This window comes from Cynocephalus volans, chromosome 6, assembly GCF_027409185.1.
Source record: "Cynocephalus volans isolate mCynVol1 chromosome 6, mCynVol1.pri, whole genome shotgun sequence".
Classification (NCBI taxonomy): Eukaryota; Metazoa; Chordata; class Mammalia; order Dermoptera; family Cynocephalidae; genus Cynocephalus; species Cynocephalus volans.
The window spans coordinates 21886798-21958886 of NC_084465.1; the positions used below are offsets into that span (position 1 = coordinate 21886798).

A 72089-nucleotide genomic window follows, 5' to 3' on the forward strand; every position below is an offset into this window, starting at 1 on the left:
ATTTAACTCTATAATTTGAATGAAAAACAGGCACGACTCTGTAAGTAACCTGTTTCCCTACCATTATAGCAACTGCCTGTGGAGACATGCTCTGAGTCGACAGGCTATTTGGCCTCACTTGCCTCCCTGTCCAACAGCAGCAGAGTTTCCATTTCTGCTTTCACAGACTGGCATAGTGAGAACACAGCCACAGAGTACAACAGGTTAATATCAAATGCCGGCTACAAGAAAATAAGAACAAATCTACAAAAACGGACAGTTTAGCACTCGAGGGGGATAAATCTGGGGGATTCTGGAGGGTAAGTCTGCATGACCCTGTCTAGCAGCTGAACTTGAATTCATTCAGTGTTCCTGCCAGGGAAGCAAAGAGACAAGTGAACAAGCGAGGCCCAGCCGGGACAAATCACAGGGCTCCACAGGAACCTGGAGTCCTGAAGGATGAACAGCTGTTAGGCAGGCAATGAAAGGAGGGCAAGATGCAGCAGGTGATGGCATGTAGTTCAAGGCCAAGGAGACAGCAGTGCAAAGGGTGCTGGTGCCTCTGAAAGTCTGCATGAGGTTCTGTGGGGCAGAGCATTGGGAAAATCACTCTGACAACTGTTTGGAGAGGACTGGAGAGAGCAGAAGTGGAGGTGGGGGATCAGCCAGAAGACTGCTGAAATGTTCAAGCAGAGAAAAGATGAGGGCTTGACCTGAGGCAGAAGAGGGGAGGGAAGGGGGGACACATTTGAAAGGTAAAAGGAGACAGAGTCAGCAGAACTCTGTAACAAATCAGAAGAAGAAAGCCAAGTTTGATAGCCAGGATGCCAGCTGAGAATCTGGGTCCATTGGTGAGCCAATGTTGCCAGACAAGTCTCCAGAAACCAACATGGACTTTGTAATAGTTTATCTTTTAAATCAAAAACTGCCTGCCTCTTTCCCAGGTTACAATCCCACAGGGATCCATGATGTTTATATTTACATTTTATGGTTACATCGGCTGAGCTCTACAGTTACATAATCAAAGAAAGAAATCCCATGAGGGGAGGAATTCCAGGCTCTTTAAGCATGACCGTTTGTAGTAAATAGCCAGAGCTAGGTATGCGGTAAAATCCAGAGGCATTTATGAATAAATACTGACCTCCAGTGTTTAGGTGCAGAAATAAAGATTAAAAAAATAAAAAGGTTATAAAATACCAAGATTCCTGGGACAGTAGTTGGAATTTCAGCTGCAAATAACGTTCCCTGCAGTCCAATTCAGGGTCCTGGGGTATTTCAGAAATAAAAATACTGACAAGCCAACCTAAGACTAGTGGCCACCTGGAGAACTCTAATGAGTATTCTATAGAACGAGTGTCAGGAGGGATTAAATATCTTCAATCACAGGTGCAGAGCTATGTGCTAGCCTTTGCCACCTCTGGTCCAGAGGTTACATATGTCAACAGCCAGGTTCAACTACTTTTAGAGAGTCTTCCCACTATAGGCGTAGATTTTATGCAATTAATTTAACTAATACAAACTCCAGCTCTAATTCCCCACCTAGTTCAACATGACATCAAATGAAGTTTCCTCTCAGAGGCAGGGCTGTGGCTGGGTGGACATTCCCTTTTTAGTAGCTGTGTGGTCAGAGTGAATTCATGAGAAATTCTTGAATAAACTCTCTGTAGCAAAATAACCCCTTCAGCTGGAGTTGTGTCTTCATGAAAAACAAAGTCACCATCTAACATCTTGGCCAATAGTTGCTGCAGTTACTATCAGATGGTATGTACACAGAGTCTTCAAACAGTTCATGGAGAATGCATATTATGAAAAACTATGCATGGATTTTAATTTTTTTTTGTGCCAGAAACAAACTCCTACTAACTTGTTATAACATGTCTGAACAGGATCTAGTTTGAGGTATTAAGAAGGATAAGACATCAGTTTGAAAAAAGCCTTTATCAGAGCAACACGAATTCTACTAAAGTTGAAGTGGGAACAAACATCAAATTTATGGTGAAGCTTGGGTGGAAGAATGTTAAAATTACTGATGCCTAATGAAAAGTTTATGGGGACAATGCCCAAGGAAATCAGCAGATTACAAGTGGATGACTCTTTTTAAGAAGAAATGAGATGATGTGGGAAATGAAGCCCACAGTGGCAGACCATCCATATCAATTTGTGAGGAAAAATTTAATCTTGTTAGTGCCCTAATTGAAGACGACAGACAATTCAAAGCAGAAACAATAGCCAACACCGTAGATATCTCAACTGGTTCAGCTTATGCAATTCTGATTGAACAATTAAAGCTGATCAAACTTTCTGCTTGATGAGTGCCAAAACTGTCACACCCAGATCAGCTGCAGACAAAAAAGCAGAGCTTCCAATAAAAATTTTAAGCCAGTGGGATCCACATCCCGATACATTTCTTCAAAGAATTATAACAGGAGATGAGACATGGCTTTACCAGTATGATCCTGAAGACAAAAAGCACAATTAAATGGTACCAAGCAATGACTACCAAGAGGTGGAAGTGGTCCAGTCAAAGCAGAAACAGACCAGTCAAGAGCAAAGGTCATGGGCAACAGTTTTTTGGAATGTTTAAGGCATTTTGCTTGTTGACTTTCTGGAGGGCCAAAGAGCGATTACATCTGCTTACTATGAAAGTGTTTTGAGAAAGTTAGCCAAAGTTTAGCAGAAAAATACCAGGAAAGTTTCATTAGAGTCCTTCACCACCATGACAATGTTCCTGCTCATTTCTCTCATCAAACTAGGGTAATTTTGTGAGAGTTTTGATGGGAAATCTTTAGGCATCCACCCTCCAGTCCTGATTTAGCTCATTCTGACTTCTTTTTGTTTCCTAATCTTAAAACATCTTTAAAGGGCACCCATTTTTCTTCAGTTAATAATGTAAAAAAGACTGCATTGACATAGTTAAATCCCCAGGATCCTCGGTTCTTTAGGGATAGATGAAATGGCTGGTATCATCACTTACAAAAGCATCTTGAACTTGATGAAGCTTATGCTGAGAAATAAAGTTTATATTTTTTATTTTTGTCTTTTAATTCTATTTTTCCAAGAACTTTTTGAAGTCCCCTGGTATTTTTCTGAAGACCAAAGACTAGGCACTGGCTCTTTGAAAATATTCAAGCTTGTCACATTCTGGGCCATGTGGAGGTTTCTTAAAAACTTGGCTTTATAGAGAATTAAATTTATAGATCAAGTAATGGGGCTGTCTTGAAAGGGTACAGCCTCCTTCATGAAAATAAGATTTCTTTTTGTTTTTTAAAGTGAGAATAGACTTAGATTTAAATGGCCACTGAACATAAGTAAAATGAAAATCTTTAATGCCAACAAAATCCATTTGACTTCTGTTGTGGGCAACGAGAAGCATTCATTACAGGCCGTTGACCCTCAGCATGTCAGGAAAAGGGTGCATAGAGGATCAGTAGAAATGGTGGCTGCTTTGGGGTCACATGGCTTCAAGCCAGACTATGACACAGCCTACTGACACAAGGGACACTTGGGAGGTGGCTGCTGCAGGGAGCATTTATTATTTACAATGATATTTACTATATTTGTTTTCTCTAAATATGTAGGGACATTGTATTTGCTGAGTCGTTTGCAAGTGACTTGCAGACATCAAGACACCTCACCGTTAAATTCTTCAATGGGCATCTCCTAAAAAAAAGGCACAATACCATTGCTATACCAATAAATTTTTTATTATCACTTAACATAAATACCATATTCAAATTTAGCCCCAAAAGGTCTTTGTAATTTTTTTTTAAATCCAAAGATCCAGTTAAGGTTCACAAATTTTGTTTGTTATGTCTCTTTAGTGGCATTTATTGGAACTATCCCTTCACATTTTTGTGGGTTTTTTCCCCCTTGGCTTTGGTATTTTTTAAAAGCACAAGCTAGTTGTCCTTTTGAATGCCCTATATTCTGAAGTTGTCTTATTGCTTTTTCACTATTAGAATCAGACAAAAAGTCTTTGGCAAGAAGACTATGTAGGCGACATGTACTTCCTACTGATTTATATGAGGTACATGAAATCACATAATATCCATCTGACCCATCTACTGGAGATACTAAGGTTAATCATTTGGTTGCAGTTGTGTCTAACTGATCTCTCCATTGTGAAGATACATTCTTTCCTTTGTAATTAATAAGATTATTATGATTTGAGACCATGTGAATGTCCAGTTCTCTAAAAGCCCAACGGTTTTAGCATTCATTGATGACCCTGGATGGAATCAATCATCACAATGGAAGCTGGCATTCTTCTATAAAGAAAAGTTTTCTTTTTTGCCTCACTTCCTGTCCCTCTCCCGCTTAAAAATATCTCTATGGTCTTATGAGCTGTTTTAAAATTCAGTGTCTATAATTCATTACCATCATTTTTTTTTAATTTCAAATTTCCCCAAATTTGGCCCTTTAAGTAAATTTTTGTGTTCCATCAGCTTTGCAGCAGTCTCTTCTTTTCTGACTCATCAAGATGCTCCAAACTCATCTTATGAATTATCTCCCTCAAACCTGGAACAGGCCATTTTCCCAAACATTCCTGGTTCTGTGGAATAGTATTTAGAAACCAAGATGGAGGGATCTGGGTATGCTCATTGTTACTGGGTTGCTTCTATGCCATTTTAGAGGACAGACCCAGAGTCCGCAGGGAGGGCTAGAGAGAGGAGAAAATACACACATACACATGTACATACAAATACCTCCAGTTCGAAAGTAGTAACACAGCATCCTTCTTTACCTTCTTCCATTCTGTATCTCCCTTCTCCCATACTGAATAACCTAACTTACAATAACATCAATAAATTTACTCATTGTTTAATTCAACAAAATTGTTTCAGAATTATTAATAATAGCCTCAGCAACATTTTTATCTTTAAACACTTGAATTTAACATCTGAGTTACCAGATCATCCCACCTTAACCTTCAGAAGTCACACATAGCAAGCTAACAGCCACTAGATAGCAACCAGGGAAAATATAGACTATACACAAAACTCGAATGGGACTTTATAATGGCTGCCACTTGGTTTCTCTAAAGTACCCAAAAGGACTAAGTTCAAAACAGACTAATAACTTTCATTTTAACTGATTGAAGACTATTTAAGCTGTTTCCCTTTTCAAAATCTATCAGTTTTGATGTTTGTCATTTGTTTCAAAGTAGTCCAGGGGGCGGGGGGAGAGTGAGGAGGTGTCCATAACAGCGGTCATAAGTTAATAATGTGGTAGTTGGGTGATGGGTGTTCTTTGTGCTGTTCATACTATTTTTGTGGATGTTTAAATTTTTTATAATAGATTTTTAAAAAGTGTATCCCTGTTAAATCAGGGTAAGTGTAAACTTAAACGGCCAGCCCCACCTCAAAAGGCAAGTAAGATGTGGCCCTACTGTGTACACAGGAAGTGGTTGTGACACTCTAGTTTATCTTCAAAAACTTGTTAAAGGAAATTACAATAAAGTTGAGGGGCAACTTAAGACCTCAGGGTCTTGAAGGCTAGACTATATAGCTGGATTACCCTCCAATGAACAAAACTTTACCAATTGTGGAAAAAGAGTGACTTCAATTCTGCCTTTCATTTTGCCAAATAACTGTCATTAGAGGGAGATAGGATCATTAAAGTATTCTTATATTTTACATGTTCCATATTCCCCTTGGGATCAGTGGTTTAAATTCTCCTTAGTCCTATGTGAAAACCCTCAGGCTACAGCATAGCATGGTGTCTACCACAACCAAATCTGCTGGGAGGCAAGGCTCAATTTAGTATGCCAAAAGGTATTACGTAAGTGAACCAAAAACTTGCAAAAGACAAAAACAGAAAACATGATCAGGATCTGCCACGTTGAGGCAATTTTGGTGTGTTTCTGAGAGAATGAGAATGTCTGAAAGGCTTTTCAGGTGAGAGGGAAGCTGAACTCTGAAGAGACTCTTACATGTTACTTGCTACAGCATAAAAATGAATTTAAAATGATGCTTGGGATAATGAAGTGTCTGTCTAGTAAAGCTTTCCCACCACTTAATTTTGTCAAAAACAGTAAGGGACTAGGAAAATAAAGAACTACAACTACACAGTAGAAAGGGGTGGGGGTTCTTGATCTCTAGCCTGTTTCCTAGGAGTGGAAACACGGCCAGGAGGATTTTTGGTTTTTTGCTACCAAGCTGGCCAATTGCAGCCCAACATAGACTGGACCTAACTTAAGGCTCACACTCTGACCAAAAATCGCCATTGTTTTCCACAAAGCTATATGGCATGGGGAAGCTCCCCAGGCTGAAAGGCAAATAACTACTGCTATTAACGTGCACAATTGGAACTGCATTTTAATAAAAGTTGCCATGATCCAAAATGAGAAATAACTTGTGAATTTTGGGCAAAAGGATCTGGTTGAGTTAGAAATAGATTAATTTTCCTTGCACACCTCATCAAGGAAAACTACATTAGACATATTATAACCAAGGACACTTCATTAATTCAGTGCTCAAACTAGTCCTAGAAAATGCAAGAACCTCGATTTTCTGAAGCAGAACTGCTCTTTTAGGAAAACAAGTTCTCAGTGCACTGGGGTACATCGCTAGTCTGAGATATTTAAAAGTTAAAACTCTAGGAGCAGCTCCTGCTGCTCCTGCTATTGCCCTTATCTCACAACACTGAACCCAGACTGGGACAATAATTTCAGCCTGGGCAGAAGAAACATATCTAGCTAGCCCCAGCCCAGGAAAGCCTAACTGGCAGTGGCATAGGCTGACCTCTCCAAGGACCAAATTTCTAGACAGGCTGTCTTCCTTTTCTTTAGAAGAAGAAAAAAAATTTACTAATTTCAGTACCAGCTTCAGATAGACCAGAAAGATGCCAAGATTAGGATGGGTTAGGCAGCCTTCAAAATTCCTGCATCAGAAGTTCTAGATGACCTGTTAACAATATGAAGAAAACAGGTTCGCTAGATGATGCAAAGGCTGAAGTGCTGTGGTTGTTAAAAGTAATTTTACATGAAGTTTTCATAAATGTCTCCTCTGTTCACATTTAGTTCAGTCAAAATCTCAAAAACAGTAAGACCAAATTATACCAGAGAGTATCAGCAAAAATCATCCCTATCTAGGGAAGTCTGCTATATTGCAAAGTGACTGGATGTGAGTGTTGTTTTGTGTACAGATGCACATCATGCTGCCAGAGGGTCTCCTAGAAGTCGACATCTAGATACAGGACGAGGGACAAGGGAAGAATCTAACTCTAGGACCTTGAGCTTAATTAAGACATAGTTACCACTCAGGCTGGAAATTCAAAGGCCAGTTCCAGAGATGAAACTATTCAAAAATGGTCTGAGTTGCAGCTTAGCCATAGGTTTGGAATTGTAGGAAGATCTGGTAGTTGGATTCTTGACCCTAACTTAATTTTAGAGTATTATTTGGTCAATCAACAGCACTAAAATGAAGGGCTGCAGTAGAGAAACCGGTAGTCAGTAACATATGTGAAGCATCTACATTCCATGTCCTTGTAGGTCACAGGTGTGGCCTGCAGTGAGCAAGCCAGGTTCATCTCTTCTTTTCAGCCATCTTCTTCACCAATCTCTAGCAGTCCTGAATTAAAGATCAAATGGAGAACAAGCAGTAGCAAAGGTTTTAGAATTCGTTCCCTTCAAATGGCAATTCTACTACAAAATGGATACAAATAAATGAATTCACCAATGGAAAACCATGAAAAAATGGTATCTGTCACAGCTGCAATTTTTTTGTTTTTAACGACTATCACTGAAATATATGTAACTTTCTTTGAAAGAATCAATGGTTTAAAGAAATGATTTACATATCTACAACATCTAAAAACATAGACGTAGAAAAGAATATGATTTGATCAATGGCTCATGGCCTACCCTGTCTGCTCTATGCCATATACTGTAATCTTGTGCCCTCAGCTGATGAATAACAAATGTATGCCACAAGCCCTACTATACCATTCCCCCTGCTCATGTGAATAAAATTACATGCACCATATTCTATCTACATTCCCTGATCCCAACCTTCAATTTATAGAAAAATCAGGAGTGTCTGGGTATTGAAATAAGTGCAACTCTGAGTGCTACAGGAAGATATGAGTCAAAGACAAGTTCAGAGTCCTACCTAAAACTCAGACACATGGAGACACTTTGGGGATGTCATTTTCAGTCACAGAACTTTATTTTTAAACCAATTTTAAGTACCCAAAGTTTAAAGTTCAAAAAACAAAAATGAAACGAAAAGAATGTAAACAGCCACAGTTGTCTATATGCTGCTTGTTCTACTGGCCAAAGAGGAATTCTACTAAATGTCAAACAAAGGATGTCTCTGGACTAGAGTCACTTTAAAGAGCCCTGTTGCTGTTGTGGTGGGTGGTTGTTGGCTTTCCTAGAGGAACCCATCTGTGACTCTCATTTAAGGGGCCTCTACTCTTAACTATCAAAGCACCTCTCTTCCTAGAGGAAAAGGTTAGTAATAAATATTTATGTATAGTGCACAAGGATACTTCAAAAAGCGAATGGAAAAGATGAAATTAATAGATAATATGCTCCATACCAGACAGCCAACAAACACAAAAGATATGAATCTTTCCATGAACTTTTTGAAGACCCCTCATTATCTACTGTCCCCCACTATCACCCCAGAAAATCTTATTAAATATCAAAGTGAACTACTTAATGAAATAGTGCCTGTCAATAGTGACTTGACAATAATTTATTGAATGATTAACACCTTAAACTTTATCTCCACTTGTTACTCTCCCATCTCAGAAACTTATGACCTTGATTAAACCCCAATGGTTACTAGTTTGATAACTATTTCAAACAGGGCTAGCAGAAAAACTAACTCATAAGGCTTATGACATAAGCACTCAGGCATCCTAAAGCTTTATCTGGGTCAAAATAAGTTACCTATACAAATTCTACCCAACAGCCTAGCTCTGAAAAAATATGGAGAATCAGGGAAAAAAAGAAGTCAGCACCTATAACACACTGCCTGCCACTCCTTTTGCATCTATGCCTAGCCAGCACTTTATTTTTCAGCTTGTTTCACTTTTCCTTGATCTTCTACTTTCTTAATGGCTGCTTGGATAGCTTCTTGGTCACCCAGGAACTGGTGAGGCCCAACAGAACACAAGTTTTCATCCAGTTCTAGGAGAATGGGAACTCCAGTAGGAAGAGTGATGTTGATAATGTCTTCATCTGAGATACCTGTTGATAAGGAGAGGAAGAGGCAAGGCATTAAAGACAACTCAGGAGGAAGTTCTGTTTAATTGTTTAACTGCACATTTACTTAGTCCTAATATTAATTGTGTGCCTGAAAACATGCCAGGTACTGTGAGGGATTATAGTGACAATTCCTGGAAGCCAAGAACTTTCCAGAAATAAATGTTTAAAACAGCTTAGGCAGTGATTCACATAAGGTGCTAAATCTTAGGACAGTATATAGCTTTTGGGGCAAACTGTTCTTGTCTTCTATCAAAATCCAAAAAAAACCCTGAAGATTATTTTTTCTATGCCCACATTTGTTTTACTGGTTTTCCATAGAATAATCTTGAAAAATCTGAAAGTAAACCAGGAGCATTTTCTGTTTTACCTTTTATATGTTGTTCCTAGGCTGGAACTAAAATTAGGACTCTCTGAATCTAATTCATTTGATCAGAATATGATTGGTTTTTCAACACTAAGTGAGCTTGGAATACTCTGGGCTGGATCCTGTCAAGCAGGAATACTTCCCTGGATGCTTAGGAAGCACAGTCAAGGGGAATCAGGAAAGGATTTCACATCAGGCCTTGTAAACAGGCCTCATTCTCCTATTGTCCCTTAACAGCTCAACTACTAGGAGAAGAAGGTATGTGTAATACCTTTAAATCCTTTTTAAATACAACTGAATTACAGGTAATTTAACTTTGACCAGAAGAGTTGGAGCTATAGTAGTAATAGTGATAGTATTATGACTACTTTTAACAATAAACAGCTAACATGTTCTGAGTACCTATCACATGCCAGATACTTTCCTAAACACTGTACATGTATTAACTCATTTAATCATCACTGCAACCCTGTGAGGATATGAGCTATTATTTTCTCCACGTAACAAGTTCTGGCACAGAGATGTTAAGTAAGTAACTCAAGGTCACACAGATAGTAAATGGCAGAGCCTGGATTCAAATCCAGAAGTTTGTACTTAGTATAATGTAATGCCTCAAGTATCCCTGAGTTCAGAATGAGCAAAGAGAAAGTATGAGAAAAGAGAGGAGGTGAGCAAGTTAAAGGCAACTGGAAGTGTTCAAATTATCAACACACCTTTATTACATGGACTTCTAAATTCTAACCATATGCTTCTGTTCTATATTAATAGAATGGACTCAGGCAGAGCAAATTCTGAGGAGAGTCCAAGGGTCTGTCTTTACTAGATGGTGGCAGAATAAGTTATTACCAGTTAGTTATCAGTGCACTTTGCCATTTTCATTAGCCCCTGGTCATAACTGTGAGCACTAGTCAAGAATCACAGAATCATAGCACTGGATCCTTACTGCTATGATTGTTTTCGTGTCTAGGCCCAGAAGAGTTACCTAATAACTCTTAGGCACAAACCATCCATACTCAAACAGCTATGAAGAAGTCCTAACTGGGAAGACAGTGTGCTGTCTTCTAAGTGTGCTGCCCCATCACGTCTCCTGCCAGTCCCCACTCAATATACTAACTATAATTTTTAGGCAAGTTACCTCTCGGGTCCTCCAATCTCCCTGTCAAGTTAAAAAAAAAAAAAAAAAAAAAAACCCACAATACACATACTCTTCCTTTACCAACATTAAAAAGGGTTGTAGGACAGCAGGGATGGCTTAAAAGAAAACATACACGAAAAAGTGCAGCACATTAAATGTTTCTTCTTTCCCCACCAATTCCCTTCTAGGTAAAAGATTTAAAGGGAAGGCTACTAAGACACTATGCACTTTGCCCTGGCAAACCCCCACCCCACACTGGCAACTTTACATAGGATTACCATCATAAACTAAAGCTGGCAAGAACAGATAAGTTCAGACCAGACATCCAGGTGTTTAGCAGAGAGATGACTGCCCTAGATTCTAAGAGCCCTCTGGCTCCATCAGGTTAGAAGTATCAGCTGGCTGCGCAGCAGATGCCACATGTATCCTATGGCAAGAGTAAGAGGGGATTCAATAGCGTGTGGTTTAGAGCCAGCTGACCACTGAGTCTTTGGAATACAACAGTTCCCATTCCCAAATCCAGGGGAAGTTTTGGAGGTCCCTGAACCTAATTCATGCCACTTAAAAGTAACTGAGAACTTTTGAATGTAAAGTATTCTGGGGAAGGACATGTGACCTTGGCCAGGATTTTACCTCCAATGAACTATATCTTTGTTTATAAACTGTGAGAGGATAGTTTCTTCTGGCACCAAAGTTCCTCTACTTTATTCTTAATGGTTAAGAAAAGCAGAGGTACCTTAGAGGCATGGGAAACATGGGGACACTGAGTACTGTATACATTCACTTACTGTACACAAGAACTATGTTTTATTTGTTTCCAAAGGCTGTAAGCATATTGCCCATTAAACTTGAGAAAGATGGATTTTATAGATTTTGCCAATTCATCTAAATTATCACTGCAAAAATCAATTTGTTAGGAGATAATTAGTAAAAATGGCCATGTTTGACTAGTAGAAATATAAACCATGAGTGTTATAGATTGTTTGCCTTTACAATGTTACCAACTATTAATCTTTAAGTAAGTTCTAGGACACAGGACTTTATTTTAAATGACTAAACATTCTACTTCTATTCAACATTGAACTGGAGTTTCCAGCCAGAGCAACTAGGCAAGAAAATGAAATAAAAGGCACCCAGATTGCAAAGCAAGCAGTAAATATCTGTTTGCAGATGACAGGATCCCACAAAAATTATTAGCACTAATAAATGTGCTCAACAAGGCTGCAAAACACAAAGTCAATATACAAAAACCAATTGCATTTCTAACAGCAGCAATGAGCAATATGAAAGCGAGATTAAGTAAACTATTCCTTTTACAAAAACATCGAGAAGAAAAAAATATTAAGAATAAACTTAACCAAAGAAATACAGAACATATACTCTGAATACTACAAAACATTGTTCAAATTAAAGGAGATCTAAAAATACGTTCATGGATCGGAACATTTATTATAAAGATGACAATATTCCCTAAATTAACATACAGATTCAACATAATCTCTATAAAAATCTCAGCGGATTTTTTTGCAGACACAAGCTGATTTTTTTTTTTTTCTTTTTTTTTTTTTTCGTGACCGGCACTCAGCCAGTGAGTGCACCGGTCAGTCCTATATAGGATCCGAACCCGCGGCGGGAGCGTCGCCGCACTGCCAGTGCAGCACCCTACCAAGTGAGCCACGGGCTCGGCCCCACAAGCTGATTTTAAAATGCATATGGAAATCAAGGCACTCAAAATAGCCGAGACAATCTCAAAAAAGAACAAAGTTGAGGGACTCACAGTTCCTGATTTCAAAACTTGCTACAAAGCCACATTAATCAAGATAGTTTGGTACTTGCATGTGGTATGTGATACTCACATAAGAACAGAAAAATGGAATAGAATTGAGAGTCCAAAATAAACCCTTACATTTTTGATCAACTGATTTTCAACAAGTGTGCCAAGACAAATACAGAAAAAAATAGTCTTTTCAACAAATGGTACTGGGAAACTCCACGTGCAAAAGAATGAAGCTGGATCCCTACTTCATACCATATATAAAAATTAACTCAAAATGGATCAAAGACTTAGATGTAAGAGCTAAAACTATAAAACTCTTAGAAGAAAACATAAGAGTAAAATCTTTATGATCTTGAATTAGGCAATGGTTTCTTAGATCTGACCTCAAAAGCACAAACAATAAAAGAGATAAACTGGGCATATAAAAATTAAAAATGTTTGTACTTCAAAGAACACCATTAAAAACATGAAAAGACAACCAGGGAATGGGAGAACACTTTTGCAAATCACATACTGATAAGGAACTTATACCTAGAATATATAAAGAAGTATTTGTACTTCAATAACAAAAAAGACAAATGACCAAATTAAAAAGTTGCAAAAGATCTGAACATACATGTCTCCAAAGAAGATATACAAATGGCCAGTAAGTGCACGAAAAGATGCTCAACATCATTAGCTATCAGGGAAATGCAAATCAAAACCACAATGAGATACCACTTTGTACCCACTAAGATGGCTACAAAGTCAGATTTTAACAAGTGTTATCGAGGATGTGGAGAAACTGGAATCATAATGCATTGTAATATCAGAAGTGCAAAGGGCTGTAGTCTCTTTGGAAAACAGTGTGGTATAATTCTTCAAACAGTTAAACATAGAGTTACCATATGAGCCAGCAATTCTACTCCTAGGGACATACTCAAGAGAAATGAAACATACATGTACACACAAAAACTTGTGTACAAACCTTCATAGTAGCATTACTCATAATAGCCAAAAAGTGGGAACACTTTTGCAGTGAAGGGTATGAACAGGTTTGTCTGATTACCTTGAAACAGCTAACTCATGGGGATCATGATAGGCCAGATTTAGGGGTTGCTGTTTGTGACCTTAGAAATGAGTTCTTGGTCTTTGTGAAGGGGCTGGGGGCACACATGGGACTGACTTATTTGACCATGGCTGCAAATCTAACCAGATCCATCAGGTCCTCTTTTAATAGCACCACTCTCAGGCTTATACCTATGGCTTAGCTAACAACTCACTATTGTGTGGGGCCGAATTAAAGAGCCAACTAAACAAAGGCCACCAGAGCTATAAAATCGCTACAAAGGAAGAGCTCAACAAAAATAGAAATGTTTCTAATAAATAAGTTAAAGTCAACATTACACTTCAATGACTTCTCAAGCCATTCACACAGACGACTAGTTACTTACAAATATTTAAAATACTTAGACTGCTTAATAATCAGTCAATGAGACTCAAGCAACTGAAATTTTAAAATAGCAAATTAAGAAAAACCACAGTGAAGCCATTACTCATTCCTTAATTTTGACTTACATTCTTTATCCTAAGAAAATTAAGCAACGAGAACTTCTGAGGCTAGAACAATGCATCTGCATGGGATTAAACCAAACTGAATTAGTGCTATATTATGTAATATCCTATTATAAACTCATTCACCGAAACATATGAAAGTTAAAGTGAATGGCTAGATATCACATCCCCTGTCTAACTAGCTCAGATTTTTAATACCAGTGTCCAGGAATGTTCTAAAGGGAAGTGTCACCGAGTTCTCATCCTGTATGTACCCCTCTCCATCACTGTCCCTCTGTAGTCAACTCTTCATGTGCCCCCAAACCATTGTCTTTAATGCTTGAATCTTCATGTAGGAACATCTAGGGGTTAACTACAATCAATTTAAATGGTTGGGATATTTCAAATAAGAAATATTGAAAGTGTGGAGTAAATCAAGGCCAACATGGAGAGAAATTCAAACAACTTCATTTTCTGCATATAGCACTAACTTCAGAAAGTCAAGTGTGTACCTACAAGCCCCCTCCCCAAGTCACTGTAGCAGGACATGAACAAACTGTTATGCACACTGTATGTCCACTACAGCAATGGTGCTTGTGCAAGGGGCTTGCTTCTCCCACCAGGGTTATAAATTCCCGGAGAACAGGAACTACGTTTTATCCATTTCTACGTTGCCCATGCTCTCAGAAAAGTGCCTTACCCACTGCAAAAATCTCGTAAATGTTTGTTCAACTGTAAGTAACACTACTATGGGTTGGCTGCTAGGATCCAGAAATTATTTAGTTACATGATCCATTAAACACACTAAATAAATAGAACTGTACTTATTACATGAATCTACTTTTTACACATAACTAAAGAGTATAAGGAATAAAACATTAATTAAAAATTCATAAAGCACAAAATTTGTATATGGAAGCACTCCATAGACTATGTCAGAGGTACAGTATTGACCAAATTTCAGAAACGGATTAAAGGGAAGGACCTTGTGTGTCTAATTCATGAGTAGGTGCTGTATCCCTTACACCAAGAAGAAGACGTGATTTAGTAGCTGGGCACATTGCTGAACTGAACAAATTCTAACCTCTGGGCTTTCAAATTAAAACTAGTCTTTTACTGTTGAAGGCTTAATTAAAGACTGTTTCCCTTATAATCTTAACAAGAAAAAGAAAATTAAAAGATCCTTAGCCTTGAAGAAAAAGTTGTTTACATCTAGAGCTAATAAACAATTCAAATTAAATGTCTTCTCTATATTCTTTGGTTTTCTCTGAAGTGTTTGCTCAAAATCTTTGAACTTCGGGAAACAGGAAAAGAGATCGTCATGGAGACAGAAAGATTTGTTATAGGACAAGCCCAATTCTGTAATGCACACTCTTTAGTATTAGAAAAGAAAGGAAAACAGCTCCAATCATCTATTCAACCATGAGGTGCCACCCACTTCCCCCTCCCTTTCCCAGTCAAGTGAGTCACGATTCACTGACGAACAATTTGTGATAAGAGTTCTGTATTCTTCTATTGCCAATAAGAGCTAAAACAAGAATTCTGAATTTCATAGATGATCTACTTATTTTTAATTTTAATTCTTTAAAGTTTGAATGCTATGTATTTATTTACAAATTAAAGATAGGCTAGGGGAACAATTGGAAATGGGTTATTTGAATATTGTACCATGATGATAGAATTACAGCCTTTAATAAGACAGAGAGAAGAATCCATCCTACATTTAATTTTATAGTTAAAATAGCCTATAATATTTAAAAATAAGTGTTTCTGGGCCGGCCCTGTGGCTTACTCGGGAGAGTGCGGTGCTGGTAGCACCAAGGCCACAGGTTTGGATCCTATATAGGGATGGCCAGTGCGCTCACAGGCTGAGCGTGGTGCGGACAACACCATGCCGAGGGTTGCGATCCCCTTACCGGTCAGGAAAAAAAAAAAAAAAGTGTTTCTAAGAATCAATGATAATAAAAGAAAGTTTAACCATACCACTAGGCAACTGTCTGCCTCACAGAAGAGAGGCCTGAATTTGCTTCTGAAAATATCACACTAAAATGCCAAAGGTGACTAACTTGTCAGTCCCATGCCCACAGCTAGTCCCAGGTGACCTTTCCTCCCTGATTCTCTTATTTCATCTCACCATTTCTTTGCCTAGTTATGTGTGCAGCTGCACACAATTCTTCAGAGATCAAGTCTGCCCTTTGTGAGTGTCTTGCGTGCCACTCTTTTTCCAAACTTGAAACTGCCTAGTCCTGTGTTTGAACCCAGACTAAACAATCCACTTCCTCTGGCAAGATGCAGATGACATCCAATGCTTCAGTTTGGTACCTGGCTTTTCCTTCAACACGGGCCAACAGGAAACAAACAGGAAGTGACTGTGCCAGCCACAGAGAAAGAAACATGCACTGTCTGGAACACTACAGAACAAGATGCTTTTAGATACTAAGCCTATGGTAGAAGTTTTTACAGTGGTTCTTTGTGAGAATTACTTCCTACTCAATCTCTTCCTACAATTTACCTCCTTCCTTACCAACTTCACTGTTTTAAATCAGTTACCCCCCAAATAAAAACCTTTTCTATAAAAACTGTTTATAGAGACACTGGCAGTCACTGAGTCTCTCCCCACCCCATCTCCATCCCAAGGCAATAACTTCTCTACTTACAGTCTCTATAGATTTGCCTATTCTGGATATTTTGTATAATTGGAATCTAATATGTGATTAGCCTTTGTAACTGGCTTCTTTTGTGTAACATTATTTCAAGGTTCATACATGTTATAGCATGTATCAGTACTTCATTCGTTTTAATTGCTGAATAATATTCTATTGTATGAATATACCACAATTTATCCATTTGTTAGTTGATAGACATTTGGATTGCTTCGACTTTTTAGCTATTATGAATAATGCTGCTACGAAAATTTGTGTGCAAGTTTTTGTGTGGATATATGCTTTCATTTCTCTTGGGCACTGTTAAGGGTTGAACTGTGTCCCCCTCTAAAAAGATATGTTGAAGTCCAAACTCCAGCTGGGTCACTCAGAATGTGACCTTATTTGGAATCAGGGCCTTTAACAGAGATAATCATGTTAAAATGAGGTCACTGGGGTGGGTCTTAATTCAATATTATTGGTGTCCTTTTAAATTCAGTATTATAATATGTTATAGTGTATGTTATATTATAATGTATTATACATGTTATATGTTGTAATTATATTATATTGTAATTTATTATTGATGTCCTTATAAAAAGGGTAAATTTGGACAAGAAACACACGCACATAACACACAGAGAGAAAGAATGCTATGTGAAGACTGGAGTGATGCTCCTACAAACCAAGGTATGCCAAAGACTGCAGGCAAACACTGGAAGCTAGAAGAGGCAAGAAAGAATTCTCTACTAGAGCCATCAGAAAGCATAACCCTCCTGACACATTGATTTAGAACTTCTAGCCCCTAGAAAATAAATTTCTGTTGTTTTAAGCCACCGGTTTTTGGTACTTTTTTTTGGCAGCACTAGAAAACTAATACAGGTATATTACACCAGGAGTGGGATTGCTAGATCATAGGGAAACTCCATGCTTAACCCTTTCAGGAACTGCCAGATTGTTTTCCAAAGCAGGTACATCATTTTGATTCTATTATTTTCCAAAAAATTAATGGTTTCAAAACCTCCCTCAAATGTAGAAAAGTAAGCTTTTCTATGTCTAAACTCACCCCCTACAGGTAATTCTTCCTCTGCCCCAAACATGGTGACATCTTCTTTACCACCAATTGTTAAACCTTCCTATTTCCCTTAAAAAAGAACAGTAAAAAATAGTTGTCATCAATGCACTAGTAGGAGGAAGTATCTAGAATGAGCCGTGAATTGGAGCTGCAGAATAATCTTAAAGAGATTTGATGTTGAAGATAGGTGAAGAGTAAATGGTACCAAACAGCAGGAAACTTTTTTTTAAGTGGTGGTGGTGGGGTGGGGGGTGGGGTGGGGGGGGTAGGATTTCCCAGCTAAGAAGGAAAGAAAAAAAGGTGGCTTTTTCTTTAAGGAAGGGAGCCTGACCATGATGAGATATAAATACCATCTCTGGGAAAAGGTTGGCATGGTCGGATAGAGTACATCTTCTGGCAGAAACTTTGAAATTCTGAATTTCAATTTGTTGTTCTCCTAATGGAAACCTCAACTCTTCTTCAAACAATAAAGTACTATAGTCCACTTATGATGAAGTTGCCATGGATTGATGTCCCCCCAAAACTTAGTCTCCACTGTCACAGTGTAAAAAGGGTGAGAAATTCTATTATGGTAATTGAAAGGTGGGGCCTTGAAGAGGTGATTGGACTGTAGGACCGTGCCATAGTGAATGGATTAATAATGGTGGTCAAGGGCATGGTTACGAGGGCTTTAAAAGGAGAGCATGTGAGAGTCTCTCTCTCTGCTCCACCATTCTCACCATGTGAGACCCAGTGTCACCAAAGTCACCACCAAAGAAGGCTTTCACCATAAGTGTTCCCTGGACTTTGGACTTACCAGCCTCCAAATCTGTAAGCAATAAATTTTGTTTTCTTATAAATTACTAAGTTCCAGGTATTTTGTTATAAGCAACAGAAACAGACTAATACAGAAGTTACATATCATTTAATCAAATATCTGATTATTCTGAACAAGGAAGAATAGAGCCCTTTACATAGTGGAGTAAGAAAGACATAGACACTCATCTGCAGATCAAGCACCATGTGTAGCCAATAAAGTTTTTAATAGATAATAAAGTCTGTAGATTTTAGATCTCTGCATGATTAGTGGATGTGAGGTATATGAGTAATGATTCGGCTCTTGGCCATGTTAAAAATTAGGGAAAAATAACCACATGCTAAAGATCATTTTGTTACCAATACCCTATTTCCACTTATTTCACATGCAATATCAACCTTTTCATTTTTTCATAGCCTCTTATAGGACAGCAAAGTAGAACAAAAAGGGGTGATGGAGAAATGCATTATACTAATAGCAAGCTAACTGCTGACAGTGATGAAACACAGGATGACAGCAGACAGTGCAGATCACTCAAAAAGCACAACCATCTGGAATTAGTGAAGCGGGAGAGGGGAACGAGAAATCTCCTGCAGGTGTCACAGTGCAGTCATCAGTGCCCAAAACTGGTGAACTTGAGTCCTCAAAAGAGTTCATTTAGTTCATGTTACTTAAGAAGAAGGTAACTATACAGTATGTTTTAGAGTGCATTTAGAATACGACATCAAGTAGTTAAAATAAAATTAAGGTTACTGATTATCTCCAAGGTTTTTGAGTCAAACTAAATAAGCCAACTATCCTTTTATTTTCCTTCCCTCTAACTTTCTCTCAATCAATGACTAAGCCTGGTCTAGAAAGAGAGGACTGGAATAAAAGAATTGCTAAGGAAACCTAGGCCCAAAAACACAGCAATAATTGTTTGAAGTAAGAAGAAAGAGGGCAAAACTGAAGTCTAGGTAATTTCCTTAACTTGAAAAACTCAAATTAACTTTCAACACCATTTCTACAATTTCTTCCCTTCCTAGCCTTCTTTCATCTTACAACAAAAGTCATATAATCCTTTAGATCAGTGCTTCTCAAAGTGTGGAACCCCAAACAGCAGTATCAGCATCACCTGAAAACTTCTAAGAAATGAAAATTCTCAGGCTGCACCCCAGATCTACCGATTCAGGAACTCCAAGGGTGGGACCGGCAATCTGTGTCATACTGAGCTCTCCTGGTGATTCTGATGCTCACTAAAGTTTGAAAACCATTGCTTCAGATGATATGAATATAAAAGGCACATGAGTTTTGATTTATAGAGCAAGATTAAGTCTAATGTGACAAAGGGGGATAAAGAAGGAAAGTCTATTATTTAAATAGTACATTATTAGCTTAATGTCTGGATTAAGGCCCACTTACAACATTTAGCAACCTCTAATAAGTAGTACATAAAGCTGGTACCTTCCAGATGTTTCAGGAGTGCCCTAGTGCTATTTCCATGAGCAGATATCAGAATGGTTTTTCCATTTAATACTTCAGGAGCAATCCTTTCGTTCCAATAGGGAAGGAGTCTCTCCAGTACATCCTTTAAGCTTTCGGATCGTGGCAGTTGATCCAAGGGTACATCACATACTTTATACCTCCGGTCATTGTAGATTTCATGGTAGTAAGGATGAGATTCATCAATGGGAGGTGGGGTCACGTTGTAGCTTCTTCTCCAGAGCCTCACTTGTTCTTCACCATGTTTCAAAGCCATTTTCTCCCTGTTGAGACCGATCAAGGCTCCATAGTGACGCTCATTTAGACGCCAGGAGCTTTCCACGGGAACCCATTCCTGCCCCAACTCTTCCAGGATCAGCCAGGCTGTGTGGATGGACCGATTGAGGACGGATGTGAATACAAGATCAAACTCAAAATTTAGTGCTTTGAGTTGCTTCCCACAGTTCCGAGCTTCCTCCATTCCTTCACCGTTAAGTTTCTGATCCACCCAACTACAAAAACGATTCTCCTTATTCCAAGAACCCTCTCCATGTCTTAACATAATTAGTTTGTACTTGGACATGGCTGAGCTTCCCTGGTGTCTTCAAATGGGCTAATGTTCAAGGACAGCAATACATCTAGAAAGAGAAGACACAAAAAATAAAAGTTATATTCTTCATTCAACTGACTACCTGGGAATGGAAGCACAACTTTCTAAAGTAAACCAAAATTCCTTTGAAGAGTATTGACACCACGGTAACTCACACACTGTGGTACATACAGGCATATTCTACAGATAATTAATTACAGGGAAGCTAGGTGACTTAAATTTTCTGATGGCTGGATAATATGTTAATTGTATGATGTAAAATAACAGAACACTTCATTCTAGTGGCATGCTGTCTTTCTGCCAGATAAAAAGGCAGTTTATGCTTACAGTAGAGAGGACTTAATAGAATGAATTATAGATGTCTAAATGAATGACTAGTAGCTACTAGTAGGAACTCCTAGCTCTTAGCAGCTGACTCTACATTGAAGGCATCCTTCTTACTCTGCTTTTCCTCTGGTGGAAAAAGAAATATTTACCGGTCTCACCATTTTATTATAGATTCATTAAACATGTTAATTCAATAAACCACCACATATATCTGATATGTATCACTGATTGGCAGCAACTAGCTCTTCAGTGCCACAGGCTACACCATATATGAGAAAATCAAAGGTACCTAAGACATCAGTTCAACATTCAAGCAGCATTAATGATTTAAAGCAATGTTAACACCAAATGTGGAATTTATCTAAATAGTGTCTCACCTGCCTTAAGATAGAACTGTTGGTGGGAATAAATCCAGATGCCAAAACAAGCTATCAAATGCAAGCAGCTGAGAGCTGCTGCCTTTAGAAACAGATTAACAGGAGCAGGTCTACAGGAATAAGAGGAGCCATACTGATAAGGAGGTCCTGCCTCTTCCTCCCCAACCCCCCAGACACCCACACATATCAGCCATCTTAGCAGGACAGGCAACCCCAAAGCATTTCTGAACTCCCCACATTTAAGCTACTGGCCCAAAGATCTGCTGGGCCCACTCTGTTCCCTGGAGAATCTGCAGACCTGGCCGGTTCAGCCTGCCTTCACTCTCCTTGTAGTGGACACATCTACACTGACAAATGTTCTCTGCCTCCACTGTAGTGTTTTCCACGCTGGGTAGTAAAGATTATATGAGCGTTGGGGCCTGGTTTGCCATTCTTGGCAACTTCCATTAGCTGGAGATTTAATGTCCCACTTAAACTGTGATTCACACTGAGTTATACAGCCATTAGTGACAAAGTTAATTGGAATTTAGTTCTAGTTTCTACCTTTCTTTAGTAATTCCTAGAGATTCTGAAGAGGAAAAAGTCTCTAAGATAAGGCTTCCTGTTTCAGTAGATTTGAGAGTAGCTGAAAGACTACAGCAATTGGGGTTATGATTTCCCTTTCTTGTCCAGCATCAGACCTGAAGCTTTAGTGCACATGGAGGAAGGAATCAAAAGGGTAACCAGAAGAGCCTGAGCTGGAGGCTCAGGTGAAGATACCTCAGGAGCTGTGAATTTCCAGGGAGGGAGCATGAGGGCTCTACCCTCAGTCTAGGAAGGCATCAGGGTAGCAGAACAGAGAAGGAAGGAAAGGCATCTGAGCAGTGTGTTGACAGGTGACTGCCTGTGCCCAGGGGCAGAATAATCAGAAGGCTAATGAAGCTTGAGCTTCAGGGCCCCTCACCTGGGAGGGACAAAGCAAGGAATTCACATGGATGGGGGAGGGGGAGAGTTTAATTTGCAAAAAAAAAGATATTTCTGTATTGTTTCTTTAAAAAGCCCCAATCCACAAAGTAGTAGAAGCTTCAGGTCAATCAAAAACTGGATGTAACCATTTATCATTTTTGGTGGTAGTAGAGGAGGTGGATGGAGAAAAACAGAAGCAAACTGTCATTTATTCCTCTATCTCACCCCTTAGCTTGTCTTGTCAAGTGAGAAGCCTTCATAAGCTAATAAAGCTATTTTCCATTCAAATGAAGAGGGGCATGGTGGACAAATTTTGCAGGCAGAAGCAATTTTGTCATCTTTTGACTATGAACAATACATCAAGGGAACAAAAAACTGTAGTAATAACAAACACTTAGGCACCCACGGACCAAGCTTTGCAGTCTCTTAATCCGCTATATTTTCTTACTTTACTTAAAAAATTAAAAAAAAATTTTTTTTTACTCATATATATATATTGGAGCAGAGGAACAGTACTGCAGACACAAGAACTATGGAAATATATACCGTCCCCTCACTCTGATGTACAGGAGGTGAATATAGGATAAAGTACCAAACTGGTATGTCTATCTCAGGTAAACAAAAAGGCACTTGCCTCTCTACTTCTTGGCACTATCAACTGACTTCCCATTTAACTAACTGCTGAATACTGACAAAGGGGCTGTTGGGGTTAAAGTATGCAAACTTTAAGATCTCAGTCACTGTCCCCTGGAGTTGCTTAACCAAGTATCTACCAACAAACACATAACACTGCAGTCGGTTTGATTTAAAGTTTAAGGCAAGGATTACAAACTCAAATGCCTATGATGGCCAGACAGATGTGGGAAGAAGAGTGCTGCTGGACTAGAGCAGTGATGAGAACAGTGGTGAACTGCAGGGAATGTACATGTTTCTCCAATGGAGACAACACCTGTGTAAACGGATGAAGCTTTCCTTTAACCTCTCACTGAATCAAGAGCATCAGTTTTAGAACTTTTCTGAAAAACAACAAGAAGATGGGACCACTCATACAGAAGACTGGGAGAATGCAAGACCTAGAGTCAAACCATAGAGAACCTATGGATTCTGTGAGTAAATAAATATTTTTTAAAAAAACTAAAATAATCATTTCAGTGCCTAAAAGTTCACTACTACTTAGCTCCAGGCCATCTCCCTTTGAGACTGAGGAACCAGGGTTTCTAGTTCTTCCAATTTTTTTTTTTTTTTTGGTGACCTGTAAGGGGATCGCAACCCTTGGCGTGGTGTTGCCCACACCGCGCTCAGCCAGTGAGCGCACTGGCCATCCCTATATAGGATCCGAACCCGCGGCGGGAGCGCCGCTGCACTCCCAGCGCTGCACTCTCCCAAGTGCGCCACGGGGTCGGCCCTAGATCTTCCAATTTTTAAAAAAACTGGAAATGTGCATTTTTATGTGATATCTGATTTAAATGTTAGCAACTAATATTAACACATTTTTAAAATGTGAGTAAACAAAACATGCCTGCAGGCTAGATTGTGTCTGCTAGTTTATGACCTCTGACTTAGAGGGAAATCTTCTCCCAGGCCATAGATGAACGCTGAGGCCACCATCACTCAGGAGATGGTCAGAACCCAAGCCTCGGCTGGCCGGTTAGCTCAGTTGGTTAGAGTGCAGCCTTATAACATTAAGGTCACAGGTTTAGATCCCCTTACTGTCCAGCCGCTGGGGAGGGGTGGGGACCAAGCCTGCAGACCTCTTACCCTAGCTATCCTCTGTTATTGTCCAACCCATCCTTTCAAAGGACTGACCCTCTAATCCCCATAATGCTTGGGGCTTTCCTCTTCCTGACTCACCTTTACAGACCTCCTTAACCAAGCCCTTTACTGGTGCCCTGTAGAATTCCCAGCTCTGTAATCTAACCTCCCACTCAGCTTTGAATTTCAGCTGAGCTGAAAACAAACTAAACTGAAAACAATCTCTCCCCAGGTGACACTGCATCTCTCTTGAGTGGAGGGTGCTCATGCCTTATACCCTAGCATCAGGATCAGGTGATGGACAAGGTCCTACTCCCTCACAGTGGTATTTCCAGAACAAATGTCCCCTCCCCTACTATTGGGAAAATAGAATAATTTAATCAGGCCCCCTCACCTTGGGTCTGATTGGGGGTGGTGCGGCACATTCTTTGTAAATAAGTTGTGTGTGGGTGGAGTTAGTGTGTATGTACATAGTGGCCAGTTGGCTGGCATTTTACTGCCTCAGGCATCCACCCCATGCCGCCATGCTCTCGAACCTACCACTCCAAGGACCTCTGCAGGTTACCTAGCTTGGAGACCTGTGTGTGAAGGGTTTGTGAGCCAGTCTGGACAATGGGCTTGAGGGGTCTGTGAGCTCCAGACCCAGCCCTAGCTCGACCCCTACCATCTTAGGGTGGGGGTTGTTTTGATGCTGACAGTCTTGCTGTACTCAGCTGTAGGTCTCTTGCCCTCATTTATTACCTGCAAACTTCCTAAAAATTGCACATCTTATTTAAAACCTTAAATTTCTTCCTGTTGGTCTTAGTACAAAATGCAAAATCCTTAACGTGAGCTGTAAGGCTTGGTTTTTATTTCCTTGGGTGTGCCAGGTTCTTTCTTGCCTCAGTGGTTTTGCACATGTTGTATCCAACACAGACCCTCATCTGTCACCTCTTCCCCTCCACTGCTGCTGCCCCTCCCTGCTTGAGGTACCCTCTAGTCATCCTCTGGATCAGCTGTGTCCAAAGTATAATGCAAGCCACATGTAATTTTAAATTTTTCTAAAAGCAGGGCGGCCCGTGGCTCACTCGGGAGAGTGTGGTGCTGATAACACCAAGGCAGGCCACAGGTTCGGATCCCATATAGGGATGGCCAGTTAGCTCACTGGATGAGTGTGGTGCTGACACCAAGTCAAGGGTTAAGATCCCCTTACTGGTCATCTTTTAAAAAAATAAAAATAAATTTTTCTAAAAGCCACATTAAAAAATAAAAACAGGTACAATTAATTTTAAAAATACATTTTACTTAATCCTATCGGCCCAAAATACTATCATTTCAACATGATCCATATAAAAATTATCAAGTATTTTACATTATTTTTTTCATAGTAAGTCTGGAACCTGATATGTGTTTTATACTGACAGCACATCTCAATTTGGACTAGCCACATTTCAAGTGCTTAATAGCCACATGTGACCAGAGCTACCATATCAGACAGTGTAGCTTCAGAGCTCAACTTAAATGTTATTTCCTCTAGGCCAGTGGTTGTCAAACTTTAACGCACATCAAAATCACCAGGAGAACTGGTTAAAACAGATTGCTGGGCCCCACCTCCAGAGCTTGATTTACTAGGTCTAGGGTAAGCCTGAGAATCTGCATATCTAGCAAGCTCCCAGGGGATGCTGACACTGCTGGTCTGAGGGCCATCCTTTGAGTACCTCTGCTTCAAGCACACTTCTCTGGCCTTCCTCCTTGCCCACTGGGAAGCAGCTCAGGCCTGCCTGTTACACACTCTGGCAGCACCCTGCTTCCTCAGTTGATGCTCTCTTGATGGATCACTTGTGCAGATTACTTCTTCATGTCTACACGCCCTGTTGGACTATAAACTGCATTAAGATACTTCTTACTCACTGCTGCATCTCTCCAGTATGCCACTGGCATGCCACTTGACACATATGAGACACTGAGTTGGTGTACTGGCTGAATCAAAGTCAGTCAGACAAAAACGCTTAGATTGTGTTAATGAGGCTAAGGCTTCACAGTTTAGGCGGTAACTGCCAAAGTAAAAACAGTCAGTTGGCAGGGATGAAATATTAGGAAGCTTTAACTCAAGAATCCCAGTGTATTTAATGGCAAAGCAGAAGCCAAAAATAATTATCCACTACAGTTTTGTACCCTGTACTTTTGCACTGTAAATTTAGTATGTTCATGGATGGCGATAACCTCCAGAGAAAATGGAGATTCCGATTGACTTGTTCAAAAACACATGGCCACTAAATGGCAAACTCGGACTGCAATCCAGGTCTTCTGCTACCAATCCCTGTGCTCCTACTTCCTCACAACTGAAGATGTTAGAATCTCGGTTTGAGGATCTAGGCTCACCTGGCTTCACTTCACAGGAGCATCTCCAGTCACAACTTGTCCTTTCAATCCCAGGCAGCCATTTGTATGTAAAATGCATACAAACAAGGTGACTGCAGAGGAAGGCTCAGCTTATTACTGCTCCTGAGAGCAACCTCAAGGCCCAGGGTCAAATCAGGCAATAGTCACCCCAACTTAAAGAGGTACCTTACTAAGAATATATATACTCTCCACCCCCAAATTAAAAACGAATCTTTAAATCCCCAAGCTTTGTTTTTTGGCTTTGTTTTTGGTAAATCCCACCACCCTGCAGTTGGTTCTTAAGGTTTATCCCTTAAGAACCTTCATTCATCCCTCAGCAAGAGTTACTGTCACTTAAATTAAGCACTAACTTTAATCAATAATTTTCTTCATGGCAAAAAAGGGCCACATAGATTATTGAGTTTTCATTCCCCAGAGCTTCCTTGTTTTTAAAGTATGGTCTGGCTTGAAAAAAAAGTTTACCGAACAAACATGTCTTCTACGCGACTCTGTATCTCATCCTTCCTCCCCTTCCTCTTCGCTATCTTTCCTTCCTTCCAGTCTTATAAATTTTTAGTCCCATGACACCTAACTTGTGCCTTGCCCACTCTACTGAAATGGTCTCTCAGAAGACCACAGGTTAGTTATTTCTCTCAGGACTCAGATTGCTTTGACCCCTCTGAAGCTGACTACTTCCATCAATGAAAAAAAAAAATCTAAGATTTCAGTGATGCATTTCCTCCAGCTCTTACTACTGTTGCACCCTGGTCTTAGTCTCTGTATTTTCGTACCTACCTGTAACAGTACTGTGACAATGATGATATTTGTCATAGCAGCTGGCATTCATAGAGTGCTCACCATGTATTTGGGACTGTGAATCCTCAATGACCGTTCCCTGGAATAGTTCTATGACTGCCCCCATTTTACAGATGCAGAAACTTACGAGGAGAGATTAACGTGGCCAAGGTAACACAGGTTGTAACTGGGAGAGCTGGAATTCAATCTCAGGCAGGCTAGACCCCAAAGCCTACACCTATATCTTGAACCATTCTGCTACACTGCCACATTGGAACCCATGACTCTGTCCTCAGTCCTTGGAAACCCAACCTTCTTACTACGTTAATCACATTAAAATGGATGATTCATAAATTGAAAGCCCCAAATACTCTGTTTCCCCAGCCTGGTCAATTAATTCATTCTTCAAACGTGTTGCAAACCCCATGAATTATATCTTCAAGAAACTGGTGGGAAAGGTGAAGTGTGTGTATGTGTGTATCACTCAAGTTGAAAGTAATTCACACCATGAGAAAGCACTTTATTTGTAAGGGAGGTGGAAAGGGAGAGATTATTTCTAAGTAAGGCTTCATGGATATGATACTATCTAAACTGGATTTGTAAAGATATTTAAGATTTATATTTACAGAGAGGAAAAAAAAAAGGAATTCTATCCTCAGGGAACAGGGATGGTGTCCAAGAAAGAGGTCCATATAGAAAATGGTGAGCCCATTCAAACTGGCTGCAGTATAGCTAGGGTGACCATACATCCTAATTTGCCTAGAACAGTATTGCTTTCGGCTTGTTTCCCCAGCATAATTATTACTAGGGCCCCTTTCACACTTAAAGTGTCCCATTTGGAAAATTATATGGTCATCCTAAGTATAGGATATAACCAGGAAGTAGGAGGAGACTAGCCTAGAAAGATAAGACTGATAATGGCCCAAGGACCTGTGCCAAAGAATGTAGGCTCTTCTATAAATATTGAGACATCATTAAAGGTTTAATAGCATGCATTTTAGGAGGACCAGGCAGCACTTACACATGCAGAGAAAGACGGGAAAAACCAGGGGTATGAATACTAGTTGTGAGGTTTTTGCAATAATTCTGGTAACATATAATAAAGACCTGGACCCAGATAATGGCTGTTGAAAGGGAATGAAGGAGATAAATGTGAAAGACACTATAAGCTTAGCTCAGATATTAGCACTTTTTCTGTAAAAAGCCAAATAATAAATTTTTTATGCTTTGTGGGCTATATGGTCTCAGTCACAACTATGTACAATTGTAGTTGAAAGCAGCTGTAGACAATACATAGATGAAAAATTGTGGCTGTTTTCCAATAAAACTTTATGTACGGACACTGCAGTGGATTGAATTTTGTCCCCCCAAAATTTAATATGTTGGAGGCTTGATCCCTACTGTGACAATGTTAAGAGGGTGGGAAATCATATTATGGTAACTAAAAGGTAGGGCCTTGAAGAGGTGTTTAGATTGTGAAGACCTTGCTATAGCTTGCTATAGTGAATGGATTAAACCATTTGATGGTGTAATGGCAGTCTTTAAAAGGAGAGCACGTGAGAGAGTCTCTCCCTCTCTGCTCTGCCATTCTGCCATGTAAGGCCCCTGAGTTACTGCCAATGAAGGCTCTCACCAGATGTGTTTCCTGGCCTTTGGACTTCCCAGACTCTGAAACTGTACGCAATAAATGTCAATTTCTTTATAAATTACCCAGTTTCATGTATTTTGTTATAAGCAACAGAAACGAATATGGACACCAAAATTAGAATTTCATATAATTTTCATGTACATAAAATATTACTATTATTTCAGCTATTTAAAAAGTAAAAACCATTTATAGCATGAAGGCAGTACAAAAACACGTAGTGGTCCAGAAGGCCTTAGTATGCCAATCCCTGGCTTAGCTGGACCCCATACTCAGATCTACTAATCACATCAGCATTTTTAACCTTTAATGAAGCATCCTGTCATCGGATAATCCCTGCATTATTAAATCACCAGATTATATTCTTGGCCAGAACTGCAAGTAACTCGAGCGATGGAATGCCATTCACAATTGTTCTTATCCCTTACAGAAGACAATGCTGGGCACATTTAAATCAGTCTAAGTACTCTACTTTTGCTTAACTGCATTATTTAGGAATTGGTTCAAGATAAAACTACAGGAAGAAAAGTGATTTGTCTTGTTAATCTCCTTCCAAAATATAATCTGCCATTTTGACACACTTTATTTACCCCTGTTAGACAACTTCACAATATATGTCACAGTGCCTAACACTTCCGGTGAAAGTACACTTGCTCAGGAGTAAGTGCTATGCAACTGCCTTGACAATTAGGAAACAAATAAGTGATTCAAAAGGCATACGTTGCAGGTGATATAACTTTCAAAACCTCATACGAGTATATGTATACAAATTCCATCTAAATTCTCTATAAAGCAAAACATAGTCCATAAATGCCCCATACAATCGAAGTTATGTTTCAAGATTAGCATTCTTTTGGCAAGGCAGAGACAAAGAGCATAAACAGGGGAATGATGCACATGCAAAGGCACTGCATGTTACTTCTATAATATTTTCAGAACCTCTAAGTAGTTTCAAAAAATGTAGTATGACCATCTTGCTGCTGTTTTCTACTCCTGCCCCTAATTAAAACACACAATTTCACACACTCCTCCCCTCATAACTGAGGCTCATCCTGTCTTCTAAACTAACACTCCTGGGACTTTGCTTCCTCCCTTCCTCAAGTGTTTGAAATTAATAATGTTTAAAACTATTATCAGAACTCATGAACAGGTGGGGCAAATTAAAGAGTAAAGTCCAGCCTAAAAATTACGTTTCGCTTGTTTCCAAAAATTGAGCAAGAAATTTGATCTTATATAATATATATTGTTGAAGTAATATAAAATAAGGGACATAGAACCAGAACCACTTTGATCTAAAGCTTATACTTAAATATTAAATATTCAATTGCTACCCTAGACCATTCAGATGTTTTTCTTGGTCCAAATCCTCAATGTATAGCTTTGAGTAACTTGTAACCCCCACTGCATTAAGAATTTAACTTTGTAGAAGATGAGCTGGCTATAAAAGCATCTGAGAGAGAAAGACAGGTTAACCTTGTCTCTGACAAATTAAAAAGGAACAGTTGTCAAGGGAAATGAAATCAGGAGCTCAGTTCCTTAAAGCTTTGAGAGTCAACAAAATATTCCTTCCCCCAAATCAAGTTCAATATTAAAAGTTCAAACATGACTGTACCTTAAAGTATCTACAGTGTTCCATGGTCTATTACTTTTCCTAAAGCTTTACAGTAACTTTTCCATTTGTATTTGCAGTTATAAGACCATCTCTTCACTGGGAGCAAATGCTACCACTCACAGGTGTTTTCCAGGCACTATAACCCTCTCATTCTCCAACCTTAATCTACCGACATCCCCTACTGATCACTTGTTACAAGGGTAACAAATCATAGCAGGTAGATTCCTACTAACAGAGAAGAGATGCACATGTGTAATGAGATGTGTATTTTCCTGGCGCACACTGCTTGTTCCAGCCTGCACGGCATCACCATTGTGCACAACACACACTCATGGCACCTCCTTCCTTTCTCTGGTCACTTACTTCCCCAGGGTAGTAACTTTTGTCAACCCAAACTATTTCCACCAAAGGCCAAAGTGTGAAGTTGAAAAACCTAGACATGAGCCCAGCTCTGCTACTTATTGAAAGAGTGATCCTGAATAAATTTGGACCTCAGGTTCCATATTCCCCAAAATGAGGATAATGATACTGTTCTCAAGAGGCGATTAGGAAGATTAAATGAGATTATGGTGAAACACTCTACCAAAAAGTAAGAGGTAGAATGGAGCAGACTTGGACTAACTCATGAAGATTGGCACAGATCTCGGGCCCATCAAAGTGATCCTATCTTGCTGATGCTATGAGTAGAAGTGAAAGCTGAGAATAAAGTAAAGTGAGGGAAGGGTTTAGAGAGGAGAAGCTGGAACTAAACAGTGGGAGGAGGAATGCAATCAATAGTGGAAGGAGGAAGGCAATCAACAGGAGAAATGCAATCAAATGTTGCGGTGTGGGAGAAGGTAATGGTAAAACAAGTCCTAGAAGCATACCAAATACTAAGTAATATTCCACAATCCAAATGCTTTAGTGAAGTGGTTAACAATTTATATTCTATGAAGTATGTTTTTCCCATATTCGTGGCCAAGTTTCAGTGCAAGCATTTAGTTAAGTAATATTTTTCCTGTTTTCCCATGTAAACAACCCCTCACATCAGATTTTATTCCAAGGATGTTCAAGAAACCGTTCAGTTCAAACATTCATGTGTTGTCTTTCTCCTGGCACCAGGATGCACAAAGATGTATCAATCATTTTAAATGAAATGTGCCTCAATCTCAACTAACCATAGGAGGTAAAAGAGGAAGAGAGACTAAAAGACCTGCCCAAACACTAACCATGGTTGCCTCTGAGAAATGGAATTAAAGGTTACATTTTCTACCGCATTACACTTCTGTACTCTCCAAATTTTTGTTTGGTTTAGTATAAATACAGACACAAAAGAACATGTCCTTGAAGCTGGGAACTTTTATTTGCTAACAGATTGGTACAGAATTTACTGTAATAAGATTCTTTCTTGTGGACTTGTGGTGAAAACTGTCTAATCACTTTTATGAAAAAAATGTTTTAATCATCTTTATTTTAAAACAGACTTTTAATACAGGCAAAGACCTCAGAAATAATGTAATGCAACACTTGATTTTTAAAGATGCAAAAATTAAGTCAGAGTTGAAATGATTTCTTTAAGATCACACAAACAGTAGCAGTTTCAGAACTAAAACCAAGATGTCTTGACTTCTAACTCAGAGCTCCTTCCAGTACAGCATTTGTTTGAGTTATGGTTCTCTAAAGTCCACCATCATCTGGGGAGCATCTATGGTGTATGAGGTGCTATAGGAATACAAAAACGAATGAAACCTAGTCCCTGGACTCAGGAGAGACAGTTTTAAAATAAAAGACAAACTAACACGAGTTCTGCTTTTTGAATCTACTTAGTACCTACTGGTGAAACACAGCGTTTGATCCCCACCTCCCCCCAGGAATCCACATTCAGTCTGTTAACCTTCTAGTCCTACTCACAAGTTACAAATCAGTTCTCGATAATTCGGAGGGGTGGCGGTAGGGGAATGAGTTCTAAGCTAGTTAACAACCAACTATCCTTCAAAGCTTAACTGTGAACTTCAAGTAAGCATTTCTATTGACCTTCTCTAGTGTAATACCAGCCCCCATCCCTTAGAAAACAGAGAAATACAGTTTTTGATTTTTAGTGGTTCTAAAAACCTGTGATTTGGCTCCAGACTCCAGTGCTACATAAAACCATTGCCTATATTCACCCCGTTCTCCTTTCGTGGCATTCAAGCATTTTCTACCTTCTCACGCACAATGTCAGGGCCAGGTCTGCCATGGCCCTAAATAGCGCGGCAGAGCCCTGCTTCTTTCCAGGCACCCTTACTATGGAAGAGGCACTGCCACCCCGCGCCTCACGCGTCCAGGGGACAGCAGTTCTTCATTCCCTTCAACTTCTATTTATTCTTGCCGTCAAGTCACCTCTACAGGGGCGGGTTCCTCCTTTCAGCTGACAGAACTGCGCCTGCCTGAGAGGCTCATTCTGAGAAAGGGACAGCGGAGGGTACCCGGGGGATCCGGGAGGGTCGCAGGTTGAGGGGTGCAATGGGCACCAGATGCTCACCGAAAACTAAACCCGGGGGGAGGAAAGGAATTGGCTTCCTCCGCATCCTCAAATAAAACATACATCACTTAAAAATGGAAACGGTCGCGACAGTAATATTCTAAAACGAAACCACTCACCTGCAAAGAGGCCACCAGCAGCCGCTCCTCGGGGCCGCCGAACGGCCGGCGCCTCCAACGACTCATCGCTCCAGCCGGCATCGGCGTTCTTTTCTAGCCCCACAGCCAGAAGGGGCCGTTCCTAGAGCTCTGCCTATTGGAGGGGTGAGCTGTCATTCATCGACGGTCCCGCCCTACTCCTGGGACCGGCCGAGGTCTTTTCCGTTTTCCAAATCCCTAGGGTGAGATGGGAGGCTCTGATTGGCTTGCTGCGGAGACGAGCACACGCCTAGACCAGTCAGAAGCTGGCTTCGACACCGGTGGGCGGGCTTGATCTTAGGGAAGTAGAGAAACCAACCATCGAGCGTCGCTCCGGCGGTAGAAAAGCCCGGGCTCTTCAGGGGCTAGAGGTAAAGTGTTTCGCATCGTTAGGGAAACACATGCTGTTGAAGAGAGGCGTCGGCTGCATCTTGGAAGCGAAGGGGTGATGTTTCTTGAACTCATGGGAAATTACGGATTGAAACCGGGGGTGAAGCCGGGCAGTTCTCGTAGAAGAAAGCTCCTGCACACACACTCGTGGTTCTAAGTCTCAAATCGTGATTAAAACGAAAGACTTTGAAGTGCCCGATTTATAGGCAGTAAGTAACGCATCCGTATTTTCTCTTACTGCTTTTATAGAAATTCCCTTTAGGCAACTCCCTGACAGGGAAGCAGAGCGATAAATGGAATGTTCTAGAAGCTTCTGGAACACTGGAAGGGAGGATGGAGTGGAATAGAGAATTATAAATTTCGAGGCCCCAGTTACTGAATAAGAGAAACCTGTGACTATACCCAACACCTGGTACGAGACCACACCAGGTTTTGAAGCCTGTGTGTCTGAAATTTTGGGTGGGCGAGAAAGATAAGGAATGGTGTGCTTGCCAGACCACATGGGAAATTCCCCTTCGTGATTTCTAGAAGCTGTCCTACCCAGTGTTTAGTGTCCTCCTTTGAGTTTTAACTATTCCAGCCTTCTAACAAGTCCTGTAGGTTTATGACAGGCAAGCAGGTCCTCAGAATAATTATACATACATTTGAAAAGATAATCTCCCCACATTTTTAACTATGACACACTATGTATTGAACTCATTAAGACCTAATTGTAGCTGGTTGTATATCTCATTTATTCATCTTAGAGCATAATTCTTCCTGGGATATCAAAGAACAGCCCTTTACTTCTGGGAGAGCACCAGTCCAAGACCTGATAGGTTTCAGCGGATGATAGGCCCCATGATGTAGTGATAGTTGGAATTTAATTTGCACAGGATTAATTAGAGTTCAGGTCAGAACTGCTGGAGAGGCAACTTCCAGTCTTGACTCTCAGGAATGTAGCTTCCAAATCTTAGACATGTGCCTACTTGCTCTTCTTTTTCTGTACCAGATGAGGACAAAATAAGGAGAAACCTTTTTTACTGCAGGGTAATATCAAAGCTCCCTACTCAGAGTGCCCACCATCCATACCCTGGAAGATAAAGATAGCAGAGTGGCAGAGTTTTACGGCATTTGACTTTAAGGGAAACTTACTCTGGACTTAAGGGAACCTGCTTATTGGATTTAGTTTTATTGTTGATATGGATACCATCAGCACCACACTCTCCCGAGTGAGCCACGGGCCGGCCCTGATATGGATACCAGAATGCTATCTTGTCACATAAAACCTTAACAATATCAAACATCACCTGCCTTTTAGAATCATGAACAAGTGTATTTGGCTTATGAATAAGTGATTTTGATATAAGATGGAAGCCATTTTATCAGTGAATCTGTCTAGTAGTAATTAAAAAGCAAATTTTAGTCGGAGCAAGTACGGTCTTTGTCACACAAATATGCACAGAGGCTAACAGAATTTCTGGAGGCATTGTTGTCCTCTGGCAAGACTGTTTCCGTAAATATCTATGTAATAATATCACATCTTAGACCCTGTGCTCTGGTCTGTTCGATTAACTGTCTCCCTTATGAACTTTTAAATAATGAGATTGTGGCTCACAAAAATGATCATAAACCCATTTAAGGCAAAGATGAACTCCGAAGGATATTAGGCTTATAAAAACTTAGTACTTTATGGGGCCTTAGAAAGCAATATACTTTTTAAAATCAAGATTATTAATTTTAAAATTAACTTCCATTAAGACCAGTCATGAGGAATTCAATTCTGATATAAGTCATATAGATGCCATGAAAATAAGTCAGTGTCTCAGTTCACTACTTTGCTTCAACCAACCTTTATTGTCGTCCCACTTTCATAGAAACGAAATGAAAAGCAATAAATTATTATAGCTATGTTGTCTCTTTGTCTTTATTACTATTATGTGTGTGTATTGAAAAGTCACTATTAACCCATATGGTTCTTTTAAGTATCGATAGCAGATTGTCTTATTCATGACCTGAATAAAATGCTATTTTATGATAGCATACATACCTGATCAAAATAATTTCCAGCTATGTACACAAAACCCCTAGCCTTTTCCAGGTAGAGCTGAGCAGGTCCATTGAGCATGAAAACATCATCCACTGACCTCAGCTGTTCTGCCTTTTCTTGGCTTGGCAGAACCATTGGTTCCTCCCTCCAGCAAACTCTAGAGTTAGTTAGTCCTGTCTCCTTGTTGTCACAGTGTCAGGACACTGATTGTTTGCTGCCAGTATCTCGTCTCCCACTACACCCTACCTTCTTCAGGGTCAGATTAAAATCTGCCACCCATAATCTCCTGTAATAGGCCCATATATGGCTGCCATCATTGATCTACTAAAGTACAGGACCCCCTTTACTGAAGCTAAAAACTGGAAATGCTCTTATGGATCAGCCATGAGCTCCCAGAAGAGATCTTAAAGCCATCTGTCCCTTCATTTTAAAAGTTAAAACCTAGAACCCTCATCTACCTCACAGAGTAGTGTGGAGAATAATGAAGGCAGTTTTGAAATAGCTTTGCAATCTCTGAGGCACCTTATGTCTGTCCCTTTAAGCACTGGGAACTTGGGCAAATTGCTTGACCTAAACCTCTGTGTCTTTATCTGTGAAATAGGCATAACACCTAAATGGCCAATGTGAAAATTAAATAAGGTAATTTAGTGTGTGCCTGGTGCATGGAAAGTGTTCAATAGATGGTAGTTGTTATTTGTAACAATTAGGGTACTAAGTGTAAAGTGTTTTAACTACTTACGAATATTAGTATGGTAAGAACTAGAGGAAGTCTTGGCCATGCACTTTCCTGTTTCTTGCTCTCTGCTCAAGCGGAGACCTGGACTTTTGTAGACATGAGGCAGGAATTTTCCCAGTAATCTTGCTACTACCCGGAGAGGCAACTAGCAGGAAATGAATGCTGAAGAGGGTACAGACTCACTCTCATGGCCAGGAGTCTGTGGGATTGAGAAGTCTGAACTATGTGAAATTTCCCTGAGAGCATCTTGGGGTAGGAAATGAGCCAGACTGAGACACACACACACACACACACATTTTTACTTTCAAATCTGGGACAAGGACAAGGGGAAAAGGAGGAAACTTGAGAAAATCAAGAGAGACACTTTTCTCTTTTACAAATTTGTACCCCACTGCTTAGGAAACACCCACATTTCTTTAAATGCTTGTTTTTATGTGGTAATGAGCAAAATAGTCACAATTTCTGTGCTGTGGCATTGTTTTTAAAATGTTATATCATTTATTATAACTTTATATGTAAATGTTTATTGTATAAGGTTTAGAAAAGAAAAAACTTAAAATACCCATAATCTTACCAATCAGTTTATTTTTGACATTTTGTATGTCTTCTATTTTTGTCCCCATAAATCAATTATTTTTCAAAGACTGTAATCATAGTATTTATACTGTTTTGTGGCAGTATTTTTTAAATTTATTATGAACATTCCCCATATCATTTAATATTCTTCAGTGTATAATTCTGTCATGTGAGTGTACATACGGGTATTGTGTCTCACAATCAACCAATTCCCTAGTCTTGGGCATTGAAGTTGTTTCTGTTTCTTAAAGAGATTTAATGATTTAAATGGGCTGCTTACTTCCCTAATTGGCAGGTTGCTTTGGGAATGTCTGTTGAACTAACAGTGATACTTACTGTCTCCAGCCCTTCTTCACAGAGCATGATAAAGTAGCCAGCAATTCTTTTCTGTATGCCCTGGTATTACAGAGCTAAGAGAGGTGAAGACAGTTAAAACTGACAGCTACTGGAGAGTTTTCCCTTATACTCTGTCTCCCCCAGAGTTTTAGAAAAGGTGTTTAGGTGAGGAAGAATGGGGGCAGATGGTGGGAGTGGAAATCAGAGCTCCATCAGTAAAACCTCATGAAACTCCTGGCACATGTGTCTCCATTTTACAGATGAGAAAAATAAGGCTGAGAGAGAATTTGTCCAAGACTGCATAGCTAATTAGAGAACCAGAGTTTGACTCCTAGTCTTGGTTCTAAAATTTGAACTCCTCCCACCATACGCTGCTTCTAAAAACTTATGGATATAGCTTCATTCTTTTTTGTGGAAAATGTATTGTCAGTCTTTTAAGATACAATTCTTATGTGCTCCCTAATAAAAAGAAGCCCTCCTAACTGTCCAAGAATTTCTTCTGCCTATGGGTTTCCTAAGTTAGCTAACTCTTTGCCTCAAGAACATATCCTCATTCTTTGATGAAGAATCAGATGACTTAGTTTTTCTTCCACGTATTTGCTTATTTTTTTAAAGAAATGACCTCACTGTATACGTTGGAAGGTCAAATTCATAAAAGGAAGTTTTTATAATCCCATATCAGTTTAAAAACGTTACACATATTTGTTTCCTTAGCTTTGGGGATTTATGAAGTATGACTATATGTATATATATAAGCCTATTTTTCTGGTTTGGCTCATAAACTGGTTCTAAAGGAAGTTCTGAAAGAAGCTTCTCAATTGTTTACAGCCATGAAGCATCACTGAAATGGGTGTATAAACCTCCCAGTATGTCACTTCGAAGGCATTGACCCTTATTTAGAAGCGTAATTTCTGGAATGTCTCATTAAAACCTCTTTTTAGTGTATATGTTTTAAATTACTTTTTTCCATCCTCCCTACCCATTGACACACACACCCACACCCACACTACCAGCTAACTACCCAAACTGTCATCCTTCTTGCCTACACACACACACACACACACACACACACACACACACACACACACACACACACACACACACACACACACACACACACACACACACACACACACACACACACACACACACACACACACACACACCCTCTACACACTGCCAACTACCCAAACTGTCATCCTTCTTGCCTGCATTTTCTCAATAACCTCCTAATAAGTCTCCCTGAATCCATTTCTACTCTCCTTTAGGCAGCCAGGGAGATACTGGTAGAGTATCTTTGTGTCATGTCACAGGTAAGCCCCTAATTTAGAAAACCTAGTTTAAAACAGTGGTTTCCCATTGCTCCACCTAGCTCAGAACAATGGCTTCCTGTTATTTTATTGATACTGGTAGAACATCTTTGTTATTGTGCCACAGGTAAGCCTCTGGTTTAGTACAGCTAGCTTAGAACAACGGTTTCCCATTGCTCCTCATATTGACCTTCTAATTCTTCTCCCTGTCATCATTATGCCTTTGCAAATGTGTTTTCCCTACCTAGAATGCTGTTCCCTTCCCCTCCCTCTCTACCTCCCTTCCCCCCTTTTTGCTCTTTTGGTCTGATAAACTCCTATTTAACTTTTTTTTTTTTAATTTAATTTTTTTTATTTTATATATATATTTTTGTCTTTTTCGTGACCGGTAAGGGGATCGCAACCCTTGGCTTGGTGTCGTCCGCACCGCGCTCAGCCAGTGAGCGCACCAGCCATCCCTATATAGGATCCGAACCCGCAGCGGGAGCGTAGCTGCGCTCCCAGCGCTGCACTCTCCCGAGTGAGCCACGGGGTCAGCCCACTCCTATTCAACTTTGATATTAGTTGAGTGATTATTTCCTCAGGAAAACTTGATCCTGCCTGGCTCGTATATCCTAGGTTAATTACATGTTGTGAAGGCACCTTGCACCTCTTCTTTGTAGAACTTCACACAAATGCACTTGTGTTGTTTATTATCTGTCTCTCCACTGTCTGCAAGCTCCCTAAATACATGGGCCCCATTGCTTTGGTTTAACACAGATCCACATTGTATGGCATTAGGTACCAATTAATATGTTTTTTGTTCTTTTCAGTTTTAATACCATTTTATAAAAGAACCAAAGTGATCCAAGGCAAATTAGACCAGTTTTTCTTTAGACAGTAATGTGCAGGAAGGTAGATAACTTTCAAGTAAAAAGTAATTTTAACACATTTAACATCTTTTTTTTAAACTCAGCTTTGTTTTTATCTCTGAACTAGAAAGAGATGATTGCTGATGCTTTCAGTCTGGTCTATTTTTACAACTTAGGAGGATATGAATATGAGAAATAACTATTTCTTCTATTTTTAGGATACTAACCTGATAAATTACATTTAATAAATCTTAGTTTATTTTTTTAGTTTATTTTTTATTAGCATATTCATTATTACAGATCATACTTATTCTTCATGCTCCTTATCCAATCTCTCCCATTTCCCCCCCACCCCGCCTCCCCTCCACCCTCTAAAAACCATAGATTGGTTCTCTCCATATGATAATTAACTGTTCCTCTGCTGGTTTGTTGCCTAGATGATCTGTCCAGTACTGAGACAGGTGTGATCAAGTCCTCCCCTATTATTGTAAATCAGATGCTTCTTCTGTTCCTCTGGAATTCTTTTTGTTTGTTTTGGTTTTCACTGGTGCCTCTCCTTGTGTCAATGCAGTTGAGAGTCTGGCGTGCCATCTTCATGGTGGCTGTGACTTCTGCTATAGAGACTAGCTGCTTTTGCAGCAGCCATGGCAATTGTGGTGGCTGTGGTGGGCTACCTGCGTGGAAATGGTGTTCTTGGTATGCTTTTTACCTGGTTGTGGCTGGGTTTGACTTCCCTGGCTCTATGCCTCATTCTAAGATGTTGTTGTCGACTAGTTGGGGTTGGAAGGGAAAGGGGTAAGGAAACAGTGGGAGGAGTGTGGGGGGCATGGTTGAGGCCATGGCACCCCCCTCATTCTGGCAGAGGAGACCAGGGGCTTCCAGTGGTGGCTATGTCATTGCTGGGCTGGATGCAGATATCAGAGCAGTGTGGCTGAAGCCTTCAGTCCCCCACGGCTCTGACTCGGGAGCCTGGGGCACTTCCTGTGGTGGCTCAGTGGTCATCACTGGGCTGGTCGTGGATGTCAGGGTGTCATGGCTGAGGCCCCAATTAATATATGTTAACAAAAGGATGTAATAAGGAAAGAGATTAAATTCCCTCCCCCTTTTCTAACTAAATAGTACTTCATATATATGTGTGTGATATACATATATATACACACACCACACACACATGCACACACACAAATAAATAAACACTTATCTTTTTTAAACTTTTATATATTTAGACGCTAGGATTTTAAGATAAAATGTGATATATATAAACTTATAAGAGTAGACTTTTTTAATGTGTAGACCCAGAATGTTAGCTCTGAAAAAAAACTGAGAACAAAAATATATTCATACAGTTCAACTCCCTTTTGAGAAAATTGAGGACCAAAGTGGGAGAAAGAATTGCATAAGTACAAAAGTAGTTAAAGCACTGAATACGAATTGAAGTCTCCTAACTCTCCCATGCCAAATCTCTAATGCAAGTGGATCACTGGGGACCAGTAATGATCCAACGGGGAAATTATGACTTGTGGGTTCCAAAGAAATACAGCAGTGCAGTGGGTAAGAGTGTGGACTTTGGAGCTGCCCTCCCTGGATTCCAATAGTGACTCTGTTCTGTACTAACCATGTGATCTTGGGCAACTTGTCTAACATCCTCACCTTACTTCTTTGGTTGTATAATGGGCATAATAATGATACCTACTCATAAAGCTGATATGTTATTTAAACAAGTTAATACATGGAAAGAGCTCAAATTTTAGCTTTAAAAGTCTCAATGATAGCTTAAGGACCCAATGTAATTTCTTATGTATAGGGTAAAATCAACCTTGTTGATTTTCTCTTGTTTTTTTTCTAGAGAAAAACAGATGTAGCATGCAGCTGGGAGGCCTTCCTAGGACAGCCGGCTGTTCCTAGCAGATAAGGCTTTAGGGGCTGCGCTAGGTGGAGAAAGGCATGTGATTACTTAGTCAGAACAAGTGCCAGGCCACAGATGCTAGTCAGTGGAGATAACGTGAAGCTTAAGGGGTTTGCAAACTACACAGAGGGGAGAAAAAAATTTAAAGAAATCTAAAACACTTAATATAAAAAAATCACAACAGAGAACAAAAGGTAATCTATTTAAAGATGAAATCATCTTAAGCTTCTAAACTAGGCCCTATTATGTACCTTTTCCCTGGATGTAAGCATTTTGGAGGCTACCTGAGATCCCAGGTAGTACTCTTCTTAAACAGAATGTTCTCTTCTGGCTTTCAGAGCTGGCATTACTATAGATACTTCTAGGTGCTGTTTTCATATCCAGAGAGGCCACTTTATTTATGGATCTATGACTCCAACATGAGTGAAACAAAGCTCTTTATGTTTCCCATTTGAATCTTCACAAAATCCTTATAAAATAAATTTAGGGAATAGCTTGACTGGCTTCACTTATTAATATGTTTTCAGTTAAGGAAAAATGAAAATAAGTAATTTATTACCAGTGTTGTGTCATCTGTCAGTACCAACAACTGAATTTTGGTCTCTTCATGCCAGATGAGTGTCCTAACTATTCTCTGACATCATCACTGTGTGAGGTATCAGATAAGAGGAATAGATAAATCAGCTATTGGCAACCAGAGGATGTAAAAATTAGCAAGAGAAGACAAGTTACTCTCATGTGGTATTCTGTATACTAGTTATGATTTATAAAGCAAGTAATGGCAAAAGTTCAAAAGCTCAATGATTCTAGGTAGGATAATGTGCTGAAATTCAGGCTGTGATCCATGATCATGCTATGACAGCTGAAGCAACAAACTGCAATGCCCAGTGACTTACGTTTCTTCACCATCAGAACACTAAGCAAGTACATAAAGGCCAGGCATCTGTACTTTGGTAGTTTTCCTTCTGTAGAGAATTACTTTTAGGGCCAATAGGTAAGGACTGTGTTCTCAGTTCCAGACGTCACTCTGTTAGGTAAAACAAGAATAGACAAATCAAAAAAACCGTATGATCATCTTAATAGAAGCAGAAAAAACATTTGCTAAAATTCAGCATCACTTCATGGCAAAACTCGTAGCAAATTAGGTATAGAAGGAAAGTATCTTAATACAATAAAGGCTATATATGGCAAACCCACAGCTAACATCATACTGAAAGGGGAAAAGCTTTCAGAACTTGAACAAGACAAGGATGCCCACTCTCACTACTTTTATTCAACATAATACTGGAAGTCCTAGACAAAGCAATTAGGCAAGGAAAATAAAAAGGGCATTCAAATTCAAAAAGGAGGAAGTCGAGTTTTCTCTGTTTGCAGAGACATGATTTTCTATACAGAGAAATTTAAAGACCCTATGAAAAAACTCCTAGACCTGATAAACAAATTCAGTGAAGCTGCAGGATACAAAATCAACATACAAAAAATCAGTAGCATTTCTACACACCAACAATGAACTAGCAGAAAAAGAAATCAAGAAATCAGTCTCATTTACAATAGCATCAATAAATAAATTAATAAAATACCTGGGAATAAATTTAACCAAGGAGGTGAAAGATCTCTACAAGGAAAACTGTAAAACACTGATTAAAGCAATTGAAGAAGACACAAAAAAGTGGAAAGACATCCCACTCTCATGGATTGGAGAATTAATATTGTCAAAATGACCACACTACCAAAAGTGATCTACAGATTCAATGCAGTCCCCATCAAACTACCATGACATATTTCACAGAGATAGTAAAAATGACCCCGAAATTTATATGGAACAACAAAAGGCCCAAATAGCCAAAGCAAAAAGAACTAAGTGGGGAGGGGAGCAGAACATCACAAATGTAGCAATGAAAACAGCATAGTATTGGCACTAAAACAGACACACAGACCAGTGGAATGGAACAGAGAATTCAGAAATAAAGCCATGTACCTACAGCCAACTGATTTTCGACAAAGGAGCTGAGAATGTATGTGGAGAAAGGACAATGTCTTCAATAAATGTGCTGGGAAAATTGGAGATCCATATGCAGAAGTATGAAATTAGAACCCTACCTCCCACCATATATCAAAATTAACTCAAAACAGATTAAAGACTTGAATGTAAGACCCAAAAATATAAAACATGTAGAAGAAAACACAGGGGGAACACTTCAGGAAATAAGACTGGGCAAAGAATTTATTAAAAAGACTTCTAAAACAAAGGGAACAAAAGCAAAGATAAACAAATGGGATTTTATCAAACTAAAAGCTTCTTCACAGCAAAGGAAACAACAGAGCAAAAAGACAACCTGCAGAATGGGAGAAAATATTTGCAAACTGTGCATCCAATAAGGGATTAATATCCAGAATATGCAAAGAACTCAACTCAATAGTAAAAAAACAAATAATTTAATTAAAAAATGGGCAAATGAGCTGAATAGACATTTCTCAAGTCATTCAAATGGCTGCCAGGTACATGGGGAAAAAATGCTCAACATCACTAATTATCAGAGAAATGAAAATAAAAACTACAATCAAATTATCATCTCACCCTAGTTAGGCTGGATGCAGAGAAAGGGGAACTCTTATACATTCTTAGTGTAAATTAGTACAGCCATTATGGAAAACAGTATGGAGGTTTCTCAAAAAGCTGCAGTTAGAACTATCATACACAATCCAGCAACCCCACTGCTGGATATATATCCAAAAAAAAGGAAATCAACAGGTCAAAGGGACACCTGCACTCCCATGTGTACCATGGCTCTATTCACAATAGCCAAGATTTGGAACCAACCTAAGTGTCCATCAACAGATGATTGGATAAATAAAATGTGATATATACACAGTGGAATTCTACTCAGCCATAAAAAAGAATGAAATTCTGCCATTCGCGGCAACATGGATGAGCTTAGAGAAAATTATGTTAAGTGAAATAAGCCAGGCACAGAAAGAGAAATACCACTATTCTCACTCATATATGGTAGCTAAAAAAGTTGATCTCATAGAAGTAGAGAGTAGAATAGTGGTTACTGGAGACTAGTAAGGGGAGGGAGGGGGGATGGGGCGAGGGTGGTCAATGGATGCAAAATTGTAGAGAGATAGGAAGAATGAGATCTAGTGTGTATAGCAATATAGGGAGACTACAGTCAAAAGCAAATTACTGTATAACTTCAAGTAGCTAGTTGAGAGGATGTTGAATATTGCTAACACAAAGAGGTGACAAATGTTTGAGGTGATGGATATGCTAAATACCCTGATATGGTCATTGCACACTGTATAAAAGTGCCCGAATATCATATTGTACTCCATAAATATATACAATTGTCATGGGTCAATTAAAAAAGAAAAAGAAAAAAAATTTCAGACACAGAAGTAGATTAGAGGTTCCCAGAAACGGGGGTGGGGGTAATTAATGAGAAATTATTGCTTAATGAGTTCAGAGTCTATGTTTTGGATGACGAAAAAGTTTTGGAAATACATAGAGGTAGTAGTTACACAGCATTGTGAATGTAATTAATTCCACACAATTGTATGTTTAAAAATGCTTAAAATGGTAATCTTGATGTTACGTATGTTTTACCACAATAAAAAAAAAAGAGTAGATCAACTTTTAACAAAATATTATGAAAAATGTTTTCATTTTTATCTCAAGAAAGGTAAATTAAGCAAATATATATTTAGGTATACATATATATTCATACAAAAATATATTTATATACACTACTCTTTTCCTAAATTCATCTCTGTCCTTATACTTTGTTTCATCTCTTTCCTTATACTTTGTTGCATCTCTACTTCTCTAAAAATGGGGAAGGAAAAAGGGGAAAAAAGGAAAAGGAAGAATGGGAAAACAAGTAAAACCTTCAGAAGGGTACAGCATCTGGTCTCAACCAGCAAATCAGACCCGTAAGTAACCAGTTATTCATTGAATGCCTCCTAATGTTGGAAAGGTTGTGTTAGGAATTTTGAAGGAAGTGAATTAATATTTTTAGTTTCTACCATAAAGAAATCACTGTATCTCTTTTAAGAAACAGAAAGATAAATGAAACATCATCCTTGTCTCAACTCTTTTTCCCCCCCAACTCAACTGTTAACTACAGTCCAACAAATATAAGTGCAATTGCAATTATTAAGGGCTCACAGGGTGTTTTGGGGTGCAGAGAGGGTACTTGTGTGTGTAGGGGTTGGAGGTAAGAAGTTGAAAGGGATGTAAAAAGTTTAGATACTTGATGGAACAGGTGAAATCTGAACAATGTTTGAAAATGAGTAGAATTCAAGTCAGAATTGCGCAGTGGGTTTCCACCGTAAACATCTAACAGTTTTACACAAAATAAAAATAAAACATCTAAAGTATATTGTAGGGTTCAAAAACAAGATAAACATCTCTGTGGACCAAAAACAGAACAGAAACATAGCCAAAGGCTTGATAGGCTCTGGGACCAGAGGCTGCTGAGGAGGCTGCTGTTTCTGCTCCTACCAGGTGGTAGGGCTAAGTGTAGTGTACTAGAAGGTGGTTGCTTGAAGGATGGGGCTTGCTTTCCTGAAAGAGGATAGGGGTGTGGAACTGCTGTCACTTATTGCCTGGGGCAATAGCTTACCTCAACCAGCAACGGAAGGAGGGCCCAAGGACACAGGTACAGCCTTCCCACCAGGAACTGGCCTGGAGGAAACAGTGGAGACTTAAGATACCAGGGATGAGGTGCTGGAAACCTGGTGGGGTCAAAGGAGCAAGGAGAGCATGTCCTTTGAGCTCATTCTCCAAAAGTGGCCTTTTTTTGGACAGTATTTTTAAGGAAAAATGTTGACAAAAGTATAAAGACTGATGGTAGAAGCTAGAGGGAACAGTAGGAGAGGAACTCTGTGCCTGTGGAGGAGGTAGTCAAGGCAAAGATCTCAGCCAACCAGCAGTGTAGGTTCTATCTCCTTGCCTGGCCCCACCCTCAAACCGAATCCTCTGTTAGAACCTCAATGTACTGTTTACATGAAGAGGTGAAATTTGAGCACAGTAACTACACTTTTCTGATTTTCCACGGCTGGTTCATTTGAAATATTCTGTCTGTTCGTTCTTTAAAGAAATTCACATTCTTTCAACTCCAATACCCTCGTTTGTTGCTTAGAAAATATCATCACAACAGATGCAGAGATAGTTAGCCTTGACAGGAGCAGATGAAAAATGAAAGAAAGCCTGAATGATATAGGTGTGGCCTGGACTCTACTGAATCGTTGTCCAAGCCCTAAGACCTAAAGAGGTTTGAAAAAGTGTGGGCAGTGAGGTGACTATCACTAAGAGGACTGGAAGACTACCAAGGTGACACTAACTGGTGACTCACTAGGGTGTAGGGTTTGCCACTCAGTTTTGTAGACTCACAACCTCAGTCCACCATTTTATAAGCTATATAGGGCAATGATTCTCTTATTTCCAAGATTTTCATGATGCATCTCTTCATTATTTCATATAATACCAAATATAAACTGACTACTCCAAACATAGTAAACTTTGAAACTGTTATTAAAAAGTGGCTTGGTGCTCGGGAAGTACCCCCCTGAAGTCTCTAATCAACCACTCTTATAACTTACTATTGTTAAACCAGAAGGAAATATTTAATTCAATTTAATGTCTCTCTGTCATCCATTTGTATTTGCTAAATGTTTAGTGGAGCTGAAATCATGACTTCAGAAACGCTCTTATTATAGCACTCTTGAAAACTATACACATTTCCTTTACTGAAGAGATGCACCATAAAAATCTTGAATATGAGAGAATCACTGCTTTTGATAGCTTATAAAATGGCAGACTGAGTTCCATATCCCTCTAAAAAGAAATATAGCACAATAATTATTACTACTACTTGCATCTCTTAGGAACATAATGACATAAAAGAGCTTTGGAGACTACATATTGTATGAATTTATTTATATAAAACTGACAGAAAAGCAAGATTATAGAGACAGGAAAGTTTTCCATGATTACCTGGGGCCAGCGATGGAAGCAGAGATTACCTGCAAATGGGCACTAGGAAACTTTATAGGGTGATGGAAGTATTCTAAAATTGGATTATGGTGGTGGTTGAACAATTGTATTAAACTCATTAGAATTAATCAAATTGTACACTTAAAATAGGTAATTTTAAGGTATGTAAATTGTACCTGCAAATAAACTTTTATTTGAAAAAAGAGATCATTAGCTTTGTGGAATCAGACAGTTGTGGATAGATTCCTGGCTCTACAATTTACTAGTTTTGTGGGTGAGTTAGTTAATAAAAAGTTATTCTGGTCAACTCATCTAAAATGACCCAAAGAACCTGCTAAAGTTAATCAGTTAGTTTTTCCTGGGAAGACTGACAGAATCAAATAGAAGTCATGGTAGCACGGATTATAAGTGTTTGTGTGTCTGCTTTTTTTTTTTTTTTTTTTGATAAAATGTCTACTGGACAGTCAGAAAATCCTTCTTTGTTTCCTGCTCTTTAGTCAGCATTTTGTTCTTAGTGCTCTTTAGTCTCTTTGTTTAAAGGACGCAAGGCTCTCTTTGCTTCAGCCCTTTGTATCTGGTTCTCTCTTCACAGCCACACAGCCTCCATGCCTCCATCTGGTCATAGCTCTCATTATATAACTTGACCATTTAAATGATTTTCTTTATCTTTCTGGGATAAGTTTCCTGGTATTTACATATTTAGATGCAGCCACACCTTTAGCCGGTAGCAGAACATGGCCAGAGTTCTAAGGTAAATCTGAGGGGTTTTCAGGCGACCTTTCCAGGGATCTTCCAGATACTCTTGTTGGGAATTTTTAGAGGTTGAGTCACTGTTCTCTTTTCTGCTCTTCGCGTGTGTGTGTGTGTGTGTGTGTGTGCGCGCGCGCGCGTGTGTGCGTGTGTGTGTGTCTGGTAAGGGGATCGTAACCCTTGGCTTGGTGTCATCCGCACCGTGCTCAGCCAGTGAGTGCACCTGCCGTCCTTATATAGGATCCGAACCCACGGCCACTGCACTCCCAGCGCCGCCCTCTCCCGAGTAGGCCACAGGATGGGCCCTTTTCTGCTCTTCTTAGATTTCGTTTTCTTGTATTCCTTGATCCACATTCTTCTTTTTTTTTTTTTTCCTTCATTTTCCTTGGCTTTCCCTTTGCATCTTTGTCACTCGCGTTTATTTCAGAGTTGAGTCACTGTCATTTGAGTTTTCTTTTCTCTTTTTGTCATTTGAGCTTTTTATCTTTTTTTTTTCTTTTTGTCATTTGAGTTTTTTATCCTTTTTTTCTTGGACTTTTCTTCTGAATGATCAGATTAGACAACTACTGTTACTGCTCTTCCTTCCCTTCCTCTTTCTGATTTCTTTCCTTTTTGAAGCAGAAGTTGAAGTAGCATTCTTCATTCTCTATGTATGTTCATCAGAATCTGGCTAGGGGTCTTTGAGGAGAGTCCCTATATGTTGGGAGCTCCCACTTCAATGCTCTCTCCCACTATAGGTTTTCTTCTTGTCTCTGTCGTTAAGCCACAGCTTGTCATCACTGTGGCTTCTTGAGTAGCCACTGTAGTTGGTGGAAGAGGCAGAAGAAAAGAAGATGCCCCAGGGCTCAGAAGGCCACCCTTACTTCCAGAGGGGGAGCAGTAGAGGTTATTTTCTATGTCAACACATTTGAAAATATGAAGTGGAAAAAGTTAATAGAAGCTATATAACTTACCAAGATTGACTCAAGAATAAATAGAAGATATTAATAAGTATATAGTCAATAGAAGAATGGAATTCATAATATAACATCTTTCATAGTAAAAAATTAAAAATTAAGAAAGCTACTGGGCTAGAAAGTTTTATGGGGGAGAATTGCAGAGAAAGCTTACTCCCAGTGCTTGATGCTTCCTTCCACGTGGAAGGAAATTTATTAGTATAACATACTGGTCTTTCTCTGCCCCCTCACTTATCTCCAGGAGAATAGGAACAATTTATCCAATTAGTGAGTTTGAGAGAAATCTTTGAGTGTATCTGGCCTGGGCTGTCCTGGAATCTGCTTGCTTTAGAGAGAATGTACATGTGGTGACGTTAGCAATAAAGCCCCTACCCTCGCAGGTTAGAACTCAGGGTCTGGGCTGTGCATGCCTTGTGGAGAGTCTGTCTAGGTCTGGGGACTCTTACTACTTATGAGACAGCTCATCAGCTTATTGCTGCCTCAGATATGAGCCACATTATCCAACAACTTTATCAGGAATAAAGCTGATATTCTGATCTCCACCCTCATGACAATCTGTTTCTCTCCACACTTAGTTATCATTTTTACAACTTTGGACTGGTAAAAAATGTTTATAAAAAACTTTCTATTTTGAACTAAATTTAGCCTGATAGAAAATTTCCAGAATTGTGCAGAGAGGTTCCATATTTCCTTCACCCAGCTTCCTGTAATGTTTTTATTTTATTTTATTTATTTATTTTCATTAATATTATTATTTTTTTACATTCTGTGATACTGTTGCAGAGCAGTTGGGAGGGAGGGGTAGAGGGGAAAGGGGAAGGAAATGGGATGGAAGAAAGAGGAAGGAGGAGGGATGGGATTGAGTCCTGTGGCACACCCCTTATTCCCACAGGGGAGACCAGGGGGCTTCCAGCCATGGCTTGATCATTGCTGGGCTAGGTGCAGATGTCAGGGGGGTGTGGCAAAAGCCCTTGTCCCGTACCACCCAAGCTTGAGAACCTGGGGCCCTTCTTGCAGTGGTCATCACTGTGCTGGTTGTGGGTGTCCCGCACCACCCTGGCCTGGAAAAGCCCAGGACACTTCCTGTGGTGGCTCGTGGTCATCGCTGGGAACCTGTAATGTTAACATCTTAGGTAACTATACCACTATAGTCAGAACCCAGAAATTAACATAGGTTAAATACTACTAACTCAGCTGAAGAACTTATTCAAATTCTGCTACTAATTTTCCACTGATGCCCCTTTTCTGTAACATGATCTTATCCTGAATTTCACATTGCATTTAGTTGTTAGTTGTCCTTAGTGCCCTGCAGTCCGTAATAGTTCCTCTGTCTTTTCTTGTCTTTCACAACCTTGATATTTTTGAAGAGTATACATTATTTTGTCAGATGCCTCTTGGTTTTGAATTTGTATGAAGTTTTCTCATGATTGAACTAAGGTTATGTATGTTGGGTGAGAATACCACAAAATGACGATGTGTCCTTCTCACTTCAGCATATCACAAGGCTCATGATGCTGATGTCATATTACTGTTGGTGTTGGCCATGGCCATTTGGGTACGGTGTTTCTGTCAAGTTTCTCCTCTCTAAAATTATTATATTTTTCTTTGTAATTAATAAATATCTTGGGGGAGATATTTTGAAATGATGCAAACTTTATTTTTCCTTAAACTTTTACCCACTAATTTTAGCATCTATTGGTGGAGCTTGTCTGCAACAGTTATTACTGTGGTATTTAGTGATGATTTTTTATTTTTCTCTTTCCTTTTACATTTATTAATTCAAATTTTACCATAAGAAAGAGCTTTCCTATCTCCCCCATTTATTTATTTAATCAATTATTTATAACAGTACGGACTTGTGGATACTTGTTATATTTCATGTATTATAATCCAATACTTTATTTATTTTGCTACTCTGATTGTTCCAGCTTTGGCAATTAGGAGCTCCACATTGGCTCTGGTGTTTTTGCTTGTTTGATTTTGCTTCTTGAAACATTGTCTTACTTTCTGGCACCCCAAGATGTTCCTGGCTCATCTTGTATATCCCTTGCCCTAGCCCTGGAATCAACTATTTTCCCAAAGAACCTTGGTTACTTTTATTGCAGAATGGTGTTTAAAAAACAAAATCTGAGCATTAGGTGTGAAATTGGCTAAAATTTCTGACAATTTCATGTTGGTGAGAGTGTGGAGTCATTAGCTCATGAGAATTGGTACAATCCTTTTAGAAAACAATTTAGCATAAGCTAGTAAAGTTGTTGGTAAGCACACCCCATGAATCTATAATTTCATTCCTGGAGAAGCTTTTGCATATATGCAACAAGTCGTATACAGCTTTGTACATAATAGGACGAAACTGAAAATAACCCAAATGCTCATCAGTAAGAGAACAGATGAATGAACTGTGACACAGTCATAAAATGGAGTTCTCTAAAGAAGTGAAAATGAGCTACAGATATATACATCAGCATGGATGAATCTCAGATACATAATTTTGAGCAAAAATAGAATATATACAGTGATTTTATTTACTTAAAGTCCAACAATATATAAAATTAAACAGTATATATATTTGTAGGGATGCATAAGTGATAAGATGATAAAACTAGAAAGAAAGGGAACAATAACTACAAAAGCCAGGATAGTGGTTACAGGTTGAGGGTGGGATGCAGTTGGGCTTTTGAGGTTTTGTTAATATTTCTTCACTAATTGGTGGGCTAATGGGCATTCATTTTATTTAGATAATGCTTATATATGTGTGAAATATTGCATAATGAGGAAGGAGGAGAATAAAAAGTGGGAGGAGCTGGCAGAAGAAAACAAAAAAGGAGGAAAGGAAGAAAAGCAGGGAGGGAAGAACACAGGAAGGGGGAAAACGGAGAAACTAAAGAACACTACTGTACATGATGTCTTGAGATCTAGGCGGTAGTTCAGATTCTGACACCAAATATCTGTGTGGCTTTGGATGAGCACTAAACTTCTCAACTTCAGTTTTCACACCAGTTAAATGAGAATAATGTACTCTGCCCTGTAGACATCGCAGTGTTATTAAGAAGATAAAATGAAATATTCATACCGATATAAAAGCACTTCAAAAAGTAATAAAGTGTCCTAAAATGTAAAGTAAAAAGCAATTAATACCCAAATTATTATTTTACTTCTTAATGCCAGACTTATATTTATATATCCCTATATTTATGTATAATTTCATATTAAATGACTAACTTATGTCCTGCTCACTTCTTTCTCAATTAACACATAAAGAAGAAAGCAGATATTCTGTTATGTCTTTAAAGAAGGGTAGTTTGCTTTTCAGACAAAATTTATAGAAAAGTGGTGATGGAGTTTGGATGTGTTGTCCCCTCCAAAACTCTTGTGGAAATTTGATCTCAGATGTGGCAGTGTTGGAAACTGATTGAGTCATGGGGGCAGATCCCTCATGAATGGATTAGTGCTTTCCCTGGGGGAGGGGGGATTAATAAGTGAGTTCTCGCCCTATTAGTTCCCAGGAGAGTTCGTTGCTTAAAAAGACCCTGGCACCTTCTCTCTTTCTCTTGCTTCCTCTCGCCATGTCATCTGCTTGTACCTGCCAGCAGCCTGCCACTTTTCCGCCATGAGTATAAAGCCTGAGGCCTATGCCAGATGCAGCTGTCCCAGAATTGTAAGCCAAATAAACCTCTTTTCCTTATAAATTACCCAGTCTCAGGTATTTCTGTTATAGCAACACAAAACAGACTAATACAAGTGGCTTGACCAGAACATTTTGGTCTCAGGCAGCAGAACTTGAGGGCTTTTCTCACTTTAGAAGGGCAATTTTGGTCAGCTCTCTGGTGGTCAGAGGAAAAAGCACACACGAAGGGGTTGTCACTTGAGTCTCAGTTTCCAAAAATATTATAATAATCGATATATAGCAGCTACCATGTCTTACTATGTTCCAGGCTCTGTGCTAACTACTTTATACTCATTATCTCATTTAATTCTCACAGCAATCCTGAAAGATACATCCTATTAGCCCCATCTCTCAGAGGAGAATATAGGGCCTCAGAGAGTTGAAGTAAATTACCCACGGTCACCAAATGAGTGATGGGTGATTTTCTCCTCAGGGTTGTCTGTAGCCACAGCCCAGATCAGCATCTAACCCAAATGTCTTTTTGGGACTGAGATCTCCTTAGAGATCTTAACATCTCACAGTGCTTTAGTTTCCTCATTGTGCTTATTCTTTGCTTGGAATAATCATCTTCCCCATATTTTGACTGAACCCCAAACTGGCTACTTCTGCAGCCTCTGACTTTTGCTCTAAGTACTGGCTCCCTATCTTTTGCTTTCTTTATCTTTTATTCTATTAGTAAAGTTTATTAATTGGTCATTTTATAGCATGTAAATATATATTTTTACTGTGTAGTGTAAATATATAGTATTTAATATTTAGCTATTTTTTAATTCCTTGGAAAAAAACCTGCTTGGGCACAGTGTATTTTCCAAATATGCTGTTAGAGTCAATTGTTATATACTGTATTTTATTTAGAACTTTTTTAGTCTTTTTTTTTTTTTTTTTTTTTTTGGAGATGCTGGTCTATAGTTTTGAATGATTCTTTTCCAGATTTTGGTTTTAGGTTATTCTAACCTTGTAAGATAGATTGGGAAATTTCTTTTTTCTTTTTTTTATGCTTTGACATAATTTGAATATCGTAGAAATTACCTGCTCTCTGAATGTTTGGTAGAGTTTTCTTGCTTAATCACTAAGCCTTGGAGATGGTTTAGAGGGTCGATATCTTTACATGCTTTTTACATCCTCAGCCCCAGCCCTCACCTCTGGTGCTACCATGTATATTCAGGTTTCCTGTCACTTCTTGAGTCAATTTTGGTAATTTGTGTTTTCTTTGTAGTCATCCATTTAATCTGGATTTTCAAGGTTTTGGTACCAAAATTTTATGTTGTGTTCTCTTATAATTTTTATTTTTTATTAAAAATTTTTTTTAACATTTACTTGTACATATTTGTGGGGAATAGTGTGTTCTTTTAATACATGCATATACTGCACAGTGATTCACTTAGGGTAGATAGCATGCTTTTGTACCTGTTTATCCACCACTCATAATATTTAAATATCTTTTTGACTCTACTGTAATCCTTTTATTATTCAAGTTGCTGTCATTTCTCATTGACCGCAATAACCTCCTGACTGGTCTCCCCACATCCACTCTTACTACCCTTTCTCTATGAGTATTTACTTCAACTTTTATCATTCCCTGCTGCATCTATCAGTGGGTCAAAGAGCTGTAAAACCTTAACTGACAAACCCCATACATCATAAAAGGCTACTGAAGTAGTGAAGCAGTTGTAGTCTGTTCCTAGCAGGTCTGTATTAGGAATACCAGCTGTGAGCTGTGAGACAAAGTCCTGCACCCATTCTTGGGTATCCAGAGTTGTCATTATGAAACTGTTATCGCTAGCTCGCCTCTCATATACATATATGTACACTGGCCCTTCACTGCTTCCTGCCCTACCCAGCTGAGCTGCATCTATCTAACATACCCTGCCTCCCTACCCTGCCTCCATAGCTCACCTCTGCTTTTGGAGGAATGAAGATGTCCTGTACAGGTTACCCTGGATTTTCAACATTGCAGAAACCAACTGCAGCACCTGATGATAAAATGGGAGTCCATAATGCTACAAGCAAACCCCCAACCATGGGGCAACCTTTGCTAAACAAACCACTAATGAAGCTTCAATCTGATCCTACTTAGACTCACCCTGAAAGGAGGTGGATAAGTACAGAGATAGTATGTACTGAGTCTTGACCCCTTAAAAACCACCCTCAAATCAGCAAAGCATATCCATCTTTTAGAATTTCAGATCCCATCCTGACCTACTTCACACATGTATGGCTCTCTTTTTTCTTTTAACCACTTTCACCACATATTTACTATTTATGTCTCTGAGACACCATGATTTTGATGTACAAATTAGCTCTTCCTTGGACTCTAACTAGAGCTGTTTCTTGTTTACTCCTAAGCAGTATCCATCCTTAACAACTTAGGTTCGGAATCGAACTATTACACACACAAAATGATTGTGTTCTTATAGTGTGAATTATTTTTTAAAAAATACATTCAATTGAGGATTTATATTCACAGAGAATATGTGTTTCTTTCAACCAACAAGGTTATGTATGAAGTCATCAGTTCTGTAAAAGGGAAAGAAAAAAAAAACCGTCAAAAGAGAGCATTCCCCCCTTCTTTTTGGTATGCAGTGCCACATACTTGAATGATTCAGATTGACTCAAGTCAATGGTGTAAACGTAGTTAATACACAAGAATGACCTGGAGTCAGGAGACTTTGGTCTATGCCCATGATCTATCATACTGGCTACGTGACCTCAGGATAAGTCACTTCAAACTGTAATCCAAGTTATTTGTCTGAAGCTGTGACCTTTAGCTATCTTTTAAGCATAGCAGTTTTGAATCCTAAAAAGTATGTAAGTGTATATTCTTTGTTGAGGTCCTGGGCAATATGGAAGAAATACAGTCCTTATTTCAAAGAAGCTTATCATTTCATGAAAAATATGACGTGTTTTAAGTAGTTAGCTATAAGTCAACATTTTCTCTTTTTCACTATTTAGGATGAACTTGGTTCAAGCTGCTCTAGCCCCATTTATAACTAACTTTTCTCCATCTACTCCACTAGCACTCTTTCTAGCCCTCAGAAAAAGAAGCATGATATAATCATGGTCCAAAAAACCAAATACTACTGTCCAACACGTCTACATGACATATTATTTACTTCTCACTTTCTCTTTTTCCTTCTGAAGTCACAACCTTCAGTTGATATAGATAAAAATATTTCATGCCTTTCAATGCTAGCATTATGACATACTAAATAGAAATGACCCTCCCACTGTACTATGACTATAGCCTGGATGGATTTCAGATATAACTTTTAATGTATCGCTGAGAGATTTATTTCTTCCTGACACCAAATACATGGTGTCTTTTCCAAGAACACTTCTCTAATTCTCTGAACACCAGTTGTGACACTAACAATCTAGAGTTAGTGCAGACCCCACAGGTTAGGGGTTTAGTTCTACAAGGCTACCCCTACCCCCAACTTCAGATGCCAATTATAAATGAGTCTCCTGTACTTCTGACTGACAAGCTATAAATCAGAGGTTCCGTGGCCTTTTCCTTAGGTTTGGTGATTTGCTAGAACAACTCAGAGAACTCAAGAACATGCTTTACTTATTGTTACTGGTTTGTTATTAAGGCTGTAATGCAGGAACAGTCAAATGGAAGAGCTGCGTATGGGGGGCGGGGGGAAGCTTCCATGCCCTCTCTGGGCACAGCACCCTCCCAGCATCTTGATGTGTTCACCAACCTGACAGCTCTTCAAACCCCATCATTCATAGGTTTTTATGGGGGTTTCATCTGCAGGCATAAGTGATTAAATCATTGGCCATTGGCAATTAATTCACTCTCCAGCCCTTCTCCACTCCCCAGAGTTTGGGGGCAGGGCTGAATGTTCCAAGCTTCTAATAAAGGCTTGGTCTTTCTGGCAGCCATCCGGCATCTGAAACTATCTAGAGGCCCACCAAGCTATCTAGAGGTCACCTTATCAGAACAAAAGAAAGCCCTTGTCACCTTTATCACTTGGGAAATTCTAAGAGTTTTAGCAGCTCTGTCCCAGGAACCAGGAGCAAAGACCAAATATCTTTCTATGATATCACACTGATTTACAAGAAAGAAGAGATATCCCCATTTGCCAAAAATGAAAATTGAAAAACAGCTAAAATTGGAATGACAAGCAATTTAGACAAATGAAAAGGCTAGAATTGCCTTAGGGAAAATGTCATAACCAGCACTGGGATTTGAGGATTAAACTTTGGGCTTTCTACAAAGAGAATGAAACTCTTCCATTAAGTTGGTATCTTTGAAGGGAACTAGAGTGGTCCCAGATCATTAACCCCTGGATCTATGAAGAAGCAAATGCAAATCCCCAATTAAGACCTTCTGATTTAGAAAGATTAAATTCAGTCAAATATAACTTACAAGATATTTACAAACATAGCATGAGTGAAAGTTAGAAGAAAACAAAAACAATATATTTAAATTCTTGAGAATTTAAGATATTGAAATTATTAGAGTTAAAAATTATGGATCAAATGTTTTAAGAAATTAAAGATGAATAAAAACTGAAAAAAGGTCAAAATATAAATCCGATTAAAAATTCCAGGCATATCTTTAAAAAGAACCAATTTAAATATTTACAAATAAAATATAGTTATTGAAATTTGTAAGTCAGTGAATGAATTAAGTAGCAGAATATATGTAGGTGTTGAAAGAATTAAATATGAAGGAAATACTGAAAATGTAATATAGAGAGAGGAGATGAATGTGAAAGAGAGGTTAAGCTACATGGAGGATAATGAGTAAATATAACACATCTACATGGAGTTCCAGAAAGAGAGAACAGAGAAAATAGAGGAAAGGCAATATTTGAAGATATAAAGGTTGAGAATTCTCCAGAACTAATGAAAAGACAAGAATCCGCAGACAGAAGAAACAAGAGTCCAAGCTAGAATAGATAAATAAAAAGAAAAGCCATACCAATGTATATTTTAGTAAAACCAAGAAACATCAAAGACAGAGGATCTTAAAAGCAGACAGAGAAAAAAAGATAGGTAATTTACAAAAGAGGACAAACAGATATTAAGTTTCTCAGTCACAACAAGGGTAGCCAGAACACAGTGGAATGATATCTTCAAAGCTGTGAGAGAAAATAACTCTCAACCTAAATGTATGGATTTAGCAAAACTATTTTTCCAAGGACAAAGTTAATAAAGACATTTTTAGACAAACAGATTGAATTTACTACCAAGAACCCTTTCCTGAAGGAACTTTTAAAGAATGTACTTCAGAAAGAGCAAAAAATGATTTCAGATACAAGTACAGGGTATCCATGAAGAAAAATGAAATTGGATTCCAACCTCACACTACATACAAAAATTAACTCAAAATGGATCAAAGACTTAAATGTAAGAGCTGAAACTATATCACTTTTGGAAGAAAACATAGGGATAAATCTTTACAGTCTTGGATTTGTCAATAATTTCTTCTGTATGACACCAAACAACAACAAAAAAAGTAAATTGTACTCAAAATTTAAAACTTTTGTGCATCAAGAGCATGAAAAGGCAACACAGAATGGGAAAAATTATTTGCAAATTATATAAATGATAGGGGTCTAGTATCTAGAATATATAAAGAACTTTTACAGCTCAACAACAACAACAGCAACAGAGCCCCACACAGTAAAAAAGTGGGCAAAGGACTTGAATGGACGTTTCTCCAAAGAACTATACAAATGGCCAACAAGTACATGAAAAAATGCTCAACATCATTAGTCACTCAGGAAGTTTGAATCAAAACCACAATGAGATACCACTTCACACCCACTAGAATGGCCGTAAAAAAATTTTTTTATATATAAAAATAACATTTTTTTTTAAATTTAAAAATAACATCCTTATGCAGAAATTGGGATCCTTGTACATTATTGGTGGGAATTTTAAATGGTGCAGCTACTGTGGAAAACAGTTTGGTGGTTCTTCAAAAAGTTAAACAGAATTATCCTATAAATTAGCAATTTCACTCCTAAGCATATACCCCAAGGAACTGAAAACAGGTATTCCAAAAAATACTTGTACATAAATGTTCATCAAAGCACTACTCACCATAGCCAAAAAGTAGAAACAGTCTAAATGTCCATCAGTGGATGAATGGATAAATAAATTGTGGTATATCAGCACAACAAAATATTGTTCAGCTACAAAGAGGAATGAAAAACTAATACATGCTGAAACTTGGATGAGCCTCAAAAACATTATGCTAAGTGATAGAAGCCAGACACAAAAGGTCCGATTGTATGACATATTGTCTGATGGCATTTACATGAAATATTCAGAATAGAAAAATCCATAGAGACAGATAATAGGTTATTGGTGTCCAGAGACTGGGGATAGGGAAGAATGGGGAATGATTGCTTAACAGATATGGAGTTTCTTTTACGGATGATGAAAATGTTCTAAAACTAGATAGTGATGATGATTGCATGTCATTGTGAATGTACTAAATGCCACTGACTTCTATATTTTAAATGATTGTTTTGGGAAAATAAAATAATCAGGCCCCCTTGCCTCAGGGCAGTTTGGGGTTGGGTGGAGTTAGTGCACCTGCATGGTGCCGCCACCTTGGCTGGAGTTTACTGCCTTGGGCAGCCACTGTGCATGCAGCCATACTTTCCAACCTATGGCTTCCAAGGACCTGTTTGCTGGTTACGTAGCTCATAGACCTGTGTGTGAGGTGTCTGGTGACCCAGTCTGGCGTGTGAGGAGTCTGGTGACCCAGCCTGGCATGTGAAGAGTTTGTGATCCAGTCTATGAATGGGCTTGAGGGGTCTATGAGCTCCAGACCCAGCGCTAGCTTGACAATTGGCCCAGTTGGCAGGATGACGGGCAGGCAAAAAAGCACTACAATTGGAGTCATTGGCAGGATTCCGACATTAGCCTAGCTGGACAATTGGTGTAGTTGGCAGGATTCTGAACAGGTACAGGAGCCAAAAGCCCTTGGAAGAAGGAGGGGAAATGTGGCTACTTTTGAACAAGTTGTGTCCTATGGCCGCTTTCCTGTTGACCGGGATCTGGTTGCTGCACACTGTACTGCAAGGCAGCATAGACCAGGTACTACAACGCAAAACCCCTTAGGAAGGGGAGGAAATGTGGCTGTTCTTGGGCATGTGGTGCCTGGTGGCCACTTTTCTGCTGACCAGAGCCTGGCTGCTGTTAACTATGCTGCAAACTGATGGAGATGTGCGGCAGAAAGCAGAGTTGTTGGAAACGCGAATGATTATCCTGGAGGGTGACATGCAGCAACTGGCCACTCCTGCCTCTCACACCAGGGAAGATGACGAACCCAGTAGTGAATTGGGGAAAACCGTGAATCTCTGGGCACAACCTGTTGTGCACAAGAAATTGAGGCATGAGCAGTCTATGGGACCAGAAGGACAACCAGTGGGCGATCCACAGGTGACCCAGTTCACCAGCTATGTCCCGTATACCCAGGTCAAACTGGTTGACTTGGGGAGACAGTTCAGGCAGAAACATGGGGAGACCCTGGTTGCTTGGCTGTTGTGGTTATGGGACCTAGGGATGGATAGTGTAATGTGGTCTGGTGAGGAGACGGAGAAATTGGATTCTATTACCACATACCTGTCCCTGAGGCAGCAGCTGCAGAATACCCACAGATATGCCTAAGGGTGAGGTAATCACTCCTTGACGGACTGGGTGAATGCAGCTTCCCGAACTGTGTGGGCAAACACTGGAGAACAGCTCAAGATTGTTAATAAATGGTAAACAAATGCTGAGTTGGTCCAAATCATTCAGGAGCTGGGGATGCGGCAGTCCATGTTTAATATGAACACTCGTGGCCTGAATGATGAAAACTTTACAGGCAGCATGAGAGACATAGTGCTGCAAAATGCCCCATCAACGTCCTTTGGGTCACTGATGGCCATACTGGCCCCATACATTGGTTGTCCTATACATGAGGTAATGACCATGATAGCCAGCTTGGGTGAAGTAGAGGGTAGCAGACAAGCAAAAGGAGTCCGAAAGGTGGCTAAGACCAAACTCCCAAGGAAAGTTCGGGATTTTATCCCAAACGGACCAAGCAAGACTAGCCGTAAGCAGGTGTGGCTTGACTTGCTTGCAGTAGGGGTTGATAAAAAGAAAATTAACCAGCAGCCAAATGCAGTTCTGTTTGCCTTGTGGCAGCAATTGCACCCTGAACAGCATTTCACCAAACGTTCAGAAACAGGTAGCAGGGTATGCTCAGTGGATTTTTTTTTTTTTAATTTTATTTTGTCGATATACATTGTAGCTGATTATTGCTCCCCATCACCAAAACCTCCCTCCCTTCTCCCTCCCCCCCTCCCCCCCAACAATGTCCTTTCTGTTTGCTTGTCGTATCAACTTCAAATAATTGTGGTTGTTATATCTTCTCCCCCCCCCCCGGTTTTTGTGTGTGTGTGTGTGTGTGTGAATTTATATATTACTTTTTAGCTCCCACCAATAAGTGAGAACATGTGGTATTTCTCTTTCTGTGCCTGACTTGTTTCACTTAATATAATTCTCTCAAGGTCCATCCATGTTGTTGCAAATGGCAGTATTTCATTCGTTTTTATAGCTGAGTAGTATTCCATTGTGTAGATGTACCACATTTTCCGTATCCACTCATCTGATGATGGGCATTTGGGCTGGTTCCAACTCTTGGCTATTGTAAAGAGTGCTGCGATAAACAGTGGATTTAAAAGACTTTCTGGCTGTTCCCGAGGAGGCAGATGAACTGTTCCATTTTGATTAGGGAGCAGGCCAAGTACTTGTCTTTTGGGGGCAGGTGAGGACCTCATGTTGAATTGGCAATATATTAGTTGAGGACAAATGTGCAGCGTGTTTTGGCATTGGTGGATACAGGTGCAGCCTGATATATGGCAATCCAGATAAGTTTCCAGGTGCCACAGTGTGTATAGATGGCTATGGAGGACATACTACTGAGGTCAAAGCTGTGTCATTGCCATTGGGCATAGGAAGATAACCTCCTCATGTATATACTGTATATATATATATATATATATATATATATATATATATATATATATCTCCCATAGCTGAATACATCTTGGGTATGGATGTACTTTATGGTTTGCACCTGCAAACAACGGTTGGAGAGTTTTGGCTGTGAATACGGACAGTAAAGCCTGTGTTACGAGGATATGCTAAACATGACCCACAGGTGTTACCCAAGCCATGTAGTTAATGTAAAGCAGGATCGCCTACCAGGAGGACATGCAGAGATAAGTGCCACTGTAGTAGAATTAGAGAAAGTTGGCTTTATTCACCTGGCTCAGAGCCCATTTAATGCTCCAGTATGGCCAGTGAAAAAGCCTGATGGTACCTGGAGAATGACTAGATTATCGAGAACTGAACAAAGTAGTACCTCCTTTGCATGCAGCTGTGCCTTCAGTTCACAACTTCATGGATCAGCTGACAACTCAGCTGAGGACATATCATTATGTATCGGACCTTGCAAATGCTTTTTTCTCTATTCCAATCTTGGCTGATAGCCAAGATCAGTTCGCCTTCACGTGGGAAGGAAGACACTAGGCCTTTCAAATATTGCCCCAAAGTTATCTGCATAGCCCAACCATCTGTCATGGTTTGGTGGCTGGGGACCTAGCCAAGTGGACTAGGCCCAGCATGATTACAATGTTTCACTACATTGATGACATGTTACTAACCTCTGATTCTCTTGCAGATTTAACCCAGGCAGCTCTAACACTGCTAAGTCATTTGGAACAATGTGGGTGGGCTGTGAACACAGCCAAAGTGCAAGGACCTGGGCTGTCAAATTCCTGGGAGTGGTCTGGCCGGGTAAGATAAGGGTCATCCCAGAAGCTATTATAGAAAAGATACAGGCATACCCTCGACCCACAACTGTAGCTCAGCTACAGACATATTTGGGACTTTTGGGGTATTGGAGAGCTTTTGTGCCCCATATGGCCCAAATGGCCTGCCCACTATATGCATTGACAAAGAAAGGAACCCTCTGGGATTGGACTGAGGAAGTAGAACAAACTTATTGAGCTACAAAAAGGGTAATAAAGCAAGTATAAGTTTTACAAGTGACTGACCCCACTAAGCCGTTTGAGTTAAACATACATATAACCCAGGAGGGGTTACGATGGGATTTGACAAAGACAAGACCAATTCCACACACCTGTAGGATTCTGGTCTCAGCTCTGGAAGGGCACTGAAGTGCACTACACCCTAATAGAAAAGCAGTTAGCAGCTGTGTATTCTGTCTTGCTATCCACTGAAGCTATCACAGGAACTGCCAAAGTCCTAGTAAGGATGACATACCCCATAATATGTTGGCTGCACACGTGGGCAACCAACTCTAAAATGGGTGTAGCTCAGACTCCCACTTTGTCTAAATGGGGAGCATATATAGAACAAAGGAGCACTGTGTTAATGAGTCCTCTGTCCAAAGAGTTGCAAACTGTGCTAGGCCCAGTAGAGGTTGTGGAGGAAACTTTGACACAACTGTTACCCATGGAGGTGGAGGCTACACCTTTCCTTGAGGGACAGGGACCTATCACAGAGCAGGCTTGGTATACATATGGCTGTGGCATGGGATCTTCAGCATCGTGGACAGCTGTTGCTGTCCAGCCCTTAACAGATACCATGTGGTATGAAAATAGCACAGGGCAAAGCAGTCAATGGGCTGAATTGAGAGCAGTATGGATGGTGATAAAAAATGAGCCTGGGCCATTAACCATCTGTATTGACAGCTGGGCTGTGTATAAAGGTTTAACCCTTTGGATTTCTACTTGGAAATATCAGTGGTGGATGGTAGGGCACTGACCCCTGTGGGGACCAGCCATGTGGCAAGAGTTATGGGAATTGGGGCCTGAGAAAGAAGTAACTCTTTTCCATGTCATAGGACACTTCCTTTTAGCCAGTACAAGAAATGATGAAGCCGATGCCTTGGCTAAGGTAAGATCGCTGGAAAGAGCCCCAGCTACTGATGTAGCCCAGTGGTTACATCGATGAATGCAGCATGCTGGCAGTAAAACCATGTGGATGGCAGCTCAGAGATGGGCCCTGCCTATAAAATGGGAAGATGTAGTGAATGCCTGTCATGCTTGTCCAGTATGTGCTCAAGAGAGGCCACACCCCCAGCAGATGCCCCAGACAGATGGGCAAATAACTCGTGGAAGGGTGCCCCTGACTCGATGGCAAGTGGACTTTGTCGGACCACTGCCAGGGTCAGAGAATTTCACATACATCTTCACTGCTGTTGATACGGCTACTGGTCTTCTGTCTGTATGGCCTTGTAAGGCCCCAGACCAGGTAAACACTGTGAAGGCACTGAATAGCCGGTCAGCCTGTAGTTATAGAGAGAGATAATGAAACCCACTTTACTGGACATGGGGTTCAGAGGTGGGCCTCCCAATTGTCTATTCAGAGGAAGTTACATGTGCCTTATCATCCCCAGGCAGCGGGAATGATTGAACGGTACAATGGTCTTTTAAAAAAGGGACTAAGGCTATCTACCCAACGCCAATCCCTGAAGGGGTGGGCATGGTGATTATGGCCCACAGGATTCTAAATGAGAGACCCTGCAAGGGCAGACCCTCTCCAGTGGAAGCTCTGTTGCATAGGGCTGCAGCACCTGTACAGCTGCAAATCACTACTAAAGATAATCTTTTGAAGCCAGGATATGGCAAGAATGGAAATATTCTCTTACTGGCCCCAAGCTGTTTGCAACAGGGACAGATGGTCCAATGGGAATGGCCTTGGAGAGTAAAAGCCCCCATATACGCTGGGTTGGTTTAATAGGACCTTGGGGAAAAGGATTAGAGGAAGGTTTGCAAGTTTCACCTTGGGTGACAAGTACCTGGCCTCCTCAAGTAAAGGTAACATGGCCTGGAACAGATAAGTGCTCTATTCCAAAGGGCATATTTGTATTATCATTATCACCAGTTATGAGCTCCCCTATACTGTTACATGTAGAACCTACAGATCCAACAGTATTAGCAGATAAAGTATGGTATCATAAGCCAGGTAAGATACCTATTCCTGCAGGCATCCTTCCTCGGGATGGCAAACTGGCATGTATCTTACCAAAGGGGCAAGAACTTCCCCTATTCGTATCAATAACTCTTCTGTCTTTTCACCCATAGTGTTCTGGCTGCAGGCACCACACCAGAGTCGCGCGATCAATGTGTTGGTCTGCTGAATATGCATTGAACTGCCCATCAGTATGACTGCAGGATTCACATGGAGGATCACACCAATGGTGACTACTAACCAGACATATATGGCTAACAGTTAAAAGGACAGAACTGCAAGCCTTAAGGCAGATTGAATGGACAGTAGGTTATGTAAATGTAAGGGTCATGTATCCTTGCTAAGGGAACACTGGGGAAGATTCTTGTACAGGGTGGATTGTTGGGAAAATAGAATAATTTAATCAGGCTCCCCTCGCCTCGGGACCAGTTGGGGATGGTTCAGTAAACAAATTGTATGTGGGGGGGGGGGTGGAGTTGGTGCGCATGTGTGGCACCAGGGCTTTGCTGACAACTGCCTCACGCGGACACCATTTCATCCAGCCATGCTTTCCAACCTATGGCTTTCAAGGACCTGTTTGCCAGTTACCTAGCTCAGAGACCTGTGTGTAAGGGGTCTGTCGACCCAGCCTGGCGTGTGAGGGGTCTGTCAACCCAGCCTGGAGTGTGAGGGGTCTGTTGGCCCAGCCTGGCATGTGAGGGGTCTGGGGACCCAGCCTGGTGTATGAAGGGTTTGTGGCCCAGTCTGTGAATGGGCTTGAGGGGTCTGTGAGCTCCAGTCCCAGGCCTAGTGCTACAACTGGTGCAGTCAAGTAGCACAACAGTCCTCAAGTGCTTTTGACTGTGACCAATAGTAAGAATTTTTTTATATTGCCAACGAGTATACACACACATATATATGACTGAAACAAAAACTCCACAAAATAATATTTGCCCTTACTATGTGTATTGTCCACTGATATTTTCTAATCTAATTAATTTTATTTTTAGAAATGCTGATTGTGGCCATTAAGTTGATTTTATGACTCGCTAATGGTTTGTAACCCATAGCTTGAAAAACACTGCTGTAAAGATCGTGTTGTGGCACCCAGGTAGAGAGGTGGGCAAGAAGAGAAAATAAAGAGAGGAAAGGGGCTTAGCAGTTCAACTCCAACTCTATGTAAGCAAGCATAGCAAATGGTAAACTGGCTGTGTTTTCCAAAATCTTTTGAAGATGTCATCCTGTTCCAATATTGTAATCTCCATGGGACAAAAGAATATTTCTACTAGTGCACTGGAAACCTTTTAAACAATTCCGTATTTGTGTAGTGTTCTGTGAATTGCCAAGATAAAATTCTCTTACGTTATTCATGGAATAATAATGGAATGCATTTCCAATTCATGCACATTGTGGAATAATCTACCTCAATCTGAGGAAATCAGCAGATCTGAATTGTGGTCTTAGTTCTTGTCACCTGGAACAAGTTACTTCATTCCCCTCGAATTCAGTCCCTCATTTGTAAAATTAAGGGGAACTTTAAAGTTTCCGTCCTAAAAAAGAAATCTATGGTTCACTCTAAGAAGTCTACACAGAGCCACAATTTCACACACATACACACACAAATGCATTGCATTAAGATGAAGGAAATGCAATGTAGACTGCTACTGAAATACTCACAGCATTGGTATTAATCTGTTTTAAAATAAGTGATAAGAAATAAAGAGCAGGATGACTTATTGAGCATATTTCTTATATATTTTCAGACTCTTTTTTTATTTATAAGACATTTATAGTTTTTTAAAAATTAGTTGTTGATTGGGTGTGCTGTAGTTTATTTACTGTAACTTCAGGAACTTTACCAAGTTAAGAAAGGGGATTATACTGGTCTGAACCTGTACCATTAAACATGTCCATATTCCATGGTAGATAAATGGCTCATGTTTAAATTCTTGTTCTAATTGCTGCCAGGTACCTCAAGGACCAATATTTGGCAATTTATGTTTACGCTGGAGATATAAACATCTGTTTTTCCCACAACAGTTATTCATTTATGTTAGCTATTCATTGTAACCATCCATTCTCCGGAATCAGATGTGACTAAGAGATTTGGTGTTTTCAGTTCACCACTGTCTGAGAAGATTCCTGTGAGATGAAAGAGTGGAAAACAGACTCTCTGCTCCAGCCATACTAAACTATTTTTAGTTCCCTGAAAGCTTTTTGATCATGTTTGCTTGTTGTATTTTTTTTACCTTTTTATTGTGGAAAATTGCAAACAGAAAAACAAAATAGTATAAATAAACCCCACTTACTCATCACTCAACTTCAGCTGTTATCAATATTCTGCCACTCTTGTTCTGTCTATACCCCACTCCCCAGACCCTCTATCTGATTGTTACTATTTTTATAGTTTTTAAGTTAGTATTTACATACCTTGAAATGCACAAGTCTGTATTGAACAATTTTGACAACCACATACACTTGTGTACCTACACCCTTACCACATTTCCATCTCATGAGAAAGAGTTTTCTTTTGGGGGTGATCTCCCAGCCCTCTCAGAGGCAACCACTGATTTTTTTTTTTCACTTATGTTAGTTTTACTTGTTATAGAACTTCATATAGGTGGAAACATACAATATATGCTCTTTTGTATCCAGCTTCTTTTCTCTGCATTATGTTTCATTCATTAATCAGTACAGTAATTCATTCCTTTTTATTGTTCAGTGCTAATATGCCACACCTTGTTCACCCATTCTCTTGTTGATGGACATGTGGGTTATTTTCAGTTTTGGACTGCTCTGAATAAAACTGACTTCGAACATTATTGTACAAGTCCTTTTGTGAACGTATATTTTCATTTATCTTGGATAATTACCTAGGAATGCAATTGTTAGATCAGAAGGTAAGTCTGTAAATTTTAAATTTATAAGAAACTGCAGAACTGTACTTTTTGTCAAAGTGATTATATCATTTTATAATCCCATCAGCAATCCATATAAGTTCTAATTGTTCCACGTCCTTAGCAATAGTTGGTATTTTTAGTCTTAAATTTTGGCTATTCTAATGGGCATGAAGTAGTATAAACATTAGGGAAATCACCACTTCAAACTCAGTTTATACTCACTTTAGACTCAGTTTTTCCATATACAAAATAGGGCAATAAAACTTAGAAGTTAAAGGAGATAATGTATTAGAAAGGGGTTTGTAAGGGCTTTTTGTGAAGTCTTGATTAATACAAGATGTTATTCACAATGACAGAAACTGAGGTACAAAATGCTCAACATATCACACGGGGATCTAGGTATAAATATAGAATGAAAAGACCAGGGTGGGAAATAAAACATGTTATTATTATTTATTTATTTATTTTGGCTTTTTCGTGACCGGCACTCAGCCAGTGAGTGTACAGGCCATCCCTATATAGGATCTGAACCTGCGTCGGGGGCGTCGCTGCGCTCCCAGCATCGCACCCTCCGGAGTGCGCCACGGGCTTGGCTCAAAACATGTTACTTTTAAAACCACTTCCTTGTTGTCCTATTGTTTTCCTCCTTGAAAGTTAAATATAGGAACACAAATTCAGGTAATTAACTGGGACCCCATTGATCAAAACTTCTAATCACTCATTCTAACCATCTCTCAGGTGCCCAATAAAGGTTAAGCAAAGAAGTCTTTAGTTACACATTTCTTATAAGTACATGAATGCAGTTCTTATTGTTCTTTTGAAGAACTTATGATTTCCTTGAAGAGATGTAAATAATTCAATATATCTTCAGGCATAATCTGTCTTTTGTCTGTTATGGCTCAAGCAATGCTGCAGAGGCTTCCACTCTTCTGCAGAGACAGCCACCCCTACTACTTCCAACAGCTGTGATTTTTCTCATTTTCATAATTTGAATAATTACATTTTTGACCATCAACTAAAAACATAGCAACCACATAAAGATATTTTATTTGAAGCAAAATATGCTACTTGTAGCTTTTTTTTTTTTTTTCTTTTTGTAACTGGCATTCAGTGGTGCCTTCATATCCTTCTCACTTTATCAAAAATCCTTTCTCTGGTGAAGTTAAGAGGTAAGGAAATCAGCTTAAAAGCTACTCAAGAACCAGTTTTCTAGAATCAACTTTGACAACTGTCTTTGTCACTCACTGGAACCTTAGGATGGTGGGATGGTGGGAGATGGGCATTCTTCCTTCCTGCATCCTCCCCCATTTCCCAATTTAGGAAATACAAATAGCCCAAGTCTTGGATGTTCATTCAGTTTGATGTTAAGAGGTACAAAAAGCTTGTGAGGCTGGCATTCAGGGGGAGACTGAGGCACCCATAAAATCTAAAGAAAACATAGTATGTGGAAATTGTATCTGAAAGACAGTAAACACCTTGGCTTCAGTATTTTCCTTTGAAGGGATAATTCTCATGGCTCTCAGCCTGTAGAGAAACAGGATGGTTCAACTTTACGGTATGAGAAAAAGCTATTACTCCCTTGGACTTTAGATACCAAGTGCCATTGATTAGAAAGGCATCGCATTCTCTTGTTGGCTGTGCTCTGTAAAGCTCTTCCCCTGACCTGTCCTCAATGTCCTCTGAGAAGATAAGCAGAAATCTTTCTCAGGCCTCCCTTAGCCTGACCTTCCGTGATCGCCTGGGGGTTGAGGAGCAGCTTGCCCGGACCCTGTGTGGGAAGAAAGTGTTACAGTTTGTGCTTTTTACATCTTGCCATCCTCAGTTGCCTGCCTTTTGTTTTCCTCCCTTAAGAAGCTTTAGTAGTGTGTTCATAATCAGTTATGCCTCTGAAGTAGGTGCTTTTCGTGCCCCATGCATTTCTCCTCCTCAGTTCTCAACATTCCTACACCTGCTGATAGCTTTCTCCTGCAAATATGTGCATCCCTGGGCCTAGGGCTTTCTCTGACCATAGGAGTATGCTGGGGGCCAGACAGGCTAAGAGTACCAGGGAGTTAACATCCCTGGGAACAGCCCTCAAGGAGTTAGTAGCTAAATTCTCCAGCCTTCTCATCTTTGGGGTGGGACAACTCTGAAGCATGCTCGCTGCCCCGTAGAAACAAGCCCCAGCTCCCCACAGCAGTAACCTACTCATTAATGCCTCCTCTACTGGCTTCCTTCTCTTCCCTGTCTCAGTGCTCTTCCCCCTACCAATGCCTCCTGGGACACCTTGTTAATGAACTACTAGCTCTCAATCCTAGTCTCAGGGTCTGTGCTGGAGAAACCCAATCTAGGCTAGCTTAATATCAAGCAAACTCACGAATGAAATCATATTAGGTTGAACATACTAGCAAATTTTCTAATACTCTGAATGTTCCGCTTCCTATCCAGCCTTCCTAAAGATCTAGAACTCACTTCCTTTGAGTTTACCTGGTGTTATTCCCGAAATATTATTGTTAGAGAATACTTCTCAGGTAATGGTCTAGTTTAAGGAATAATACCCAAACCAAGGAAGTGTGTCTCACCTATTTGCATTCAGATGGATAGTCAACTACTTGATTTCTCAAAGTAAATTAATATAATGTATAATATCATTTCCTAACATATTAAGATACTTCTGTGTATGATAAAAGATGTCCTCAACGTATTGATATTTTGGTTTTATTCACCTTTGCACATTTTTTGCCACAAGAAATGGAAAACAAGTAATTTTGCTGAAGACAGAGATGGCTGATGCTGGTGTTCATATATGCACGCGTATGTGCGGACAAAGGAGTCCTCAGCATCCCTTGCCCTCCGTGCTCTCCTTCAAAACATTAGCACAACAAAAACTAAAATATTCTGGCAAGTTTGGGTTTGTGGGTGTGTCATGAGTTGATACATTTGGTAAATAGCTCCATGTGATATTTTTTAGGTCAAGAATCAGAAGGGTATCATAAAGTGGAAACAATGTCAGGATTCTGTAGCTCAGGAATCTGCTGGCACTAAAATGCCTTTTGCTTCCCTATCCATTTAAGTAGTTTTTCTTAAGTCTCAATTCCAGACCCAGAGATTTAGGCCTGAAGCTTAGTTCCATGGCCCTCATCAAAATAACTGACTTCCAAACCCTTCACAATTGATTTCACCGGTGCCTTCTGGTGCCCACTTGTCTCATGATGCTTTTACAGAAATGCTTGAGGGCAGCATAGTGCAACACAAAGATACCTGCTGGTCCAGCTGCAGATTCTAATCAAAAACTAACCAGTTTCCTTGTAAATATAACAAATTCCTTGCCCTCCCTTCTCCCTTTCTTTCCAGAGGAAACTGGGGCAATTGTTAATAAATATCTCTTCTGGTTATTCTTTTATTCTTTGCAGATCCACTCTCTGTTCTGCTCTGCTATGTTCTTTGTCCTGGGAGCCTGACCTCTGTGGACTGTGTTTCCCTTGCCTTCTGGCCAGTGGGAAGAAAGAGAAGGGATATTTATTCCTCCGCACTCACTCTCTGCTTCACTGTGGTTCTATCAATGGCCTCATCACCAAAACTACAGCTACTGCCGGGAGTCCCTCTTGACTCCAACTGTTAACCAAGCTCTGATAAGTGTTTTCTCCCACTGTTCAGATCTGGGATAGTAAGAGCTCCCTGCTATTCCTGGTCTCTGGGAACATCAGCTTCCCTTGTTGGTTCCTTTAACTCTGCCCACACTTCTAAATAGTTCCTTTATGAAAAAGCCTGTGCACAACAAAGCTGAGTGTGCTCTCCATCTCTTACTGAGTCCCTGATTGATATAGCCTCCTACTTTCAAGTTCTCAGCAGTTTACGATGCAGGAACAGATTTAGGGATCATAGATTCCTTTGAGCCTGGAATCCAGTAAGTATCTGTGCACATAGAGACATCATATTTCCATCTGTGTATTCCAAAATCTCAGAGGCAAATGTGATGTCAGGAATTGAAAAAAGTCAATTAAATAGAAACATTTGTCTGAAGCACACCATGCCATTTGAGCTAGGAGCCCGTAGGAAAATACAATATTTGCATCTTTTAGGGTCAGGAATAATATTTTCTGAGAATCTGAATAGAACTTGGGAAAATATGCCTGTTTGTGGAGCTACTGGAACGTATATCCCTATTGACACATAAGCTCTGTGTCACAAACCACCCCGAAACTCAGCACCTTAAAATAACAATCATTTAGTCTCACAGAGCTTCAGGTCAGCTGGGCGGCCTCGGACCAATGGCCAACCAAGACACTCTCTTGTCATGGCGATGACAGAGGTGCAAGAGGACAGGCCAGACCACTTAGCTGCATCTCAAGCCACCGTTTGAGTCACGTCTGCCAAAGTAAGTCACAGAGCCAAGCCCAAAGTTAAGGGATGGGAGAAGAATATTCCTCTCATGGAATATTCCATGAAAGGAAGAAGGAGTAATTATTTTTGAAATAACCTACCACAGTAGGTAAGCTACAGAATTGTCATTCAAGGGTAGGCTATAGTTTGTTCCATTAAAGGCAGGAGAATTTTTGTTTCAGAGTTTTTCCTCTCATTCTTCACAGGTGAACTAGAGTGACATCAAAAAATATTTTGGCATCCTAAAACAGTTTCTTTATACAGAGATGGTACAGCGCTAGAAATAGA

The 72089-nt window shown here is 39.7% G+C and overlaps 1 protein-coding gene across 1 annotated transcript; it reads right to left on the reverse strand.

Moving 5' to 3' along the window:
• Positions 1-8123: 8123 nt before the first annotated feature.
• On the reverse strand, positions 8124-33118 carry BPGM (bisphosphoglycerate mutase). Its single transcript, XM_063100365.1, has 3 exons — positions 33023-33118; positions 19962-20617; positions 8124-9178 (listed from the first exon to the last, which is right to left on the reverse strand). The coding sequence occupies exons 2-3, from the start codon at positions 20560-20562 to the stop codon at positions 9000-9002; spliced, it is 780 nt and encodes a 259-aa protein (XP_062956435.1). The 5' UTR covers positions 20563-20617; positions 33023-33118; the 3' UTR covers positions 8124-8999.
• Positions 33119-72089: the final 38971 nt, after the last annotated feature.

Bases quoted from the DNA above. Each gene is read 5' to 3' on its own strand.
- BPGM (XM_063100365.1), bottom strand. From the start codon at position 20,562: ATGTCCAAGTACAAACTAATTATGTTAAGACATGGAGAGGGTTCTTGG. The intron at 9,179-19,961 runs GTACCAGCTTTA...CCTTATCAACAG, and splicing joins ACTCCTGAAACATCTGGAAG to GTATCTCAGATGAAGACATT.